Source organism: Diabrotica virgifera, chromosome 6 (assembly GCF_917563875.1).
Source record: "Diabrotica virgifera virgifera chromosome 6, PGI_DIABVI_V3a".
NCBI classification, from domain to species: Eukaryota; Metazoa; Arthropoda; class Insecta; order Coleoptera; family Chrysomelidae; genus Diabrotica; species Diabrotica virgifera.
The window spans coordinates 250237037-250309125 of NC_065448.1; the positions used below are offsets into that span (position 1 = coordinate 250237037).

The 72089-nt window shown below is 32.9% G+C and overlaps 1 protein-coding gene across 2 annotated transcripts; it reads right to left on the reverse strand.

The window, feature by feature from the left end:
- Positions 1-10266: 10266 nt before the first annotated feature.
- Positions 10267-48219, reverse strand: LOC114338553 (probable chitinase 10). Of its 2 annotated transcripts, XM_028289159.2 has the most exons (12): positions 48122-48219; positions 28418-28576; positions 25112-25201; positions 23126-23308; positions 21637-21768; positions 17020-17226; positions 15453-15592; positions 14344-14446; positions 13474-13622; positions 13287-13383; positions 11183-11361; positions 10267-10433 (listed from the first exon to the last, which is right to left on the reverse strand). In XM_028289159.2, exons 1-11 carry the CDS (start codon positions 48198-48200, stop codon positions 11186-11188), a joined length of 1515 nt encoding a protein of 504 aa, XP_028144960.1. In that variant the 5' UTR covers positions 48201-48219; the 3' UTR covers positions 10267-10433; positions 11183-11185. The 2 variants fall into 2 exon arrangements, with proteins under 2 accessions (XP_028144960.1, XP_028144966.1); XM_028289165.2 differs by lacking the exon at positions 23126-23308.
- Positions 48220-72089: the final 23870 nt, after the last annotated feature.

Sequence of the window (72089 nt, forward strand, 5' to 3'; positions counted from 1 at the left end):
GTTACAAAATTAATAAATTTGAATATATTTTTTTGTGAATGATCATAGAAAAATATACTATTAAAAACCAGTCTCATTTTAATTGGCTTTAATAAAAATCGTCTTTTAGTTCTACGAATATTTACCATACCGTATATGAATTTCGCACCAAATAACATTCCAAATACTATAATTGTTTTATTTTTATTTAAGAGGATCGGTACGTGTTTTCGGCTGCAATGCTATTCAAATGGGGATTCATTTTTTTCGAATCCTGAGAAAACTAATAAGTATTTTTGAAAAATTTAAACGCAGAATGAAAGATTACGTTATTAGCGAGGGCCGAAAGTCCCTGAGAACTTCTATAATGTTTATTTTAATAAGTTACATGGGTGAAAAACTAAGCGAAAATTTAGTAGTGTGATTTTTAATTTCAAATATCTCATTCAAAATAAACCTTTTATTTATTCTAAGGGACTTTCGGCCCTCGGTAATAATTTAATCTTTCATTCTGCGTTTAAATTTTTCAAAAATATTTATTGGTTTTTTCAGGATTCGGAAAAAATGAACACAATGCCGTGGTAATATTTTCCAAATCTACCTTTGTCTTACAACGCACTCAGCCGAATATAATATTGTCAGCGTTAGTCAGACACTGACAATCAGTGACAATTGTAAATATTTGACATTGCATCGGGAATATTTTAAGTTATTGATTAAATATTATTGATATATAGTGTATTTGATAAATAATTGATTTAAGACGTGAAGATAATACATCAGGATAATATATTCTGTGATCCAAGTATTTTGTTGTTAAAGATGTTCAAAATTGTAAGCGTTCCATAACAATATATTATTGAAAAATCACTTTAACACTTTTCCTCTTTTCTCGATTGAGTATTAGTTTTTGTTGTACAAATAAATTATTACAATCACTGAATACATAGTTAGTAAAAAAATTATCGCATTTATTATTAACTGAATTAATAATCTGCAATTATAAAAATAACAGTTATCCAAGAACATTCAAAAGCTATCTCTTTAAATTAATGATGACATTTTCAAGTAGAATGACATTCTAGTAATGTTTACATATCCATATCAGTGTGAATTTTACTACACGTAATTTGCCGTGTAAAGACAGAAAAAGTAGGGATACATGTAAAATATTTGCGAATTATGTACCCATAGCCTTAATAATATAGTAACAAGTATTTTAAAATTAATCTCCTTTTAACAGACTCTAATAAAAACTTATCTTTTTCGGTGTACGAATATTTAACATTCCATATATGAATTTGGAACCGAATAACAATCCGTATATGCGTTTGGCACCTCGCCGCCTATTGGTTAAAATATGACCGCGTGCTGCAACGAACCAATAGAAAACTCCTAGGTTCCAAATACATATACGGAATGTTTAGATGCGTCCCGCATCTAAATTTAATTTTCCGGAAGACTTAATTTTTCACTTAGCAACCCATGTGCTTCGTGGGATTCATATAGTGCCCTAGAGGGCATTATCCCTAAGGATAATGCCCCAAATCCTTTGGATTTCATAATTAATTTTACAATGTAAGACATTTAGTCAACGTTTAAAAGGTTTTAACCTCTGGATTTTTTGGGTGGCTCACGTGTCAAGCATGTCAAGCATGTAACACTGATGATGCTCTTTTTAGAGAGCCAAAACGTTCTGTGATATTTGTGACCCTTTTAAGGCTTTTTAAATAATGTATACCTTTTATAAAGAAAAATTTTTAATAATCAACTATTTTTAATGGGAAATAAGCCACAATTTTACCAAAAAACGATTTTATTAACGTTTCGTTAAATTTTTCGAAAAATTTTTCACTAAAATATGTTATATACTTACTGTTCACACATTATACTCGTACATGTAGGTAACATACTTTTCGCACAACACTACATAGGTTGACATTCTAAAATAATTATTTTAATTGAAAACACTCCCATGTTCTATTGACATTTGGCATGTAAAAGGGAATTTCTCTTTTTGGTCTAAAACATAAAATGGCATTTGTTTATCGTCTATTCATTTTGTCTTTTTTTAATAACGCTGCTTCATTTTTAATGGCTGCTATAAATAAGTTTATATTACAATTTTATCTGTTGTTCTGAAGCTATTTTCTTGTGGCATTTTTACAATTTTAACTATTTATAATGGGAAATAAGCCACAATATTATTAAAAAATTATTTTTATTAACGTTTCGACGCCCAAATCGGGTGCCGTTGTCAAAATACAAAATACTACTAACATAAACAAAAATGTTGTTGCTTAGTAAAAAAATTCTTCTAATAATTTATTTAATTTGACTCATTTATATCGGCAATTCAGATACATATGATACATTTTAAAGTAGAAGACTTTAAAATGATATTGTCGAAACGTTAATAAAAATCATTTTTTAATAATATTGTGGCTTATTTCCCATTATAAATAGTTACAATTTTATCTATCTGGTAATATCTGGTAATTTTAACATATTTAGTTTAAGTTAGACAAATATGGCACTATCTATTTTAAATCTGCAAACAATGTGTTTTCAAATATTTTCTGACGTTTCCCCTAAAAATCTCACATTTTTGATATGAACTTTTTCAGATTGTTTTATTATTTGAGTACCACAAGTGTTATTTACAGATGTTTGGGAATTGATTCTCAGCAAAAAAATCACAATTGCTTTGGTAAAACATTTCATTTAATAACTTATTCTGATGTTCGATGGAACACCAAATAAAATAGGAGCAAAATCTAGTTCCCTAGGCCAAAATCTGGTTTCCTAGCTAGGCTAGGCACGTTTAAGATATTATTATTAAGCTTGTTAATAGCATTCGTTCACAAGCTCTCTTCTTCTTAAAGTTCCCTCTCCTATCGGAGGTTGGATATCATAATGGCTATGGTCACTTTGTTGGCTGCTGCTCTGAATAGTTGTAATAAACTACAGTTAAACCATCCACGCGGAAAAAATTTCCTGTCGTTGGCTGTATACCATTTATTACAAGAAACCATGAAATCCTTTATAACCCGTATAGGGACAGTTAAACCATTCTCTAAGGTTCCTCAGCCAGGAGATCCGTCTTCTTCCTATGCTTCTTCTTCCTTGGATCCTTCCTTGCATAATAATTCTCAGCAACTCATATTTTTCTCCTCTGGTAATGTGACCCAAATATTCCAGTTTTCTAGTTTTTATACTTTTCATAATTTTTAACTCCTTATTTAAACATAGAGCACTTCAACATTGGTAATCCTTTGAACCCACTGAAACTTGAATTTTCAATATTCTTCTGTAACACCACATTTCGAGCGCTTCTATTCTTCTTATGTATAGTCTCTTCAATGTCCAAGCTTCCATTCCGTATAGCAATATAGAAAATATGTAGCATCTTAGAGCCCTCAATCTGAGAGGAAACTGAAGGTCTTTGTTTGTAAGCAGTGTCTTCATTTTTATAAATGCTTGCCTTGCAGTTTCAATTCGGATTTTAATTTCTTTGCTTTGGTCATTTTTGTCATCAACCCAGGTTCCCAGATATTTGTATGTCTTACCTTTTTCTATTTGGGTTTGCTCTATCATTAACCTTTCATTTCCATGTTCTGTTTTTGAGAATCATAAATTTAGTTTTTTTTTTGATTATTTTTAGTCCGTATCGAATGCAATAATCGTTAATTCTATTTAGCAATTCTTGTAGCGATTCCAGAGTGTCTGCCATTATAACGGTGTCATCAGCGAATCTTATGTTATTTACTATTCTTCCGTTTATAGAGATTCCATCACTTAGCTTCGCTATCGCTTCCTGAAATATGGCTAAACAGTAGCGGCGACAGAACACAACCCTGTGTTACTCCTATCTTTATATCAATATTCTCGGATTTTTGTTCTTCTATCTTTATATTGGCCTTTTGGTTCCAATACAGACTGATGATAATTCGTAAATCTCGTCTGTCTATATCTCTGTTTTTCAATAATTCTATTAGTTTTTCATGTCGGACCCTGTCGAACACTTTTTCGAAGTCGATGAAACAGGAATAAATATCCAGGTTCATATCTAAGCATCTTTGAGAGAGGACATTAAACCCAAACAATGCCTCTCTTGTTCCAAGTCCTTTGCGGAATCCAAATTGGGTATCATCCATATCACATTCTAGCTTTCTGTATAATCTTCCATGAATCACCTTTAGAAATATTTTGAGGGTATGGCTTATTAGTGATATTGTCCTATAGCAATCTTTGGCATATATTGTTTTTGGTATTGTTACAAAGATGGACACCAACCATTCCTGAGGGATTTTTCCGGTTTTATATACTTCATTAAACAGATCCAGTAGTACCGGTAGAGCTCAAGCTCTCAATCATAGATAATTTCAAAAGTTTCTGGATTCATTGCAGTGAATATTCTGATGTACTTTACTACACTAAAGGGTGATGGCTAAGTGCAAGTCGGCTTTTTGATAGAGTTTTAGATCTTAAAGACGAAATAACCTCTTTAATGGAAGAAAAAGGAATGGATGAGTATGAACATTGGAAAGATGGCTTATGATTATGGCTTTCGGATTTTGCATTTTCTACAGATCTTCTCAGACATATCAATAAATTGAACATTAAGAGCGTAGGCATAAAATTTAGAGCAAATGCTTTTTAAATGCATTAATTTTTTTTCGAATGCTGGGAAAACTAATAAGTATTTTTGAGATTACGTTATTATCGAGGGTAGAAAGTCCCTGAAAACTTCTATAATGTTTATGTTAATAAGTTACAGGGGTGAAAAAAAGAGAAAATTTAGTATTATTTTCAATTTCAAATATCTTATTCAAGAGAAACTTTTTGTTTATTCTAAGGGAACTGTTGAGCTGTACATAATATATATTATTATTTTGCACAATTTATCGATTTTTTTTCTGGTTAACGACATAAAAATATTTTATTTGTTTTTTATAGTTTGTGATTGATATAATTTTACTAGAGACACGTTTTTATTTGCACATTTTCGTTTATTTTTTGAATCAACATACATAATTCCGCCAAACCTGCTTGCTTGTTCATATGTTATAAAAAACAACGCAGCAAACTAAACAGTGAAAGTTCGTATAATGGCGTGCCCCTTGTACAATACTTGACACTTTCACCTTAAATGCCTACCATTGCCGCCGCCGCTATACCATTGGGTCTCTTTAATTTTTTTAATGGTTTAAATGTTTGAATAACACCTTACATAATTGGGTTGGGCACATGAAATATTATTTGCAAATTTAATGATATTAAATAACACGAAATAAGGAAATAGGTAACATATTACTCGACATTCTTGGGTATCAAAAATTTTTGTTTGTTTTTATTACTTCAATTTTTAAATAACAAAATTTATAATTTTTGTAAGCGGTGTCAGTCGATTATCTACTGCCTTTCCTCCTTATAGAGTATTGGCGCTCTTGCATGTCTTTGTCTCTGTTCTCTTCTGTTTTATTCTTTTGAAATTCCTCTACAATTCCTCAAGTCCAATCAAAGAGGATGTAATCCATCTTCTGTCTAATAGAGAAGTCCCCCTAGATATCATAAAAACTATTGAAAACATCTACCAAAACAACAAAATGGAAGTCAAAATAGATGAATAATTTACAGAAACTGTAGACATAGACAGTGGAATGAGGCAGGAAGACTCATTGAGTCCTATGCTCTTCAACTTAATCATGGATGAAATCATCAAAAACGTAAACAAAGGAAGAGGATATAGAATGGGAAACAAAGAAGTAAAAATACTCTGCTACGCAGACGACGCCATATTGATAGCCCAAGATGAAGATAGTCTGCAAAGATTAACCCACAGATTTAACATAAGAGCAAAAGAATTCAATCTGACAATTCCATCTCAGAAAACTAAAACAATAGTAATCAGTAAAGAACCCAGAGCCGGCGATAACGGGCCTGCAAGGGATGCACTGCAGGCGGGCGCCCCTGTTTGGGGGGCGCCAAAATGACCATTTTTCTGTCGGTGCTATAAAAAATACTAATTTAAAAGATACCGAAGGGCGCCTATTGCCGCCTATGCTTCTTTTGCAGGCGGGCGCCTTATACTCTAGCGCCGGTACTGAAAGAACCAATCAGATGTAAAATAGAAATTGATGGTATCAGTATTGAACAAGTAATGGAAGTAAAATACCTTGGAATTACATTGTCAAGTTACGGAGACCTGGACAAAGAAGTGAGCAATCAAGTACAAAAAGCAAACAGACTGCCGACATATTAACACTGAGATGAAGTCAAGAATTTATAAAGCCAATGTAAGACCAATAATGACATATGCATCGGAAACAAGACCCCATACAGCCACAACACAAAGACTACTGGAAACGGCAGAGATGAGAGTACTGAGAAAAATTACAAGAAATTGGCTGAGAGGTCGAAAGAGGAGTGAAGATATTAGAAGACTATGTAACGTACAGTGTATAAACGAATGGACACTAAATAGTTTTCACAGAAACACTATTTCTCGCTCTCTGTTTGACCTCTCTTCATCTCAGGCCAATTCTTTCATGATCTCTTTTTACAGTTCTTCTCCAGTTATTATCGGGTCTTCCTGTTTCTTTTTCCGTCTAGTTGGTATTCGAATGTTTGCCTAGTTATATTATTTTTGTCTTTCCTTACAGTAGGTCCAATCCATTTCCATGTCCTTCATTTAACCGTGACTATTATTTTCTCTTGTTTTCTCAACTATTTATTTATAAAGGTTTGTAAATTTTTAGTAGACGTTTCTTACTGTCTCCAAGATTCTGCGCCGTACAATAACATATTCTTAATGCAGCTATGAAATATTTTTATTTTGATTAATTCTGATATATTCCAGATTTTCTTTAAAGAGTTATATGCATGTTGTGTCTTTACTGTTCTATTTTTACATCTGATCTACTACCGTCTTTTTTTCATGATTGATCCCAGATATGTGAAGTTATCTACTTTCTCTATTTCTCGTCCATTTATTTCAATTTTACTTTCTATTGAGCTTCCAACTCTCATTCATCGTCTTATTTCATTGTTTCGAATTTTTTCTCTGCGGGATACTCCAACTGACGTCGTTAATACGTCCCTTTCGAATGCCTCCAGCTCTCTTTTGTTATTCTTTATTGTTATTCTCCAAGTATCTGCCCTCTATATAAGAGACTTCTTTTAATAAGATTTTCATATACAGGGTGATTGATTAGTGGGGTTCAATAGATCCGCTATAGTAATAGATAGCAATGAAAGTTAATAACAAAAATTGTAGACAACTTTGAGATTCATATTACAAAATTAGTTAGAATGTTACAGAGTGTTCGATAACCTAGTGACAAACCAAACTTATGTTTTTTTAAATGGAACACCCTGTATTTTATTTTATATTCAAAATCTCCTTAACTGCCCTATCACAAAAATATAAAAGTTTGTTATGTTATACAAGGTATGTACCAAGTTATAACCAATTTTATATGAAAATCGTAACAAGTTCAACATCCTGTATAAATAAAAATAACCACAACAGAAATGGTTTATTGGTGCCATATTTTTTATTGATTGTCAAAATTTTTAAAAATGATTGTTGCTGCTAATTTTCTTTATATCAAATAAAGGGTGAATCAAAACGCAAGTACATCATTTTCTCAGTAATATTAAATGGAACACCCTGTATTTTATATCACTATTGAAAAGTACCATTACCGTTCTTTAATTTTTATATAATATTCCCTATGTCTAAATTTATTAGTTTTCGAGATATTTTTATTTTTTAGGGCAAAGTATTAATTAGGTGTCTAAATATTTCCAAATTTTAAATAAGCCATGACTGAACCGTTTTTATGAAACGTAGCTTCATCTCCAAATAGTATATTATCCAAGAAATCTATCTGTTATCTGTTGATTGATTTTATCTAAGGCCCATTCACAAAATAATATTCTCTTTTCAAAATCTTCCTGAATTAATTCTTGGTCCATTTGATTGCGGTAATGGTGCATTATGTTTTTTGCAAGAATTTTTTGCACAGAGTAGTAAGTTTGTTCTTTTTCTTTGAAAATAGTTCGAATACTTGTATGTGGATCTTCAGTAACTGCCAGCAACACATCTATTTCGTTTTCCTCTGTTACAGTACTTTTTGTTCGTTCGTGTTTTTCATACCTAACTGAATCCTTCAATCTTTCAAAAATTGCTTTTGTAGGTTGTCGTCTTCCAGGGAACAGCTCATGATAAATTCTTACTGGTAATAATGCATTTTTATTGCACTCCCCCAATATCCGGCCAGATTTACCATTTCCTCAACACTAAAATTCATCTCAACTATTTAATAACACAATAACAGTTTTATCACGATGAACTGCCAGTTTTCGACCACTCAGTCATGGCTTACTTAAAATCTGGAAAAATTTACACATATTAATAATTTGCTCTGAAAAATGAAAATATCTCGAAAACTAATAAATTTAGACATAGCGAATGTTTATACATAAAAATTAAAGAATGATAATGGTACTTTTCAATAGTGATATAAAATATAGGGTGTTCCATTTAAAATTACTGAGAAAATAATGTACTTGCGTTCTGACTCACCCTGTATTCGGTATAAAGAAAATTAGCAATAATAATCAGTTTTGAAAATTTTGAAAATTAACAAAAAAAATATAGCACCAATAAACCATTTCTGTTGTGCTTATTTTTATTTATACAGGATGTTGAACTTGTTACGATTTTCATATAAAATTGGATATAACTTTGTACATACCCTGTATAACATAACAAACCTTTATATTTTTGTGATGGGCAGTTAAGGAAATTTCGAAAATAAAATAAAATACAGGGTGTTCCATTTAAAAAAACATAAGTTTGGTCTGCCACTCGGTTATCGAACACCCTGTAACATTTATACTAATTTTGTAATATGAATCCCTAAGTTGTCTATAATTTTTGTTGTTAACTTTTATTGCTATCGCCGATCTATTGAGCAATCACCCTGTATGTAATGTTTTATTCTTATCCCAATTTATTAACTCCAAAGTATACTTTCAAACAGCCTGTCGTTCTTCTAGTTTGCGTTAATCTTCTTTTTATTTCTTGATCGTCTTTCCGTCAATATTTTTATAGTTGCTGTTCGTCATATCTGTTCTTATTGGCAGGTACCTAATTAATTTTTGCTCTATTAATTTCCAGCTTCTACTTTCTATATTTCTCTTGAAGTTTCCTTGTCATATATTCCATACCTCCTGTATCATTCACCATGATGACCTAGTCATCAGAAAAATTGCAAGGTATATAAACATATTTCTCGAAGGTATACACCCATTCCCCAACATTTACATTTCCATTGTTTCAATGCGTTCGCAACATATTATAACTTACACTAGGTTGGTGTAAGTCTGGTGTCATCAATAATACAACGATCGAAAGAGTAACAACATATAAATATTTAGGAACGTAGCTAACCGAAGATGGAGATCAAACAAAAGAAATCAGATCTAGAATAGAAATGGCAAGAAACACGTTCATAAAATTGAAGAACTTACTTTGCAACCGTAACCTTAATCTAGAGATCCGCACAAGAATGCTACGTTGTTACGTTTTTTCTACTTTACTATACGGCATGGAAGCGTGGACAATAAAACAGTCTGAAATCAAAAAATTAAACTCCTTTGAGATGTGGTGCTACAGGAGAATCCACAGAATATCGTGGACTTTAAAGTAACTAATATAGAGGTGTTACAAAGAATGTGAAGTAATAAAAACTATTAAAATTAGAAAGATTCAATATCTGGGTCATATAATTAGGGGCGAGAAGTACGTATTACTTAGGTTATTTATGCAAGGGAAGATACAAGGGAAGATAAAACCAGGACGACGCAAAATATCCTGGCTAAGAAATTTGAGAGAGTGGTTCGGTTGCAGCTCATTAGAATTATTCAGAAGTGCGGCCAATAAAATTAAAATAGCGATGATGATTTCCAACCTCCGATAGGGGAAGGAACCTGAAGAAGAAGGTTGGTGTAATGCAGCATCCCTAACGTAGATCTCTATTGACTGATGTTTGTATCTAGTAATTACTATCCAGAGTTTGATTACAGGAACTGTATCATAAGCCTTCGGTAAGTCAACAAATATAAGGTGGGTTTCTTGATTTTTTTATTGACTTTTTTCCTATCTATAAGTTGTGTCAAGCAGAATCTATACTTATTATCATTAAAACTTCTGCCTTTACGTTCTTATGTTTTAAGTATACTGACTCCTTAGTCATTGACCATGCAAAAATAAAATTGTGTTTTTTAATCATTTATTTTACATTTCCTACATAATTCTTACGTCTAATTAAATAATAAATAAAAACCGCCACCAACCCCTCAAAACGCTTCTAGTCGTTTTGTATCATAAGCATTTTATCAGTCTTCATAGAAAGAAGAAATCCATCACAGTTTCTTTATATCTAAAACATATTGAAATTTCATTATTAAACTAGGACACAATCCTTTACAATGTAGAAATTATTATTATTACAATTATTACAATCTTAAAATATGAAATAAGTGTTCTTTAGGTTAGGCAACTTACAAGGCACATTATATTTTAATGCTGTTAGGAATAAAATGGTTAAAACTTTCTACGAAAAATAATAGTAGGTAAATACCATAATTTTATTATTATGGTACATTTCAATGTTTAAGATAATATTTAGAAATACCTGATAAGAAGCTTAGGTACTCAGAATACTACCACCTAAACTGAAAAATTTCAGACCAGGAATCACACATGGTGTTGAAGTAATGTGCTTGACAGAAAAAGATAAAGAAAGATTGAGGACCCTAGAGAGGAAAATAATTCAGAGCCACTAAACTTAGGTAACAATGCATTTATAAAACTAATGAATTACGAAGTAAGAGAAGTTTAGAAAGTAGTAGACTAGTAGACATCGTCAGATTTAGCAAGTCACAGAGACTCAGATGGATGGAACATATAGAAAGGATAAATCCAGAAACAGTTATCAAGAAAACATCCAAATGGAGACCAGTATCAGGCATACCACCAGGAATACCGAAAAAGAGATGGGAGATAGAATGTGGGAGCTAAAGAATGGGTAAACATAAGCAAAAACAGGAACGAATGGAGAAAGGAGAAATATTGTATAAGATGCCAAGTCACACAACCAATTATAAACCAAAAGACTTAATAACTTACAAATTAACATCTAGCCAGGTGTCGTAAAATACATTTATCTATTGCTGCATCGTACGCAAATCCTGTCGGGCATTGTATAACTTCTGCTAAACCATTCCTGCATAAACAGGCAGCTGTACATTCGGAATTTAGACGAAATACCGATCCTGGTTTGCAATTGTTTACTTTTTCTCTATATTCTAAAACATAAGAAAATAAAAAAATATTTTCAACATACCTATATTTAATCGTGAACAAATAAAAGGGAATAAAACAAAATAGGTTTATAGTTTTATAATATTAGGGGAGTCGGTTAATGGTGCGCGTCGGGTAATTGTGCGCATCAATGGGTGCGTTCGGACGACCACAGCGGCTGAACAGCTGAGCCAGCAGTAGCTGTCAGACGTCACCGCTGGAAGTCAGCCGCTGAGAGATTTACTAAGCTTTCCCTATCACGGCTAGATACAACCACTCAGCCGATTTCTGCTGACAGCCAGCCGCTATGGTCGTCCGAACGCACCCAATGTTTCTAATCAACTCCTATTTAATAAAATTGCAAAAACCATATTGTCGCGCCATCTATTAGGAACTGCCAGACCTATCCCACACAAACGAACGTTGGGAAATATTTTAACGGTTGGCAGTTATCGTTTACACGTTTGATTGTCTGAATTGGAGAGTTCTAGATGAAAGTTGAGTTAAAAGTTCTTTCGACAACTATAATCGTGTCTACTACATTTCAGGGACACAGGTATTTTGAAGGCGGTGGTTTAAAATTCACTTTGCTCATAAAAGTTCCACAAAATTTCATGTTCTGCGCCAGGAACTGTAGAGATGAGAGATCAAGAAGTATTTCTGGCATTATTTGAGTATGTTCTATTGCAGCTATTATGCATACATAAGTTAGTCTTTGAAGCTTTCCAATATAGTTCTTCCTGTTTCTTAGACTGGGTTTACTTTCTTAAGCCACTACCCTCTAAGTGATATAATTGTTTTCACACGTCCAGCATACACACCCCAGAATTTTGAGTTACATCATTTGTTTTCCATGCTTCTTCCAGACGAGTTTTATTAGATAAAATTATACCTAGATATTTAATATCTGATTTAAACCTTGGCTCCCTGATCAATGCTCTTTACTGATGATATCGTGTTAGTAGAGGAGAGCAAAGAAATATTGGAGGAGAAGTTGGAGCGTTAGAGAAGGGCCTTTGAAGAGGGACAACTTAAGATTGTCTCCATCTCTTGGATCATCACTCCTAGTGGAGTATTGGCCGCATTTGCGTTTCTTGACCGGTGGTGTAAGACTGCTGGTGGCAAGGTCAGCGCTGTGTTTCTTATCTTATTGTGTTTATTCTCTGGTTAATCTGCGTACCAGTTCCTTCCATTCCCCTCTGTTTCTTACTTTGTTTATCACTTCCCCCCAACTTAAGCCGATTCTGTTTTGTTCTCTGGTTACTGTTTTCTTCCAGATATTATCTGGTCTTCCGTCTTCCCCTCTTCCTTGTCCCCTCAGGTTGATATTCGAGTGCTTGTCTTGTGATGTTACTCGAGGTATCCTTAGTAGGATACCTCGAATTTTGTCAAATCGCGTAGAAGTTAATTTACTACTAAACTCCTAATGTATGAGCACACAACTACCTCTTATAGAGAGCCTCTAGTCGTTGAGCCGGAGAAGGTGTCTTGCTCTATTTCCATCTACACCACTAATAAGAAGTAGTTGTGCCATCTACCTGGATGTCTTACTATCTTTCTTTTATTCAATTCTCTAATGACTATTTATGTTGAGTGGTATCCAAAATGCCCCTTTTACATCTAGAAACGACACAAAGTTCTTTCTTTTTTGCTCAAAGCATACTCTGTTGCAGTCGATAATTGTAGCAATGTCCTACCTGTCCACTTTCTCGCTTGGTAGGCATGTTGAAAGAAGTGCAAAATTCTTCTGTATAATAATTTTGAGGTATATTAGAGATTAAATTGGCTAGTGTTCATAAATATATTGATAACTATATATTCAGATAAATGATAAACAACAATTAAAATGAGTAAGTAATAGAAGAGGAAAAACAATTATTATTAAAAGTACATAGGTACCTACCTACAAATAAGTTATAGTTTAACCTACCTTCTGGAATTTGCAATATAGAATTCTTTGTTATTTCATAAATTTGTTGAGGCTTCGAACAATCAACTTTATGAGAATAGTCACACTTTCCAATATTCTAGAATTAAAAAAAATAAATAATATTAGATATCTTACAAATTAGGTTAAACGATAAACAATTATTAAATGCTAACAAGCCCATACTTACATCGTTAAAGTTAAAACCTGGTGGACATTCGTGTTGAGAAACAATTTTAAAATCTGCACAGATATAGTATTTATTGCACCTATACATATCCCTAAATGTTCCATATTCTACGCTGCATTTAGTATTTTGTCCAATGTATTCGTTATGATCTGAAAAAATGTTAATATAAACAAGATTAATATACAAACCAACGGACGCATTAGAAAAATACTGGGAATCAAACGAACAATCACAGATGACTTATCAACAAAACAACTTATCTGGTTTGGACATATACAAAGAATGGATGAACAAAATATCAAAGGATATATTAAAATGGCAACCGAAAAGAAAAAGAAATCGAGGTAGACCAAGAAAAAGTTGGAGGGAAGGAATAGACAAAGCTGAGAGAAAGAAACGTAAGAACCAGAAATCCAAATGAGAATGGTACCTAAATTAAAAAAACACAACGTATTTTTCACCAGTTCATGTGTTTCGCTCCAAAAAAAATACAAAATATTGGGATCGAAAGTCAGAGTCTACAAAACTATTATCAAACCAATAGTTATTATGGATGCGGGACATGGTTGATGTCAAAAAACACAAAAGAAAGCTGGAAATCCTTGAAAGAAAAATCCTAAGGAAGATATTTGGACCTATTAACGAAAACAGAGTATGGAGATCTTGGTACAACCATGAACTCTACCAACTGTCCAAAGAGACACTGATCTCAAGATTAGTTAAACTTCAGAGAATTTGATGGGCTGGTCATGTAGTGAGAATGGATACCGAAAGATATGCCAAAAAGAGTCCTAAATGAGAGGATCCAGTTTGGTGGAGGCAAGGATTCGATATGATACCATTAATATACACTTTGAAATATTTGATTACCTGCATTCTTTTCTGTGGTAACTACTCCAATAACTGTTTTTGAATGGTTAATTATTTTTGCAGAGCAGTCGACATTTGCTTCATAGTCACAAATACCCAAATCCTAAAAATAAGACATAATATATTAAATAAAATGCAAATTAAAAATACACAAAAACATAAAAATCATAAGGTATAATAAGTCAAAATTAAATTATTTGCTATCATATGTAGTTGGACATAATAAAACTCACATGTTCTTACTCACTCTCTCTCTCTCTCTCTTTCTCTCTCTCTCTCTCTCTCTCTCTCTCTCTCTCTCTCTCTTTCTCTCTCTATCTCTCTCTATATATTTATCTTTCTCTCTCTCCCTCTCTCTCTCTCTCTATCCCTCAGTTACAGTGGCTAGGTTACAGTCTCTCAGTTACAGTCTGTCAGTTACAGTCTTTGCAACATGTCACGGAATACAGAAAAACGATCATGACTCTCTTTCCTCAATAATTGCTTGCTAAGAATCTTGGAAGGAATCTTGCTATTATTTTGAACCATCCAGTTTTGTCATCGATGTAATGGAAACACGCAAATTCTCCGCATTCAAAGATGTTTGAAATTCAATCTTCAAAAATAAACGAAAAGGTCTAGGAAAACTCTCACGTGGTGTCATCCTTCTACTGACAAAGAAGTACAAAATTCCGTAAAAGAATTCTTCAAGCAACAGCCATAATAATTCTTTAAGCAGGGTATATATCGGTTGGTGAAACAATGGAATATGTGTTTTCATTGTCTTCTTCTTCTTCTTATCCTACTATCGTCCATTTATGCAAATAAACCTCTCCCAACTCCTTCCACTGATCTCTATCCTGAGCTTCATTGTATAGTGGTAATTATTTGTAGATATATTTACCAATACAGTTTTCCTGGACCAAAGATGTGTTTCAATGGAACAAGCCTCGTATTATAAAACAAAAAAAATTGTACATTTGGTATGATTTTGGTGAATACGATATTAGATAATGACACGGAAATTTAATTTGGGGTGCTCACAAAAACGAGCGCCTCCAGCGTTGTTATGAGTGAAAGTTTGAAAGTTGTTAAAAGTTTTGAAAATTGTTATACGGCGATACACTTACCTCATTAAATTTGAGCCCTACAGGACACGAGTATCTGGCGACAATTTTGTTGAAAACACACGTGTAATACGATCCACAGTCGTGTTTTTCTCTAAATGTTCCAGATTCTTGTGGACATTCAGAAGATTCAGGCAACACCACTAAAAATAAAAATATCTTTAAATATGTGTTACCATTATTGATATAAAGTTTGTTTAATTTGTAGTATCTGTCAAATTCCACATAAAATTCTATTTTTTTTTATTCCAAAAGCACGCCTTTTCAATTTTAAGGCACAGTTCATAAGAAAAAGCATTTCTACAAGGAAAGATTATTTAGTGACATGAAGACATGATTCGACACCGTTGCATAAGCTCCTTAAAGGAATCCGGCTCGAAGGACCATAAAGTAAAAGCGAATGTTGATCCACAAATTCCCTGTTGGGCGTCAAACCCTTGTGACAATCTGTAGAATTTGATATCATCATCATCACCATCACTGGCTCGACAACCCTTTCTGGGTCTTGGCCTGTTCCAGGATTCTTCTCAATTCTGATATGTTTCGTGCTCTTTTTCTCCAGTTTTTTTTTATTTTTAAGGTTATTATATAATTTTCTATTTGTTCTAAATATCTCAGCGTCGAATTTGATATACTTAGAGAATTTCGGATGTAGGTCACTGGTTTTGTTCGTCTCTTGTTTAAGTACGGTATGTGGCAAAAGAAACAGTACTGAATTCGTATGTCTCAAATTTGTATGTGTCACGGACCGAAACGTACTGAGTGGTTTCTGAACATCGTTATAACATATGTGAATGTCGTGATAATGTTAGGTGCTTCAGAATGGTCCTCAGTTTTGCAAAAAAAAATTTCATGGTGGAGTACTATTTTTGGTCATACGGAAAAGATCACGAAAATGGTCCCAGCTTAAAATCAACAATGGTTTCAGCAGGACGAACAATCTGTCACACTGCCAGGGAGTCTCTTCGAATACTGCGCGATCATTTTGGGAGTTGCCACTCACTAGAACAAAAACCAACCAAACGACATAAAAAAAGATAAACTCAGATTACATAAAAATAAAAGACATAAATAATAACTTATACGCATTAAGTTCCCTTAATTTTCCTAACTAGCGTGCTTATTGGGTTGAATTTGTCTTTCTGTGGTTTCGGTTTCATGTAAGCTAATATGTTTTTATGTTTGAACAATTTTTTTTCTTTAATTTGGAACCTTGTTAGGAGGTGGGGAAATTTCCTCATTTTCCCTCCCCGTAGATCCGCTACTGGCCAGAGGGCATCTTTAACATATGTTTTGTCGGAAACATGCGTCGGTCGCCGTGAATAATGTTTGCAAGGCTATATCGTGGTATACTGTATACTAGATATGTATATGTATATAAATAATCATAAACATTTCAATAGTCATTTTAGTACTCTTTATTCTGCCGCATACTGTACTTTAAATTAATTAAATTTCAAAAGGTTCGAAAGAATTGACAGATCGCTGGCTATCAATATTAATTAAAATTTTTAAAATTAATAAAATAAGATAAAAAATTTAAATTTGAAAATCTTTTCGTTTAATTTACCTTTACTTCCTCCGTATTGACCCCTGTCACCGCAGTTAACATTGTAGGGATAATCGCAATACCCTTTGGTGGAGAAAAGCAATCCCTCTGGACATTCTTGCTCTACAACGTGGCCATCCCAACAGTTTACATATTTCTTACATGATGAGGATGGAAATTGGCCTCTTGGTTGTAAGCATCGTTTTTGTAGATCTGGATCAACTAGTACTAACAGAATACGTTAAATTAGAATCGAACTAAATAACTAGAAGTATTAAGAAAGAAAAGAAAATACTGGATAGCTATTTTGTAATTTGCAAGTAGTTAAAGACATAAAGATGTATTAATTTATTATTATAATAATTCAAACAAGGCATTTATAGCCAAAATTGCCCAGGCATATTACCCATAGAATGGTTAACGCCGATCTTTATTTGTTTTCCTAAAAAAAACGCAAGAAAATGCAGCGATTGCCTCGCCATTAGCTTGATGTCCCTTGTGCTAAAGTTGCTACTGAAAATCATCCATTAGCGAATATATCATAAACTACTTCTTCTTCTTTGTGCAGTACCGTCTCCTATCTAAGGTTGGCTACCATCACAGAAATCTTAACTTTGTTGGCTGCAACTCTGAACAATTGTATTGAACTGCACCCGTACCACTCCCTTAAATTTCGCAACCAGGAAATCCTCTTACGTCCCGCATATTTCTCTTTCCCGAGATTTTTCCTTGTATTATGAGCCTTAGAAGAGAGTAATTTCCCCTCTCATTATGTGGCCTAGATATTCCATTTTTCTCGTTTGTATAGTTATGATAAAGTCCGGATTAGAAGCATTTTGCTTTTTTTTGCTTTTTTTGCTTGTTATTAGGATTTTTAGTAAAAATGCTTATTTTAAAGATATGTTGCTTATCTTTGTTTATTTTACTTCTTATGATAAACTATAGTTAAATTTCATGTATTACTTCCTGTCTTAAGCAAAATTCGATAAGTATAAAGAGCTATAAAACCCTAATCATTCAATAAACCATAAGAATTTTAATCCCTTAGGCAGGAGATAAAGGGGAAAACCCATCGTTATATATACCTGCCCATGTACTAAACTAATATAATTTGTCTGTAGAAAGCCCAAATTTATTAAATTGTTGTAAAATATTTTTCGGTAGTATCAGTAGGTACATTTGTCTAAATTTTAATACCTACGCACCAATCACATCTGCAGATGTTGAAAGAACTTTGTCTAGGTATAAAATAATATGTCTACAGATAGAAGACATAGCTTTTTACAAGAAAATTTTGAAAAACATATTATTGTTAATTGTTTTTATTCTAATGGTTATGAATAAAAAATATATTAATATGTTAATCATTTTTCGATTTTTTTATTATATTATAGTTACTTTTGTAATTTTTTACGATAATTAAAAATAAATGTAATTTAATGTTAATGTCCTTTATTCTCATTTATATCATATCCATGTTAACTTACAGGTTTTTTTTCTTGAACATTGCTTATTTCATAAAAACCTTGCTTATTTTTGCGACATTTTTTGCTTATATAAGTGCTTATTTTGACCTTTCTGTCATGCTTATAATCTGGGCTTTAGTTATGACTTCGCATTCCTCATTCCTTCCCCATCTTCAGCAAAACATCTTGATTTGTTACTCTCTCTCTGTCCATGGTATTTTCCACATTTTTCGGTAGCACCACATCTCGGATGCCTCTGTGTTTTTAATGTTTATCTTTTTTAGTGTCCAAGCTTCTATGCCGTACATCAGAACGGAGAAAACAAAGCACCTTAACATTCTCGTTCTCAATTTCAGATTTATGTATCGGCAGCATAGGAACTTTTTCATTTTGATAAATTATCTGGTCTGGTCTTCTCTTATCAGTCATAAACTGAACATATACATACATTAATAATATTTTGGTTTCGCAAAGGGCTAGGAACGCGTGAAGCTACTTTTTCACTTAATATACTAATACATAGGTGCCTGTACGACAATCAAGATATACATGTATATTTTATGGACTATAATAAAGCATTCGATAAAATTCGGGATATTCATTAATGAATTAATGAATGTCCCGAAATCAAAAATGATAGACTAATTTATAATATAAGCAGCGAGCAAAAGTACGTGCTAATGAACAGCTGTCAGAGGAAATTGAAATCAGACAGAGGAATTTTGTGGGATGAGACAGGGATGCATATTATCGCCAATTCTTTTTAATGCCTACTCAGAAGAGATCCCAAAAAGATCCTCTTGAATTCTTGAGGGTGAAGAAAGGGAGTTCCCATTAACAACATTTAAGATACGGATGACACTGTCACCTTAGCCGAAAAAATTGAGGATATTCAGAGGCTGGTGACCAAACTCACTGAGTATGGACAAGAATACGGTCTAACAATGAACGTCAAGAAGACGAAATTTATGAGAATATCGAAAACTCAAAAACACAACGCGACTCTTTTCATAAACGGAACCAATGTGAAACGAGTAGAGCAATGTGCATATCTTGGAACAATGGTCAACTCCACAAATAATTGCTTCCAGGAAATCAAAATCAGAATAGCAGGCTAGAGCAAATTTTAATAAAATAAGAAGAGTAGGTATGTACTCTTCACAAGAGATTTGAAGTTAGCTAATAGTTAGGTTGGCTAGGTGCTACGTTTTCTCGACTTTGTTTTATGAAATAGAAGCTTGAATCTCGAATGCGACATCAATAAAAAAACTATACTACAGTCACAATAATGATGCACTAGAAATAAACAAACCAAGACACTTGAATGTTACGTGGAACACTCCCAAATCATAATTTACAATGTATGTACATTGTAAATCCCAAATAATGATTTAAAAAGTTTATACATTGTAAATCATGATTCGGGAGTGCTTCTCTTAAGGAAACGCCATCAGAGCTAGTATTTCACTTTTTTGAGAAAAAATAATAGGTATTAAGAATGTTACAACAACATTGTAATGTGGTGTGCAATATTTTTCTCGAAAAATTAATTAAGAAATCTACTGAACAAACTAGCTACCTCTTACCTGAGACCAGCGCAGATAATATATCTAATAATAATTTTGCCCTCATTCCTTCTGTGGCTCAGTGGTAAGAGAGCCTGCTTTTGGACTCAAGGGTTGTGAGTTCGAATCCCAGCTGGGGTAGGAAGTATTTCTTTATTAAAAATTTAATAAATAAAAATAGTTCAAATCCTTGTGGGATCGATACTCACCGGAGGGACCTCAGACGTTTGAATTCAATATGCGACGTCTCTTTGTAAAGACAATGAAGTCGTCTTTACTAAGTAACAAGACATTTACTCAACGCATACACTACACAATACACATAATCTGATGGCGACTGGCTGAATTATTCATATCTATGCCATTAAAAAAAGTTTGCCTTCAATTTTTTACCGAAAAAATATAATGTCTTACCTATAAACAATTGTTTACTTAAAAAATTTATACTTCATTTGTAATAAAATTAAGGTACGAGTTTACAATTGAGTCCATGATTCTTTACCCATGCGTCATTATTTAAATACGAAATAAGTCGGAAATTTACTACACGCAACAGCAAGTGACAAAACTGCTCCGATCACGGATTATGTTGTAAAATTTGACAATAGTTCCAACAGTCCTCCCATTTCTTTTTTCTAATTCAAAGCAGTCGATTACATTTAAAACAAGTTCTTGTGCTTGTGAGGCAAGAGTTTTTCCAGGCATAATCTAAAAAAATTCATCAAAATATTTTCTTTTTGTCATTTCTTTCACTTTTGCGGAAACTTAAACAAAACCATTCTTTAACTGTGTGAATGAGGGTAACTTTGTATGTACATTAATGGCAAAATAAAATACACTTACCATAAAATTTCATGAAATCTCCATGAATTGGGCCCAGAGCATAGACATAATTAAGGATAGACAAGGCATACTGAGCAAAATAACGTATCGCGCGGACAGTCGGTTGGTGGTCTATCTATGGCTACGGCCAGACACGCGAAAAATGGGTTATATCCTATGTTGCTATGTTGTTGCGCGATATTTTACAGCTCAGTTTGGTCATCCACCACACTCACCGTGGGACCCATTTTTCGCGCTTCATTTTACTGCTCTTACAGCGCTGTAAAGCGTCGTTTGTTTGGCCGTAGCCTATCTCTTTTTACTAAGCAATCCCGCTGATGTGACAGACACAGATGGCTAGACCACTCAAAGTGAATATTCACCAATGACGTCCTTGATATTGGCATTCTACCTCGATGCACAGAGCGGCCCATGCCTTATCTTATCTATTCTTATTATGTTTATGGTCTAGAGCGTTCATAAAAATAACATGTCTTTACTTAATAATAGGCGGTAGCTGGTTTGTCTTTAGTTTCATGCTTGAAAGAAAATGATATCTCGACAGGTATTAATGACGCATGGGTAAACAACCATGGACTCAACTGTAAACAATATAATTGTTTATTTAAAATATTTATAAACTTTATTTCTTCATTCATTGTATTAAAGTGAAGGTACTATTTTATTGATGTATTATATTTAGGAATAACTGTAAAATTTAGTGGGTAAATGATTTTTAATGGCCAAAATGTTCTCATTAAAAAATAGAAATAAAGTTTTATTACCTGGTGGTAAAGTTGCAACCGTGGGTGCTGTAACGGGTAATACTACAGTGGGTACAGTTGGGTGATCAGGTACCTGCGTTGGCGCATTTGAAGAAGTCACGGTGCCAGGTTTGGTATCGGCGGGTGGTGATCCTAAAATGTTATTTGATTCAATAAAACCGTCTTTTGAGTGTACATCTACGTTACAGGCGGTGCATAGGTGGATAGAGAATCAATATAATGCTATCAGATCCAGCAGACAGTTAAAATAATAGAGCCAGTTTCTATTTCTATTAAGATGAATAAATAATGAGTCAACAAAACATATGCATAGGCCAGGCAACGAAGCAGTAAAAAGTCCAAAACCCACTAAATTTTTGCAGTTGGATGCATTTTAATGAAACTTGTTGCATTCGATTCGTAAGAGCTTTAGGAAACTTTGTGAACTAAAGTGATGATGACGAATTGAGAATTGCATTATTGAATAAGGAAAATGCATTTTTTCTTTGTGTTGAGTGATGAAAAACGATAAATTTGTAATTCGGAAATAATTGACTAGGAGTTCCATATTGGGAACTCCATATTATTCCATAACGAATATCATGGTAATATTCACCTAAGTACCCGGTGCCCAGGATAGGCCTTCTCTGGAGTTGTATGGAAATTCGATTCAAAATCAGTACAAACTGGTTGGGCTGTCCATTGATCACGTGAGACTCGAAATGGGGGGAGGAGTCCATAAAAATCACGAAATATCACAGGGTGGAGGGGTGTAAATCACGTGTATTTATTTTTTCGGCATTAGCTCGATACTCAACCGAAAAGCGGTGGAAAAATACACGTGATATGAGGGCGGGGGTAGTCCTAAACCTCACCATGTATCACCAAGTGGGAGGGGGAGGTTAAAAATGCAAAAAACACATCACGTGGTGAATGGACGGCCCCTTACTCGGGGCGTTTTGGGATCGTTGAACTCGAATAATATGCTGAAGATGGTCTGTGGGCCATCTGGTCCTCAGAACGGGCTATGTCTTCTTGAGTTTGCACCAGTTTGCACTGATTTTGTATCGAATTTCCATAACACTCCAGACGAGCCCTATCGTGGGCCCCAGATAATTTGGAGACTATCGTCGTCATGATATTCATATTCAGGGGGTCCAAAAACTCATAATATTGAATACATTTTAAGTCCATGTCCACTCACCACTGAATATGAAAAGAAAAAAGTAGGTGAAACAACTATTTTAATGAATTGTACCGAGCAGATGAAACAAAAAATAGATAAAAGAAGACATAAGACGAACAGATCTGCAAGGAGAGGAAGAACAGCTGAAGGATGCCCACAAGGGGGAGTGTTTTGAGATCCAAAGATCTACTAGATATGAATAGGAGTAATCTGCAAATTATGGTAGGTTTTCAAACAGGACCCTGTCGCCTCAAGGGGCACATGAATAATAACTGATTCGATTTTTTCCAGTTTTTAGAAAATATAATATGTTTCTGTCCCTACCTTGTGGCCTTCCGTTACAATCCACATTTTCAGGATAGTCACAGTATCCTTTTGAGCTAAATAACAGTCCCGGGGGACATTCTTGTTCGGTGGCAATACCATCCCAACAATTTACAAATTTGTTGCAAGATTTACTGGGAAATTGGCCTTTTGGTTGTAGGCAAAGTTTGTTTAAACCTGATCCTTAAACATTAAATATATAAATTAATAATATAATGTATCTATACTTAGAATCTCTTATCAATTAAAACATTAATTTCATTTCGTATTTATATCTTTTGATATTGACTTATGAAAATTTCTTTGTCCTAAAGAAATTTCTTATTTCTCATAACTAATTATTACTGATCGTTATTTTCTTGAGTTTCCTTTTTCTCTTGGTTCTCTACGCTATATGGGAACTTTGAATGACACATGTAAGTGGTCAAAATTGTTTTAACTGGAGACCACTTTGACAGCTGTCAAGTCCGACGCCTGAACAACGCTACTAAATTGTGCAAAATTATTTGTAAAAGCATAGTTCTGTTCGAAATAGGTATCGCGAACTACGTCCATTTGATGGTCAACATAATCGTCTATCAAAGCAATCAATTCGAGTAATCATGAAACGATTTAGCACCACGCCTACTTTAAATGATAATACGTATCCACAGAAACGTCGTACAATGCGTACAGAAGTTGTTGTTGCTGTAGAGCGTAGCACAGAGAAGCAAAGCTAAACAATCACCTAATCTTTGTTTCACGTTAAGAATAGAACATTACTCTTACAAAGATCAGTGTCGCTAAACTTCTCGCGTACGTGTGGATACTCGACTGCCGATATACGATTCATTCTAGTCAGTACGGCGTGGCATCGGCGCGCTTCTATCGTTCATAAGAAATACATGGGGCTATCTCCGCAATGTTCTATTCTTAACGTGAAATACTCTATAGCGAAGCGTAGATTCAGTAAATGGGACCAAAACGATATTGACGTTAATCCAGCCGTTTTTATGACGTTTAATGACGTTTTTATAAGCGAGTTTTGTTTAGCGATGAAGCTCACTTTTGCCAAATTGCCGTATTTGGAGTGAAAATGATCCTCAAGTGTATGTTGAGACACCATTACCTCCAGAAAATCTGACTGTTTGGTGTGCTTTATGGGCTGATGGAATCATTGGTCCATACGTCTTCAAAAACGATGCTGGTCAGAACGTTACAGTCAATGGTGACCGCTATAAAGCTACGATTACTGACTTCTTCATTCCTCAATTGAACAACTATCATGTGCAGGAGTTGTTGTTTCAACAAGACGGAGGAACATGTCACACAGCTCGCACATGCCACAATTGATTTATTGAAGGAAATGTTTGGATAATCATATAGTTTGATGTTTCGGACTTGTGAATTGGCCTCCAAGACCATGCAATTTAACACCGCCAGACTATTTTCCGTGAGGATATGTGAAGTCGCTAGTCTTCGCCGATAAGCCTGAAACGATTGGCCATTTATAGGACAAGATTGGCTGCGCTCTTCCCGATATAAATTTGATTTCCCGATTTGTTTGCCACAAATGTTGGAGAAAGTCATCGAAAATTGGACCTCCAGCCGTGGCGAACATATGCCAGAAATCATATTTAAATTATAATTCAAAAAGATTTTCTTTCGAATAAAGTCAATTTCATCTCAATTTAATAAATCATCTTTCTTTTATTCCATTTCAAAATTTAACCCCTAAAACCACACCATTTATATTGTTGTACCTCTGGTACATAACTTCCATTATGTAGTTTTGTAGAATCGTTTCTGTAACCCTTTGGTCAAACCTTTTTTACTTCTTGTATTCTTTTTAAATTTTTAAATATCCCTTTCTCATAATATTTTTTACAATTTTTTACATTTATTGTCATTTTACTACATACAAATTTTATTAACATTTCCAAGTGGAAAAGAAGCCTTTTTAGCTCACATACTAGAAGACATCAAAAAATGTAATAAAAATCTTACCAGAAACTCCTTCCGTAACTGGACTTGTTATTGGGTTATTACTACCATAATTTGGTAGTTTTGTTTCGGAGTTAGAGTTAGAGTGGCTTCCTGAAAGACAAATATTTATGAAATACAGGGTGTCCCGAAAAGAATGGTCATAAATTATACCACACATTCTGGAGTCAAAAATAGTTCGATTGAACCTAACTTACCTTAGTACAAATGTGCTCACAAAAAAAGTTACAGACCTTTGAAGTTACAAAATGAAAATCGATTTTTTTCAATATATCGAAAACTATTAGAGATTTTTTATTGAAAATGGACATGTATAATTCTTATGTCAGGAACATCTTAAAACAAAATTATAGTGAAATTTGTCCACCCCATAAAAAATTTATGGGGATTTTGTTCCCTTAAACCCCCCCAAACTTTTATGTACGTTCCAATTAATTCATTATTGTGGTACCATTAGTTAAACACAACGTTTTTAAAACTTTTTTGCCTCTTAGTATTTTTTCGATAAGCCAGTTTTTATTGAGATGCGGCTTCTTTTTCAATATATTTACGTAAAAATTTTATGGGGGTTTTGTTCCTTTAAACCCCCCTAATGTTTGTGTACGTTCCGATTAAACTATTATTGTGGTACCATTAGTTAAACACAGTGTTTTTAAAACTTTTGTCTCTTAGTCTTTTGTTCATAAGTCACCTTTTATCGAGATGTAGCTTCTTTTTCAAAATATACCTAAAAATGTAAATTATAAATAAATTTTCAGATTATTAACAGGTCTCTATAACCGTACTTAATCATATACAAATATGTGGTGGATTCGACAAATATTCAAAATATCTCGATAAACACTGGCTTATCGAAAAAGTACTAAGAGGCAAAAAAGTTTTAAAAATAATGTGTTTAACTAATAGTGCCACAATAATAATTTAATTGGAGCGTACACAAAAGTTTGGGGGGGTTTAAGGGAACAAAACCCCCATAAAATTTGTATGGGGTGCACAAATTTTACTTATTTTTTTTTTAAGATATTGCTGTCGTAAAAATGCCACATGTCAATTTTCAATAAAAAATCTCTGAGAGTTTTCGATATATGAAAAAAAATCGATTTTAATTTTGTAACTTCAAAGGGCTGTAACTTTTTTTGTGTGCACTATTGTATATAGGTAAGTGAGGTTCAATCAACCTATTTTTGACCCCAGAATCTGTGGTATAATTTATGACCAATTTTTTCGGGACACCCTGTATAAGTAATGGTTAAGTGGTTATCCAGTATAAAAAATATATTTGTTAGAGAGAACATGCAATATTATTAAGAAACAGGATTTATACAAAAATCTCATGCATTTAATCCTAATAACACACGAGGTCCACTGTCCTCTGTCCACATGTATGTGGAAATAGTTCCAGTTTTAGTTCTAACGTCCATAGAAATCCTTGAGACTTACAACGAAGACGTATTTCGGGTGGAATAAAATTTATTTAAGTGGCTATCCTAGTGTAAAAGTACAAAATTCATATACTTTTTTTGGGAATTTCTTAAATAAAAAGTACTGTACCAATTGTTTTGAAAATTTGCGTAAGCATTTATTATAAAAAGAAGTATATGGTAAACAATTTTCATAAAAAAACATTGAAAAGTAAACGAATTATGCGCCATCTACTGACGCCGTGAAAATAAAAACATAGCTCCACTGCTGCAGTGCTTGGGACTAATAGAGATCCTGAAACATAAAATTTCAAAGTTATTATTGAAATATAAGATATTTTCTATACCATTAACTAGGGGTTTCTTGATGAGATAAAAGATGTCAATTGGGCGGTTTTTGAAACTGAAAATGTTTTAGTTAAATTTAAAAAAAAATTAACACTTCTTCATTTTTCCAAATTTTAATTTTTTTCTAAAATTCTAGTTGATGGTATAGGAAATAACTTATTTTTCAATAATCACTTTGAAATTTTTTGTTTCAGGATTTCTATTAGTCTTATTAGTTTTATTTTCACGGTCAGTAGATGGCTCATAAATCGTTTAATTTTCAATATTTTTTTATGAAAATTGTCTTGCATGTACTTTTTTATATTAAATGCTGATGAAAATTTTCAAATTAATTGGTACAGTACTTTTTATTTTAGAAATTCCCAAAAAAAGTATATGAATTTTGTACTTTTACATTAGGATAGCCCCTTAAGGTCCATATTTAATATGGACCTTCTTTGTACGTTTATACTCGGAGTCGGAAGCACAAACCATACATACTCATAGACGTTTCACGTAAATTGTCAAGGTCAAGACAGCAAATTAGTTACCATTCCAATCAAGAGATGTCGCTGTCAGTCAATTCTCTTGTCAAATTTAACAACTGACAGTTGACAATTAAATTAATTTGTTATTTACTTTTAATTTTACAGTTTGTGGCTTAATTATTTTATTACAGTGGTGTTACGTTTTTAATTAGATTTAATCACAATTTTAATCAATAATCAATTGTATTATCCTCCTCTCCGTTTTAATGATTGGAATTTTTAGTGTACATTGATCATCCCGTGTTGTGTTTCTCCCAGTTTCTCCACATTTAAAAAAACAATATAATAGATCCTGAAGCAGTTTATTTTAATAGACAAGTGTGTCATCGACATTTCGGGCCTATATATTTTTGGAAGTTTGTAAAAGATTATAAGGTAATATTTATCTAAACAATCATCCTACAAGATTCTTTCAAAAATTTTCATTCAACTCAATATTACACATCAGTGCTTTCATGTGACACATGGCAGTAGTGTTTAGCATTTTGAAAACAAATTGGAATATTTGAAGTTTTCAGGAAAATATTGAATAAAACATTGAATTGTCTTTCTGTTGTTTTAATTTCCTGCGAAATTTCATCAAAAATCCCCCAAAATTTATAATTTGAAATTCCCACGTAACTAAAATTAGTCAATTTAATTCCCATTCCAATCAAGAGATGGCGTTAATTCGATCCGAAAGATTAACATGGTCGTGAAACGTCTATGAGTATGTATGGTTTGTGGTCGGAAGTACTTTGACTGGACGAACTAGGGAAGTTTTCTTGAAGTCCGACATTGAACATAAAACATAATACCTATATCTACTAATTATTATGGGATCAAATAACAAATATTTCAATCAAATAATAAATTATTTACGTTAATAAAATAAATAAAATCGAAAAGGTTAAATCATGATAAATTAAAAATTGTATAATTTAATATGTTTTTGGTTCATGTTTTTGTTTTTTGGTAAAGTGTGAAAATCTTATTTCTAACTCATTCGTTATTTATGATTGTTTATATCATACCTCCTAAAGAAGTTGCAAAATTTGAAGCAGGTGCTTGAATCCAAACGAACCCTGGAGGTGCAGCATATGGTGGAGAATTGTTGTTGGACTGACTATTGGTAGGGACAATTTGTACAATGTTCCATTGATTTATATCTTTGGGATTAATAGCTTTCGAATCTGTAAAAAAAGTATGGTTATTATAAGTATTAAAGTCGAATGTTTTTTTAATATTCATAGGGCATAAGTAAAGACAATATTGTTATTGAAAAATCTACTATAACAAAAACAAGAAAAAATCGAAAACCTATACACAATTTATTTTTACGTATAGAAGAATACTGTACCTTTCTTCTATATGTAAAAAAAAATCAACTTGCTATCTGCTTTATTGTCAGTACTGCAACATTTTGAAAAAAATAATTTTTTTTTGCAAAAGCTAGATTGCAAAATTTATTTTGCAAAATGTTTTGAATCGATCTTAATGAAATTTACAGTATTGTTTTATTATATCACAAAGGTTTTCTGGTTAAAATATGAAGGTCGTAAGTGTTAGCATAAATGGTTGAAAAACGTAAAATGCGAATACTTATTTTTTATGTTTTTTTTCGCAATTATTGCTGTATTGCAACAAGGATGACACTTTTAAAAATCTTCAACCAATCCTATATTGTAGGAAATTTAGTTAACCAACTTTTATGTCAGTGTAACTTTTCTCAGAAGTGAATACTTTGAAAGTTAAAATCAAAAAACGAAGAAAAAAATCGAAGTTTTTCTTAATTTTTTGACATTTTGATTATTTAAACAATGTTCCGGACCTTTTTGAGCGGAAGGATAACTCAATTATTATTTACAAGGAATTTTCAAAACATTTATTAGACAAGTTCGTTAAAAATGATCCATCATTCTTTATTCAAATAAAATAAGAAAATGGATTAACAGTTTTATATGCTGATCTAAATATTTTCGGAAGGTGGGATAAGTTACAAAATATGTTTAATTTTATATAGGTACTGCAATTCATTAGGTACAACAAACTATTCCCGAATTTAATCAATTATTGTGCTCAAATGTAGGCAAATTCTGCCTCAAATGAACGGGATTTCTCTTGTCTCAAAAAAGTCAAAATGTATTGTCGAAACACCATGAAACAAGAGAGAATGTCAAACTTGTCTCAAATGTCAATAGAAAAAAACTTTTAAAACCTCTCCAAAACCACATAAATTTTACAATGACGTTATAACCCATTTTGGTACTTCGAAACAACATAGACTAGAGTTAATTTATAAACAGGTTTACAAAAAAAAAACAAAAAAAAATAAAAAAAAACAAAAACCAAAAATCTTCTATGAAATTGAAGCCTTTTAATTAGATGGCATACCTATCTGAGGAGACAAAACCTTGCCGACCCTGTCCCTAAAGCCACGAGCCGCCACTGACTTCTATTATATGATTTCAACGAAATAAATATACTTTCAACAGGTTATTTGTATTTAAAGATTAAACTAATTTTTACTTACTACTTTCCAAAAATTTTTATTAAAACAGTACTAAAATAAAAAAAGTTATATAACACACGGATTCGAACCAGGGACCTCTCGATCTCCGGTCGAACGCGCTACCACCGAGCTAAACTCCCTTTACTTTGACAGGGTACAAGATTTCTCATACATACTGACAAATTTAATAATAGACCAAGTGAGGTATAAAAATACTTTAAAATTTAAAGTAAATATACTTACTATTATTATAAAATATTTTATTCCCGAGGAAGACAAATCCAAAGACACAAAAATTATAATAAATAATACATTTACTATAAGAACACTAATATATTCTTTTAATGACTTATTTGCGCTGATACATACATAATAATTTGAAAGATTAGCAAGGAACTACATACTTTCTGTCTGCGCATGCGCCATGGAAGTATAAAATTTCACCCTCGATGGTAAAGAAGTATAACTTCAAAAATGCAAAGAATTTAAATACCTAGGGACAGTGATAACAAAGGAAGGAACATCGAAACGGGACATCCAGCAGAAAATACAACAGTGCCAAAATGTGGTACAAACACTAAACTCGTTACTTTGGTTTTCTAAAATTAGTTTACGAACAAAAGTGACAATCTACAAGTCGGTTGTAGAACCAATTTTGACGTACCTACCTGAATATTGGCAAACGGCGATGAAAGAGAAGAAAAACGGTAAGTAGTAGAAATTGACTATCTAAGCGTGTCGGATAACCAAACTTGATTACATCCCAAATGAAGAAATAAGAAGAAGAACAGAAAGGATTTCCAATGACGCAGATACAATAGAATCCAAACAGCTTTGATGGAACGGGCATGTAATGCGAATGAAAGATTAACGATGGCCAAAACAGGCTAAGATATATTCCATGAAATAGAAAAAGTAGAGTAAGACCAGCATTAGAATAAAGAGAAGGAATCAGAGGAATAATGAGAGATAGGGCCATTAGTGGGGAGGAATGGACCGACCGAAAAAAATGATACCGAAATGCGGTATGCGGCAGAGGCTATAATATACTAGATTGTTTAGTATTTTTATGTAATATGTATCTTACTATCTTCTGTGCATGTTCTGTCTCTAATTACTCTAATAACCCTTAGTAATTGATGCGGGTATATTTTTGTACTCACTCTCACTTTTGTACGCACTCTTTACACTAAATGTGTTATTGCAGAAATGCCGAGATCAAAGGAAAGACGTCTTTGCTGTATTTATTGATTATCAGAAGGCCTTTGATCGAGTACAACATCACAAATTAATTAAAATATTAAAGGATAAAGGAGTTGATAGTCAAGATGTACGAGTCATAGAAAAATTATACTGGCGTCAAACAGCGACAGCTTGCATAAATGGAAAATCAACAGAAATATGCAAAATACAAAGAGTTGTCAGACAGGGTTGTATACTGTCCCCACTTTTATTCAATTTATATTCAGATAGAATATTTAAGGAAGCGCTGCATAATTTGGAATGGGGTGTGAAAGTTAATGGAATTCTAATAAATATAATCAGATATGCAGACAATACAGTTATTTTAAGTGATGATATGAATGGATTACAACACCTTTTAAATGCCATTGACACATTGGGAAGAGAGTTTGGCCTAAATATAAACTATTCAAAAACAAAATACATGGTATTTAGCCGTTTGGCCCATCAAAATTCACGGTTATATGTTGATGGTCATATAATTCAAAGAGTACCTAGTTTTAAATATCTTGGTTGCCATATTACTGAACAACTAGATCCAGATAAAGAGATAAAATGTAGAATCAAGATAGCCCGCACGACATTTTGAAAATGAGGTCATTCTTCTGTAATGATACCTTGCAACTTCAACTTCGAAAGCGCATGATTAAATGCTACATTTGGTCAGTCCTCTTGTATGGTGTCGAAGCATGGACATTAAAAATATCCACCATTAACCGTTTGAAGGCCTTTGAAATGTGGCTGCACAGACGTATTCTGAAAATACCATGGACGGCTATGCTGACAAATGTGGCAGTCCTTAAGAGAGCAAATGCTACCCGAGAGCTGCTTGATAACACCAAATATATAAAGATGGCCTATTTTGGACACGTAGTAAGGGGAGACCGGTATAATATTCTTCAACTTATTATGATGGGTAAAATCGAAGGACGCAGAGGAATTGGTAGAAAGCAGGCCTCTTGGTTGAAGAATATCCGGGAGTGGACAGGAATAAAGAAAGCAGAACACCTATTTAGAATAGCTCGAGACATAGACAGTTTCGCCATGTTAATCGCCAACGTCAAGGGGACTTGATAGGGCACGTTAAGAAGAATATTTTTGTAAATAAAAAATAGGTAAGGTCAGAAATTTTTTCATTTATTATAAATTAATGAATGAAAATGGTTTCTGTCCTTGTGGGATCGGTACTCACTGGAGGGACTGCAGACGTTCGGATACAATTAGCGTCTCTTTGCAATGACAATGACGTCGACTTTGCAAAGTAACAAGACAGTTACTCAACACACACAGTACACATTACACCTGACTTAGTGATAAGTTATACAATTACGTGGCTAAAGGTTCTAGTTCTAAACCAAGGCCAGAATCAGAAAAAAAAATAGGTATGTGAGAAGTGGATATTTTCTAAAAATTTCGCAAATACAAAAATGTGCAAGTTTTAATTAAAATATTCGGTTAAGAGCCTGCTCTGCTCCAGATAAGCATATTATCACTATGCATAAAAACTGTACCACAAAGCTGTCCAAGATGTGTTGTCAAATTAATTTTTTAAATGTCAGCTAAAATAATTATATATGCATGTTTTTTCAGCATGTGTATCATCTGTCTTCTCGAGACAGTTTTCCTCTGCAAGCCCGAAAACAAAGTTAAGGTATCTTGTTGTGTTGAAAGTATAAAAACAAAAGAACATAATTTATGTAGATGCATTCACAAAATCAACCTACCCTAATCTGTCTAATTCTGATCAGTGATTAAAGGCATAATTGGTTTTATAATTTATTATTATTGTATTTTTGTGTTTAGAGTCAATCCATCACACGTAGATTCTTTGAAAAAGGAGAAAAAGTTAAAAAATTGACACGTGTTTGTTGCTCTTTTAGGTAAATTTTTTGTTATTTATTATTTACCTGACAAGCGGCAAAAAAATAGAAAAACAAGGGACAAAATAATGTATTAAACATTTTTTTCCACCTACCTCTACCGAAAGTATACTTTTCCGGATCTGATTGTAGGGAGCAAAGTTGTACTTCTCCCTAGGGGGAAAAATATTTTCCTCCCTAGGGAGGAAAAGTAAAAGTGACGTCATGGTATTTCATTCATGAAATATAACTTATTGACGCCTTGTACAATATCTATTTTCTATTACGTAAGTATCTATACATTTTATCGTTTATTTATATATTCTGTATTTTGCAGAATGGTAAAAAACAGTAAATTGTTATTCTGATTTAACAATGTTTACATTAATAATTTGACTTATATTTGACAGTTGACAGTTATATTGTACCTACTTGTTAGTTTTAGTTCTAATAAATTTTGTTACATAAATAAATTAAGTAAAAATGAAAAACTGACTTATTATTTGAGGTAGGTGGAAAAACCATATGTATAACATGGGAGTAAAGTGCCTTTTCCTCCCTTGAATGATTACTGCCCTCCGCTACGCGTTGGGCGGTAAACTTAATTCTCGGGAGGAAAAGTAGCACTTTCCTCCCTTGTTATACAAATAGCTATTACTACTACTACATGTCGGTTTATAACGTTCTCCATCGTTTTTCGACTTTCAATCGCCACTTCGTCCGGTTGTTCCACAGGTTCTCTTCTAGGTATGTTTCTTTCTCTCTGCTCTTTGTCTATTCCTTCGCTCCAACTTTTTCTTGGTCTACCTCTTTCCTTCTGACTGCTATTTGAATGTTTCCTTTGTTATTCGTTATTCATCCATTCTTTGTATATGTCCAAACCAGATAAATTATTTTGTTGATAAGTCATCTGTCATCTTTCTCTTCTAGATCCTCCTGCTGCTATTCTCCAAAAATCCATTTAAGCGTTGCCTGTGTTTTTTCTTTGAGTGGCCATTGGCCATACCGCTCAGCTGTATAGAGAAGGGGTCACCAATTAGCGGACCGCGGTCCGAATCCGGACCGTGAGTTACTTTTGTGCGGACCGTCATTAAATTCAGAACATAGCGTTGGGCAATTTTGAAAATGTTTGGCCATGAAATTGTATATTATGTTTGACTCCACTTATGTGTGCGAAACGGCTTTATCAAGAATGAACTTTATTAAAAATCGGTACAGATCTCAGCTAACAGATGAATATCTCAAGTCCCCAATGAGAATCAGTTGCATCAAACTGAGTCCAAACTTCAGTAGTTGTACCTACACAATGGTAGGGAAGCAAAGTATGCTAAATGTGCAGTTACTCGAGCGCTTTGGGGACCTATTGGGTTGTGAAGAGTAGGTCCTAAAACCAAAAAAAGTTCAGTAAAGTTTTCCATTTTAGTGGGCGCTTGCCATTTTTAATTTAATTTTTCATTTTTAACAATCTTTTTTCCGATTATAGCGCCATCTATCCATAATTCGAAAAAATGTTTCGAATAAAAGTTACTTATTTTACGTAAGGAATCCAAATCTACAATAAAAAATGGGGGCTCCTGTTTAAGCTTTTAAAGTAACCCCCACCCCACTCCCGTGGGGGTTTGTGTTTGGTGCCATCCGATAGATTTTTCAAAAACATTGAATAAGTCTATTTTACAGTTTTTCGATCTGATGTTAATTTCGCGAAATATCGCGGGATTCGTATTTAAAATATTAAATTTACCCCCCACCCCTCTCCGTGGGAAGTCGGGTTTGGTATCATTCGATAGATTTTTAAAAAATATTGAGCACACATTTTTTAGTTTTTCGATCGGTCATTAATTTCGCGAAATATTCTCTTTTTTCTTGTGAAACTTTGGGGCTCACCCATTTCCTTACGCGCAGCTCAAATCGTCAGATTTTTGAAATATACACTCTGTTGCATGTATAATACTTAACTTACCTTATCTTAATCTGACAATTTCGAGTTTTTTTAAGGATAGATTTTTTTTCGGGCCCCCCTTAACGAACTCCCCTGTGTTAAGAGCCAATATATGGTAGAGGTACATCTGCAGTGTACCAGGTTTCTCCCCATATGATAATCTGACGCGCTCGAGTAACTGCAAAAATCCCCGCTTGGGCTCCCCTACCATAATAAAAAATGGCACTTTTCTCACTGATAATTTAATTTTGTAAAGAAAGACAAATTTTCTGATTCGGTTTTTTTGTGAATTCCTGTTCAAAAATGTCCCCTTAAAGAAATCAGAAGGGGCCCGGGATGCCGGGCAAAACAATATTTTTATACAAATTCAAAATTACCTTTTACCCTCGAAAATTGTATTTAAGAAAAAGGTCTCGTGTCATTTTTTTTAAAGTTGATGGTTTTTGAGTTATAAGCGATTTAAAATTTGAAAATGTGAAAATTACGCGTTTTCGAGGTTTGAAAACGCATATGTAAATTATTAGTTTTCAGGTTGCCAAGTGCCTAAATTGAAGTTTATAAATTCAATTTCAAGATTCTAACGAGTAATCGGGACTTACTTCAATATCCACCGTTGTTTTTTAATTGTTAATTATGCGAGTCCACTCGGCTTTTAAGTCGCCGCACATTGCAATTTATGGTGCGTCTCTGTCGCACTTATTATACATATTATACGTACTTATGCAAAAAATGCCCAACAAATACTTCACATTTATTAAAATCTTATAATTTATTATTAACATATTTTTTCCTAATGATTTATTTATTTATTCAATGAATTATTGCCAACTTGCTAATTAAACACGCCAATAAAAATAAACGGTCGAAATTGAAATAAACTAAATTTCAGTTTATAAATCGCTTAAAACTTGAAATCTATCAAGTTTTGAGAAAAATGACATAAAATATTTTTTGTTTAAGATGACCCAAAAATGCTAAAAACATATTTTCGGGAGCAAAAAGGTGATGTTTTGGATTCATTAAAAAACTGTTAAAAACAATTTCTGCCGAAAAATTTCGCACTGAACCCTTCTGATTTGTTTACCGAATTGAAACAACCAGGCAGATAGTGTTAACTCCGGACCCCGGAAGTGTCATAGGTTTTCGAAACGGACCCTCAGGAAATATAATTGGTGACCTCTGGTATAGAGTAACACTTTTCAGTATAGTCTCATATATCCTCTTTTATTTTCTTTGCTAATGGATTGGTCCCATTAAACATTGTGATGGCTTTTCTACCTGCCACATTTCTTTATCTTGTACCGGGTGTCGGCCCTAGAAATTAAAAAGAGCTTCGCGACAGAAGAATGGTGCAAGAATGAAACAATCTGTCCTCAGAATGTGATCCAAAATCTGATCCAAAACATGTCTCGTCGGTTGCCAGCTGTTATCAATGTCAAAGGAGGGAAACTCGCTAGTAAAGTTCTTAAATTTTCTTTTATTGCATCAAAAAGAACATCAAATTAAAATTGACACTCTTCAATATTTAGTAAGTAGGTACGTACCTATATCAAAGGAAAATTGTTTATTTTCATTAAGCACTTTAAATAAACATTGAAGGCCATGAACATTTTTTTCTTTAAACAATCCGTTAGTAAATTGTGTTAGGTACAACCGAAAATATGTAGTTAAAAAAGAATAATAATAATTTGAATTCGAATTACAATTACGAATATTAACTCGTATTATCTACTAATAAATTCAAATTAAATGAAGTAAGTGAAAGATTTGAACTACAAGTAAACATATCAAAATCTAAATTTAGGTATGTCATCAGCAAAAATAAAATTACAGACGTCCAACTGCTTATCAAGAATACCCTAGTAAAACAGCATACCTATCTTAAAGCAATAGTAAAGAAACAATGAGATCACTCACAAGAACTTAAATGTAGAATAGAGAAGGCTAGGAATGCATTCAACAACATCGCCAAACTCTTTAAAAACCACAACCTTAATCTGGAGATAAAAGTAAGGCTCCTGCGATGTTATATCTTCTCAATATTATACTACGGAGTTGAATCCTGGACACTCACTGAAGCAATGGAGAAGAAACTTGAAGCCTTCGAGATGTGACTATATAGGCGAATTCTAAGGATATCATGGACGGACAAGGTAACTAACGACACCGTACAACGAAGAATGAGAAACGAAAGGGAAGTGTTGTATACGATTAAAAGGAGAAAGTTATAATATCTTGGACACATAATGAGAAACGGCACTTAATACAGATTACTGAAAATAATCTTTCAAGACAAGGTATTCGGAAAACGAGGAATTAGGAGAAGAAGAATATTATGGTTAAAGAACCTGCGGAAATGGTTCTCTACAACAACCACTAATCTATTTAAAGCATCAGTTAATACAATAATTATGGCCAGAATGATCACCAATATTAGAAACGAATAGGCACCAAAAGAATAAGAAGAATAAATTGAAATTTATGATCGGCAGTGTATTTATAGTCTCGAGTGTTTTTATAATAGGAAAAAATAACTATTTAGACATATTTATATGACACTTGATTTATATAAATTAATTCAAATTCATGTTATCGCGCGCGATAAATTTGTGTAAAGTAGAATAGGTATCAATTTATTTTAGTTATATCAGTTTTATCGCACTATTGTATCTCCCACACTACATCTTCTTAAAATGGCAATAGAACAATTTATAACAGTTTCTGAAAGGTTTTATTTATGGTATTTTGGCAGATTATCTGCCTACTTCGTGTTCTAGATGTCACTAACTTTATTCAAGGTTGAAAACGCACATATAAAAGTAAATAAAATAACATAATTATTTAATAATGTTAAATGGTAATTAAACTTATTACTTAATTATCTCATTATTCTTATACAGCATATCTAGAAACTCTCCTTTCAATCGAAGACAGGAGATTTCTTCAGATAATTGGACCCCGCTATGCAACAAGGAACCAACTAACATTTTTTCGTAAATGGGGTTATTGGTTCGTACAGACTGTAAATAATACTATTCACGTTCTGCAATAACGAACCAAATGTTCCGGTACATCATAGCCATCTGCTGGACGATAGAACCAGATTAATAAATTCGGTTGTGCAGGTTTTCAATTCCGAACCAAGTAACTTTGGTTCCTGGTTGCAGAACAAAGACAAAAAAGACGGCTGCAATAAAAATGTCTTTATGCCTTTCTTCTTCTTCTTCTTCTTTTATATAGGCAGTACTGCCTGTTTTTCTTCAACGGTGCCTTTCATTCTGCCCTTAAGTTGTCATTCCATCTTTTCCTTGGGCGTCCTATACTTCTCCTGCCTAACGGTGACTTGTCCCTTGCTATTCTTACTATCCCTGATTCAGACATCCTGCTTATGTGCTTGTTCCACTATTCTTTTCTGTTCTTTACCCAGGTGTTTTTATTGTCTACTCCACATATGCGTCTGATTTCCTCACTTCTTACCCTATCCTGTAGTCCTTTTTCAGCAACCCTTCTTAAGATCTTCATTTCGTTGGTTTCCAGATGTCTTCGTGTTTTGCTTGTATCTGGTCTTGTTTCGGCCGTGTAAGTCATAACTGGCCTAATAACTGACTTATATTTTCGGGCCTTTGTTTCCAATCTTAGTTGTTTGTTTTTCCAAATTGTGCCGTTCAGGAATCCCGCCGTTCTACTTGCTTTAATTATTTGGTCTTTTACCTCTTCTTCCATATTGTTGTCGTCTGATAGATTAATTCCCAGGTATTTGAAAGTCATTATTTGTTGTATAATTTGATTGTCTAGCTCCAATTTGCATCTTATTGGTTCTTTGAAAATTACTAAGCTTTTTGTTTTTTGGGCTGATATTTTCATATAGACTTTATGCCTTTGAAATAAAAATAAGGAGTACTAAAGACAATGAAAAATAGGATATTGTTAGAAAAAATGAATTTCATTTGGAACAAGGTGAATTTCGAAGAAAACAAATTAAACTTGATTTAACCAAGGCAATGGAAGACGAAAAACGCTTCCTTTATCTCGCATATTTTCCAATATGATATTTTACAAACGACAGTTATGCGTATATAATTGTGAAAGTTGCGCAGAAGTCAGAAATCTACTTTTCATTTATGGCTCGGATAGGCAGGCTGTGAAGCTCCTGGAAGCTCAAGAACCTGAGGTTAAGCTATGGCCCATTCTTTACCAAACACCCTGTATAAATAAGAATATTTTTACATAAAAGAAGTGTTTTTCAAACAATTGTGATTGTATTGTTTGTTGGTAGTTAAAAGTTTTTTAGTGAACTCTGTATTTAGTCTTGATTGGTAAGTAACGTATTTTATAATAGTAGTTATGTACAGGGTGATTAGTTAAGGGTAGCGAGCGGCCATATCTCATAAGATATTGGTCGTATTGGTAGGGGAGCAAAGTATGCTAAATGTGCAGTCACTCGAGCGCTTTGGAGACCTAGTAGGTTGTGAAGAGTAGGTCCTAAAACCAAAAAAAGTTAAGTAAAATTTTCCATTTTAGCGGGCGCTTGATATTTTTAAACTTAATTTTCCATTTCCAACAATCGTTTTTTCCGATTATAACGCCATCTATGCATAATTCGAAAAAATGTTTCCAATAAAAGTTACTTATTTTTTCGTGAGGAATCCAAATCTGCAATAAAAAATAGGGGCTCCTATTTAAGATTTTAAAGTAACCCCCCACCCCACCTCCGTAGGGGGTCGTGTTTGGTGCAATTCGATAGATTTTTTAAAAATAATAAATAAGTGTATTTTACAGTTTTTCGATCTGATGTTCATTTCGCGAAATATCGCGGGATTCGTATTTAAAATATTAAATTTACCCCCCACCCCTCTCCGTGGGAAGTCGTGTTTGGTATCATTCGATAGATTTTAAAAAATATTGAGCGCATATTTTTTAGTTTTTTGATCTGTCATTCACTTCGCGAAATATTCGCTTTTTTCTTGTGAAACTTTGGGACTCACCCATTTCCTTACGCCCGGCTCATATCGTCAGATTTTTGAAATATACACACTTTTGCATGTACTTAACTTACCTTATCTTAATCTGACAATTTCGAGCTTTTTTAAGGATAGATTTTTTTTTCGGGCCCCCCTTAACGAACTCCCCTGTGTTAAGAGCCAATATATGGTAGAGGTACATCTGCAGGATACCAGGTTTCTCTCCATATGATAATCTGACGCGCTCGAGTAACTGCAAAAATCCCCGCTTGGGCTCCCCTACCATATAGATTTGAGAAAAAAAATCATAATAAAAGTCGCCAAGAGAAATTGCTGGAAATTATTTTCGAGTTTGTCAAACGTCCGCTAGAGGGCGTAACAACCAACACAAAGTAGAAAAATGGGATTTTTATAGAATTTTGTCTAATGAAAGTTTATCGATGATATCATTTTCATATTTACAGACCATTTTCCTACTTTTTTGTCTAAAACGTTTTGTTCTATCTATCAAAATAAAGCGGTGGGGGAAGTTCAATTGTTTTTTTAAACAAACCAAGATTTCTTCCGTTTCTTTTGACCGATTTTAGCAAACTTAGGCTCATATGAAAGAGCATAATTTGCACTACAAAACGCTTATTTGGTTTTGAATTTTTGACGTTTGCTGTCGACGCTAGATGGCGTTCACTGAAATGGTAGCAAATTTTTGAGTTTTTTTCAAAAAAAAAACAAATGTAACGGTATATTAATTTTTATATATTTTAAAAGAGGATAAATTTCTCTATAATTTAATGAAAAGAATTTATTCTCTACCTTTTTTTGAACCGTTGATATTGACCAAAATATAATTTTATTATATTAACAAATGGCACGCCACTGTTTTTTATCAAAATAAAAATCAGTTTTGTAATCTCTTATTAGTTGCTAACAAAAAGATGAATTTAAAATTTACTCTAAACATTTCTTTCAATACCTGACCGTCTAATCTAACAAAAAAATTGAGTTGTGTTTGGACCCCCCCCCCCCAAGTACATTTCCTGGCTACGTGCCTGGTACGATACAAGATTACATAAAACAACAAATACAATATGTCTGATATAAATCTGAGTTACTTACCGAAGCCTAACAAATGCACTAAAACCAGTTTATCATAATCATGATGCATAGTTGCACTCTTTATACAAATAATCTCAACACATCACCTTACAAATAATACATACTTAAAAAAAATAGCAAGCATCCCACTGGGATGCATCTGTGGATGCGATAACATTAACTTACAGAGAAAACAGCATTTTAAATCTACGAGTTTTAGCCGCTAAAAAAATTTTCCCAGTTACAGAAAAGAGACTCAATAAATCCAAGAAGACGTGAGACAAGTATCGTAGAATTTGCACACGCCAAGACTTATCCTTGAAAAGGACTAAGAAAGATTTGAGATTGTTGAGAAATATGAGGGAGGTGTACAAAAAGAGTGCATCGAGTAGAATTGCATCTCTTTAATTGAGATCAACATTTTATACATTTCAAAAGGGAAAGAATTTCAAGGCAAATTCGTTTAACAGGTGTAATTAAAGTAGAATTACTTTTACCAATCAGTTTATCGCATTTGCCTATTGGGACCGTGCAAGTTCGGCAAAGAGACACCTATTTCTACGCTCTGCAACTTTATTCGCACTTTTAATTATATTGGCCAATTATATTAGTCCTGGTTACTGGATAATTGTCAAGACCATAGTCCAAAAAAATAATAAGAAGAAAAAATAAGATTCAGGTTATGTTATTAAAACGTAAACAATTGTATGTAGTAAATAAAATTAGTTATTAAAATGCAGTACTGCAAGTAAAATACAATTAATTAAATTTACCTTTATATAATAATTGCATATCATATCAATATTGAGGAACAACATATAATTTTTCTTCTTCAATGACAGTAGATATGAAATGTACGTCAATTTGACAATTTCAATTGACAATATGAATTATTTAAGAAAGTTGCAATATTTCTCCGCTATTCGCGCACGATCGTTTCTCAATTCCCTTTCAAGTACTTGCACACCGCGAAATAATGTACATATAAAATATGTAAAAAGAATTTAAATACGGTAGGTGTGCGTTAAATTAAACAGTAATGAAATTAGTATTCCTCAAATTTGTATGTGTCAGGGTCCGAAACGTACTGAATGCTTTCCGAACGTCGTTATAACGTATGTGAATGTCGTGATAATGTTAGGTGCTTCAGAATGGTTCTCAGTTTTGCTGAAAACATTTTTATGGTGGAGTACTATTTTCGGTCATACGGAAAAGGTCACGAAAACGGTCCAAGCTTAAAATCAACAATGGTTTCAGCAGGACGGGACAAGCTGTCACACTGCCAGGGAATTTCTTCGAATACTGCGCGATCATTTTGGGAGTTGCCACTCACCAGACCCAACGCCACCAGATGCATACATATGGGGAATGCTGAAGGAGTCAGACAGATCCACCGTCTGCCATTTCGGAATTGCGGACTAGAATTAAAGATTTTTTCGTGCCAGAGGTAGCGGGGGTTCTAGAAATTTGCCTTGGGAGGGGAAATTTGCTTTAGGGGGGAACTTCTAATGAAAAATCAACCAAAAGACATAAAAAAGATAAACTCAGATTACATAAAAGACATAAATAATAACTTATAGACATTAATTTCCCTTAATTTTCCTAACTAGCGTGTTTATTGGGTTGAATTTCTGTGGTTTCGGTTTCATGTCAGCTAAGATATTTTTGTTTAAACAATTTTTTTTCTTTAATTTAGGACCTTGTTAGGGGGGAAATTTTCTCATTTTCCCTCCCCTTAGATCCGCCACTGGCCAGAGGGCATCTTTATCTTTATTATTTATCTGTTTTATCGGGAACGTGAGTCGTGGTGAATAATGTTTGCAAGGCTATATCATGTATACTAGATATACAGAGTGGGCCAAAGAAAACAGTCCACCTCGATATTTGGCAGTATTTATTAGATTTTACGGAAATGAAGAAACAGGTCGATTTTTTATCTAAGGTACACATTTTTACGGTACATACATCTGTCATTTGTCAACCGCCTCCCTTCCAATTCCCCCACCCCTTATTTTTAAATAGGGAATAGGGGTCGTGTGCTACCTCATATGAAAGATTATTCAATTCCCTATTCAGTAATATTAACATTGACATAATTATTTATACAGGGTGTCCAAGAACAATTATTTTGAATTAAATTAATTGACACAAAAAGAAGAATGTATTCAATTTGTTTAACTCAAAATACATTTGACTACTGACAGAAAACAGAGAAAAATGTTTATTTGACAAATAAATAATATTATTATATAGTTTATATAGTATGCTGACAAATAAATAATATTATATTGTTTCTCGCTTAAATTCAATATTCAACCTACCAAGAGGCAGATGAGTAGCAGTTTGAACATTGAAATTAAGCGAAAAGCAATGTTTATATATCTAAAAACATTTCTTTCTGTTTTGTGACAGCAGTAGAGTGTATTTTGAAATAAATTAATTACATACTTCTTTTTGTGTCAATTAATTTAATTAAAATATTTTTTCTTGGACACCCTGTATAAATAATTGTGTTAATGTTTATATTACTGAATATAGAATTGAATAACCTTTTAAATGAGCTAGCACACGACCCCTGTTCCCTATTTAAAAATAAAGTGTGGGGAAAGTGGAATGGGGGGGAGTTGACAAATGACAAATGTATGTACCGTAAAAATGTGTACCCCTTAGATCAAAAATCGACCTGTTTCGTCATTTTCTTAAAATATAATAAATACTGCCAAATATCGAGTTGGACTGTTTTCTTTAGCGCACTCTGTATAAATAATCATAAACATTTCAATATTCATTTCAGTACTGTTTATTTTGCCGCATACTGTATTAATATGTTTATTTGGGATTAAACCACAGTTATTGATGTAATTGAAATGATATTTTTAATTTGTACTTAATATTTGACGTATCGATTTCCACTCTAGAAATTGTTCTCAAAAAAAATTATTCTAAAAATTCTGGGAAGATTGTCTGTATAACCAAGATTTATTAAGTTTTTATGTAATGTCTTTTCAAAAATTAACATACTTGGCCTAGATCGTATAGGCCGCAAGTGTGTGTATGCAACTAACAACAGACGTGTGGAGTGGAACACAGAAGAATTTCCAGGAGATTGGAAGAAAAGCAATTATATGCCGAATCCACAAGAAGGGGGACAAAGCTACAAAAACTACAGAGGTAAATCCTTACTCTGTGTGAGTTATAAGTTGTTTACGTGGATCATGTACTAGAGATTAAGTCAATTCACAGAACAAATTATAGGAGAATAACAGAACAGTCTACTATTGGCCATATATTCAACGTAGAACAAATACTAAAGAAATAAGAAAGAAACAAATATTTGTAGATTTTCGACAAGCCTATGATAACATAAGTAGAGATCAAATATATTTAATTATGTAAGAATTTGGTATACCAAGGAAATTGGTAAAGTTAGTTCACGCCACCATAAGTCATACAAAAGCGCAAGTACGACTTCAAAATCAATTGACAGATCCCTTCCAGATAAATAAATCACTAAAACAGAGCGATGGACTGACACCGACTCTGTTGAATGTATGTAAGGAATATGTTATAAGAAAAATGTCCGTAAACCCAAAATCTTTATTGTTTAATAAGTCAAGCAGATTGTGATGTACGCAGATGATGTAAACTTAATAGGAAGAACCGCCAGGGACATTACAGAACTTAATGTAGAGCTTTAAGAAAATGCTAAAGAAATAGAGCTAACCGTGATATAGCTATAGGTAAAACTAAAGCCCTAATACAAGCAAGAAAACAACGAAACTTACAGAATTTGACAATAGACGATGCTAAGATGGAAGTGGTAAAACAGCTCACATACCTGGATGTACAGGTAACTGAAGACGGCAGTGAGGAGGAAGAAATACGGCAACGGATAATACTTAATATCAAAGCATACTTTTCTCTGTCGCAGGTGTTTGGATCCAAAGACATCGTTAGGGAAGTAAAGTTTAAAATCTACAAAACCATCATACGACACTAATAGCAACATATAGCGTAGAAACATGGGTCATGGCAGAAAAGACAATAAACCTTATTAATACTTTTGAAAGAAAGACATTAAGGAGGATATTGGGGCCCATTTGCAACAATGGTATATAGAGAATAAGGTTCAACCACGAGTTGTCTCATCAATATTACAAAAAACCCTATATAGCAAAAATACAAAGATTGTACTGGACAGGTCACCTTATAAGAATGGATAATGACAGAACACCTAGTAGAACCCTTAATGGAACTATGGTGGGACATCGGCCAGTCTGAAGACTAAGAAAGAGGTGGATAGACGAAGTGAGGACCAATGCTAAAAAGATATTGAGGGTGGATAACTGAGCAGCCAGAGACAGAGACAGAGAAAATAAGAACAAAAAGTTTAACAAACAATAGTCACAGTAGCAGACAAGAATGCAGAGAATTTAGAAGAATTATGAAGAAAACATACAAAATCCAAAAAATAAAATAAAACGAAAGAGATAGAAGAAAAATTCCCAAAAAAAGGAAATAAGGAAATACCAGGAAACAAGAACAATGGAAAGAACATTTCACACATGAAAAAAGATGAAGGAATATTAATAAATAAATCAGAGGAAATAATGAAAAATTTGCAAACTCACTTTACAAAACTGTTAAACAAAAATCAAGAAGAAATGAAATTGAAGTTGATCATATAGTATAGTAGTAGAAATACCTACAAAGGAAGAAATAGAAAATGAAATAAAGGGACTTAAAATCAATAAATGCCAAGGAACCACAGAAATATCGGCGAAAGTAAAAAAGCAGGAGGGAAAAGGCTACATAGAGAGATTCATAAGTCTGAGTAAAAAAATATGGATTTTTACTAAGTTTTTTAAATAAAAAGCGATGTAATTTCGACACATTTTTTGAAGTATTAAAATAGAGATGAAGATGAAAATCAGTCAATTTCTATTTATCGATTTTTTAACATACCAAAAATCTTAGTCAAAATCGATATTTTTTTTACTTAGGGCGTAGGTGCAAAATTTCGCACCAATGTGTTTTAAACGCATTTATTTTTTTTTTCGAATTCTGAGAAAAGTAATAAGTATTTTTGCAAAATTTAAACGCAGAATGAAAGATTACATTATTACCGACGGCCGAAAGTTTCTGAGAATGACCAAAAAGTTTCTTTTGGATGAGATATTTCAAATTAAAAATCACACTAAATTTTCTCTTTTTTTCCCTTGTAACTTATTAAAATAAACATTATAGAAGTTTTCAGGTACTTTCGGCCCTCTAGTCCTGTCGCCAGGGGGGGTACAACGGCCTCCTTAATTCAGATGGACTTACCCAAGTTTTTTTTATATATTTTGAGCCGTAGAATACGAATTTTTTGGGTAACAGTTGATCCGGATGTCGATAAGATTGTTATAGACAAAGAACTTGAGGAATTACATAACAGCGATTTCTCGCAAAACAAAACATCTTTTTGTATTTTTTGGGTCATTTTAAGCAAAAAATATTCCTACAAGTTTTTTTGTAGAATGCATAGTTTTCGAGATAACCGCGGTTGAACTTTCAAAAAATCGAAAAATTGCAATTTTTGAATCCGAATAACTTTTGATTAAAAAATAAAGTAGCAATTCTGCTTACCGCATTTGAAAGTTTAAGTCAAATTATATCGATTTTGATTATTTGCATTGCTAAAAATTAATTTTTTTATTGCTAAATAAAGCTATAAACACATAGTGTTTCCCGTGCCTATACATGCGTTTTAACGCATGCTACGTAGAAATTGCCTCGCTTGCACTTGTAGCTACTCTACCTACTCGTTCGATTTTAAATGAGAAATCATTGAAAACATCACTCACGCACTAGGTGTTTATAGCTTTGTTTACCAATAAAATAATAAATGTTTAGCAATGCAAATAATCAAAACCGATGTAATTTGACTTAAACTTTCAAATGCGGTAAGCAGAATCGCTACTTTATTTTTTAATCAAAAGTTATTCGGGTTCAAAAATTGAAATTTTTCGATTTTTTGAAGGTTCAACCGCGGTTATCTCGAAAATTATGCATCCTACGAAAAAACTTGTCAGAGCATTTTTTGCCTAGAATGACCCAAAAAATACAAAAAGACGTTTTGTTTTGCGAGAAATCACTGTTATGTAATTCCTCAAGTTCTTTGTCTATAACAATCTTATCGACATCCGGATCAACTGTTACCCAAAAAATTCGTATTTTACGGGTCAAAATATATAAAAAAAACTTGGGTAAGTCCATCTGAATTAAGGAGGCCGTTGTACCCCCCCTGGCGACAGGACTACTCGGTAATAACATAATATTTTATTCTGTGTTTAAATTTTTCAAAAATAATTATTAGTTTTCTTTGAATTCGAAAAAAATGGATGCGTTTAAAAAGCATTGGAGCCAAAATTTTGCGCCAACCCCTTAAGACCTTTCTACTTATCGGTACCGAATTTTCATGTGGATTCAAATTATTGTAGTAGAAGTTAAAAAATACAAAATCTAATATAAGAAATAATTTCATTTATTAGGTATATTTGCACTCATATTATTCGCATTATAAATGTATCAGAAACGGAGTGTTTAGATTATAATTTAGTTAAGAGTTTAGGGGGGTAGGCGCAAAATATCGGTCAAATGTTAGTTAAGTGCATTGATTTTTTTTTCGAATCCTGAGAATAAATATTTTTGAAAAATTTAAACGCAGGATGAAAGATTACGTTATTAACGAGGGCCGAAAGTCCCATATAGTAAACGAAAAGATTATTTTGAATAATATATTTGAAATTAAAATCACACTGAATTTTTTCTTTTTTTACCCCTGTAACTTATTAAAATAGATATTATAGAAGTTTTCAGGGACTTTCGGCCCTCGGTAATAATGTAATATTTCATTCTACGTTTAAATTTTTCAAAAATATTTATTAGTTTTCCCAAGATTCGAAAAAAATTAATGCATTTAAATAACATTGGACCAAAATTTTGCGCCTTCCCCCCTTAATGTAATCTTTAAATTAATTTTCAAGTGGATTCAAATTGTATTAGGTGTTAAATACTAATTACAGAAAATAAATAATAAATAAATAGAAAATTATTTCCTATAAATCGTTTATAACGTTTAATAAACTTACCTTTCGTTGAGTATGCATTCGCCGCAGTCACTAACCCTAAAACGCAAAACCATTTTAAAACCATTTTCACTGAAACCATTTCGTATATTTAGACAATTATTCGCGAATTGTTTCAAAGTCACGGCTGCCTCTTTTATAGAGCAGATTCAACCTATGCCCCGCCTCCAGATCTTCTATGTACCAAAAGACACGCATATATAGGCCAGTAAATGACCATTTTGGAATGTAATTCTCAGCGTCACCACGGACTTTCTTGAAAATTTGGATTTAGGTTCTTCTTACCCTCTATTTTATTATTGGACAGATATAATTGCCCAGAGTTGCTTTTACTTACCCATTTTCGGGGTTGAAAAAATATATGATGAAAATAAGTCCAGAAATGTATAAAAAGATTAGTCAGAAAATGAATAATTATAAGCAAGTTTTATTCTATGGAGTTTTTCACTCAGTACTTTTCGAGTTATTTGAGAGTGAAAATGCTTATGCTTCAACAAAAAATATTTTCGCAAATAACTCAGAAAATAAGTATTCTATCGAAAAAAATATTTTTAGCAAAAATGTAGCCTATAAAAAACGAAAATGGTGTATTTATGACGTCTATAGACCTTGACAGATGAAATGTCTTCAGAAATACTCAAACTACTGGATGAAAGGGGAATTTCTGCACTACAAAAAATATTTAATTTTATTTATGAAACAAGTTGCTATCCTCAACAATGGTTACGCTCTACATTTATTCCCTTACCCAAGAAAGCCAGTGCAAAAAGATGTGAGGATCACAGACTCATTAGTCTGATGAGTCACACTTAAAAGATGTTCTTAAAAATACTACATCAAAGATTGTACAAAAAATGTGAATGAGACATAAGTGATTCTCAGTTCGGGTTTAGGCAAGGTTTAGGAACAAGAGAAGCAATAGCAGTTGCAAATTTATATTGGAATCAAACAACATCAGTTTTAGTAGATGGTGTGGAATCACAGGCTCTTAATATTAAAAGAGGGTACGGCAGGGATGCCTCTTGTCACCCCTGCTTTTCAACGCTTATTCCGAAAGAATTTTCAGAAAAGCACTTTCTGAAAAACAAGAAGGAATACTTGTGAACGGCGAAGTCATCAATAATTTACGATATGCGGACGATACAGTACTCCTAGCTTCTACTCAAGAAGATCTGCAAACACTACTTGATAGTGTCGTTGAGAGTTGTAGAGAGGCAGATCTGGATCTGAACATACGGAAAACCAAAATACTCGTAATAAGTAAACAACAGCATATAAAACCGTCTATATATGTAAATAATACCAAACTTGAGCAAGATGATAAAATCGTTTACCTTGGACAACAATTAAATTGTAACACGGCGAAATTAGATCTAGGATAGAGCAGTCTAGAGCCGCTTTCAGAAGGATGTCCAAGGTGTTATGTAACAGAGACCTAAAATTGGCATTGAGGATCCGCCTACTTCGCTGCTACGTGTTCTCGGTCTTACTTTAAGGTGTCGAGTCCTGGACTGTGAATAAAATCGATCTAAATCGCCTTGAGGCTTTCGAAATGTGGTGCTATAGAAGAATTTTAAAAGATTCCTGGGTGGAGAAGATTCAAAATTGCACAATACTAGAACGTCTCTGCAAGACTACTGAGATCATAAAAAGCATCAAGCAGAGAAAGCTGGAGTATTTCGGACATGTAATGAGAGGTCCCAAATATAGGTTGCTACAAAATATCATGCAAGGAAAAATAGCAGGCAAACGCAGTCCAGGACGAAGAAGAACCTCATGGTTGAAGAACTTGCGAGATTGGTATAGTGTTGATACAAGCATGATCTTTAGGGTGGCAGTGAATAAAATTAAGATAGCTATGATGGTAACCAACGTTCTGAAAGAACATGGTACATGAAGAAGAAGAAGAAGAAGAAGAAGTAATAGTAGCAACACATGTGCTGGTCCAAAATTGTTACGATCAGAGGAAGGACGTGTTCCTATGCTTTTTAAATTACGAAAAAGCATTTGATTGTGTCCAACACAAGTTAACGCAGATCCTCAAGAAACTTGATATAGACCAAAAAAACATAAGATGCATTGAAAACTTATAAATTAAAAATAGACAAGTCTATATCCAAACCCATACATATAAGAAGGGGTGTTCAACAGGGATGTGTGCTTTCCCTTTTTTATTTAACATTTATTCGGAAGCCATATTTCAATAGTCTTTCGAAGATGCAGAGATGGGAATCAAAGTCAATGGAGTATTAATTAAAAACATACGATATGCTGATGATGTTGTCTTGATTTGTGACAACATAGTCGATCGTCAACAACTTGTCACTATAATCGGAGAATATGGCGATTGTGATTAGAGATTAATACCAAAAAGACCAAGTTCATGATCAACTTTAGAAACTTGGATACATTGAAAACTCCACCATAACACTGAATATCAAGTCCATTGAAAGAATGAGTAAATTTAAATACCTAGGAACATGGCTTTTTGAAGACTGGGCATCGGACAGGGACGTAAAATGTCGCATTGAACAAGCTCAACAAGCTTTCGTAAAATTCAGGAAGGTACTGACCTGTTCAGAGTTCGATCTTCAACTGAGACTAAAATAAATGCTACGTATGGTCGAGGCTGCTATATAGCGTAGAGAGCTAGACACTCAAAACGAGGGATATAAACAGATTGGAAAGCTTCGAAATGTAGCTTTATCGCCGTATCCTAAAGATAGCATGGACGGCGAAAGTCACAAATGTAGATGTTCTTAAGGGGAACGGAGCAAAATGCAAAATTTTGACGCATGTCAAAATTTTCAATGTGTTTTAAGTGTATTCATTTTTTTCGAATCCTGAGAAAACTATTAAGTATTTTTGAAAAATTTAAACGCAGAATGAAAGACAACTTTATTACCGAGGGCCGAAAGTCCCTTAGAATAAATAAAAATTTCAGTTTGAATGAAATATTTGCAATTAAATATCATACGCCAGTCAATGGAAGCAAGAATTCTATCCGACTGCATGGATTTTAATGAAATTTTGGGCCTAGCCTCTACTTATCTCCTAATTCAAAGTCTACCCTATGCCGATGTGTGCTTTTATCTTGGGGGTGGTTTCCACCCCTTATTAGGGGTGAAAAATTTTTTGGTTAAAATTACCACGGAATTCGCTAAAGGACCTAATTATAAGCAGAAACTACTCAATACTTTTTGAGATATTCGTGATTGAAAATTGGCCATTTTCATTGAAACATAATACCTTTTCGAACGGTTTTTTGCGAATACCTTAAAAACTATGCATCTAACTAAAAAAGATATATTAAACATTTTTTGAGGTTATAAAAAAACAAAGAGACACTTGCCGTCATAAATCTTCTAGTTATAATACAAAACGAGGTATAGTAGGTGAAAATAGTTTATTTTTTGGTACATTCTCAAATTGCTGTATTCAACTTGAAATAACAGAGAAACGGTCGATTTTAGGTGTATGATGCTACCAATACCTTTTGTAGTGCTTGAAAAGACCTTTAAAATGAGCAATATTAAAGGTCAATTACATTCAAACTAAGCGAGATATGCTGCGAACAAAATTGATAACTAATGTATTTTAAGAAAAAATGAGAAGTAATTTTAACCCCCATCCACCAAAATGTAAATGCATGGTTTTCCTTCTACAATACCTTTTATTATAGTGTTATTTCTATGTTAAAAAGTTGGAAGGGTTTAAAATAAGTGGTTTTTTAAAAAAAAAGGTAAAATTATTATAAAGAGTATTTTTAAATTTTCTTAAAAATCTTCCTTTTTCTCCATGTAACTTGAAAATGATAAGAGATACAGTAATGAAAAATAAAAAGGAAATTTTTATCTGAAAAAGACCTACATTTTTGTGTAGTATCCTTTTTTCATATCTCTTATCTTTTTCGAGTTACATGGAGGAAAAGGAAGATTTTTAAGAAAATTTAAAAATGCGCTCTATAATTTGATCTTATTTTTTTTTCAATAACCACTGTTTTACAAGTATTGTAACCAAACTTTTACAAGTATTGTAGAAGGAAAACGATGTATTTAAATTCTGATTGATGAGGGGTTAAATATACGTCTCATTTCTTCTTAAAATACATTAGTTATTAACTTTTTTCCAGAATATCTCGCTTAGTTTGCATGTAATCTACAATTAGTATTACTCATTGTAAAGGCCTTTTCAAGCATTACAAAAGTTATTATTAGTATCATTATACACCTAAAATCGACAGGTTCTCTGTTATTTCAAGTTGAATACACCGATTTGAGCATGCAGCAAAAAAACAAACGCTTCTTACCTACCATATCCCTCTTTGTATTTTATCTAGAAGATTTATGAAGGAACGAATCTCTTTGTTTTTTTATAACCTACAGAAATATGTTATATAGTTTTTTTGTTAGATGCATAGTTTTTAACGCATTCGCAAAAATCCGTCCGAAAAGGTGTAATTTTTCAATGAAAATGGCCAATTTTCAACCACGAATAAGTCAAAAAGTATGTATTGAGTTTTCAAAAAATAATCATAGAACAGCTTTTGCTTAAAATTAGGTTATCTAGCCTTTTCCGTGGCTATTTTAACCAAAACATTTTTCACCCCCGAGAAGGGGTGGGAACCACCCCCAAGATAAAAGCGCACATCGGCATAGGGTAGACTTTGTTTCTTGAGCTATTCCCTACTTACTGTAAAAATATCAAGTAAATCGATGTAGTAGGATGGAATTCGGAGCCAAATACCCTCATTGACTATCACACTAAATTTTCTCTTTTATTTTTATCCCTGTAACTTATTAAAATAAACATTATAGAAGTTTTCACGGACTTTCGGCCCTCGGTAATATGTAATGTAATCTTTCATTATGCGTTTAAATGTTTCAAAAATATTTATTAGTTTTCTCAGGATTCGAAAAAAATACTACATTTAAAATACACTGAAAATTTTGACAAATTTTCATTTTGCTCCGTTCCCATTAAGAGAATCAACCAAGAGCGCCAACTTTTCGATAGCATCAAGAAAAGGAAAACGGCATATCTGGATCACATCATGCAAAAGGAAAAATACAAGTTATTTCAACTTATAATCCAGGGTAAAATTGAAGGCAAGAGAAGAATAGGACGTAAGAAAATGTCCTGGCTCCGAAACATAAGGCAATGGACAGGGATTAGTGACAATCTCTGATACACATTGCAAAAAACAGAGAATTAATAGAAAATGTGATCGCTGACATCCATTAGTGGATTTGCATCTGAAGAAGAAAGAAGATAGACCCACTAGAAGCAAAGTTGTAGCTCATGAAGAGTACCTACGTTCTTATTCGTCAAATGCCAAATCAAATATTTCAAGGTGAAATAAGTAACCAAAAAATGAAAACGTCTTTTTTTTTTCAAAATAATGTAAAAAGTATTATTGATACGGAAAATCTCAAAGAGTAAAAAATGTAGGTTTTGCTTTTCTGAATGTTTTGGTTCTATGTATTTTGTTTTGCTGTGAGACAAAAAGTGGTTAAGATATAGCTATTCAAAGTTTGCATACACTCTTGATTAGTGACTCGTTCAATCCCTTTCAAGTGTAACATTTTAAAAAATAAACGTTTTAAAAAATTGAAGGCACTCGTGGGTGTGCCGACAGAAGTGAAAACTTCTTATAGTAAATAAATTACGAACTCAATGCTTTTTCCCCATACAAAAAGAAGTGCTATACCTATATCATATACGCGATGCGTATGCCCTATGCTATTTATCTATACATACACGTAATTTATATATGTACAAACCCATTTTCCCCATCCAAGAAGTGCACAACGTCCCTAAAGAAATTTTCAATTCAAAAATTTATTTCGTCGAAGCGATGACGTTCCCTAATTTAATACTTTTTCCCCATCCAAAAAGTGCACAACGTCCCTCAAGAAGCTTTCACTTCAAATATTTATTTCGTCGAAGCGATGTTGGTAGCAATGACGGTCGCTAACTTTATACTTTTCCATCCAAAAAGTGCAAAACGTCCTAAAGAAATTTTGACTTCGAAATATTTATTTCGTCGAAGCGATGACGGTCGCTAATTTAATACTTTTTCCCCATCCAAAAAGTGCACAACGTCCCTCAAGAAGTTTTTACTTCAAATATTTATTTCGTCGAAGCGATGACGGTCATGATGACGGTCGCTAATGTAATACGTCTTCCCATCTAAAAAGTGCACAACGTCCCTAAAGAAGTTTTCACTTCAAAAATTTATTTCGTCGAGGCAATGACGGTCGCGTTGGTCCCTAATTCAATACGTTTTCCCCACCCAAAAAGAACACAACGTCTCTAAAGAAATTTTTCTTTCAAAAGATTATTTCGTCGAAGCGATGACGGTCGCTAATTCAATACTTCTTCCCCATCTAAAAAGTGCACAACGTCCCCAAAAGAAGTTTTCACTTTAAAAATTTATTTTGCCGAAGCGATGACGGTCGCGATGACGTTCGCTAATTTAATAATTTTTCCCTATCCAAAAAGTGCACAACGTCCCTCAAGAAGTTTTCACTTCAAAAATTTCTTCCATCAAAGCGATGACGGTCGCTAATTTAATACTTTTTTCCGTCCAAAAAGTACACAACGTCCCCAAAAGAAGTTTTCACTTCAAAAATGTATTTCGCCGAATCAATGTCGGTGGCGATGACAGTCACTAATTCAATACTTTTTCCCATCTAAAAAGTGCACAACGTCCCTCAAGAAGTTTTCACTTCAATAAATATACGTACAAAATTTATTTTTTTGAAGAGATGACCCCTTTTGAAGACTTTTACCCCATCCTAAAATAGGTATTACATTTATTTTAAATTTAAATACTTCTATACAATTTACATATATATATATATATATATATATATATATATATATATATATATATATATATATATATATATATATATATTAGTATTAGCCAATGATTTTGCTTATTTATTTTTATATATATATATATATATATATATATATATATATATATATATATAACAAGGAGAGGTTAGCGCGAGTTAATAAATATCGGCATGGCTCGCAATAAGTATGAAAAACAAAATATGCACAAGATGGAATGCAATCATAGACACGTGTTTCTGACTTATTAGTCGTCATCAGTATGATATAGCTAAACAGGAGCAATGCAACCAATTTGTGGCTATAATGTTAGAAGACCCTCAGGATTCGAGAGCAACAACTAACAAATCCACGGAGGAAGCTACAGCTACCTGAGGCAAGGAATGCCAAACGTTTAGAACGTATAGCCACAAATTGGTTGCATTGCTCCTGTTTAGCTATATCATACTGATGACGACTAATAAGTCAGAAACACGTGTCTATGATTGCATTCCATCTTGTGCATATTTTGTTTTTCATACTTATTGCGAGCCATGCCGATATTTATTAACTCGCGCTAACCTCTCCTTGTTTGATTGTTTAAAACGTTCTAAACGTTTGGCATTCCTTGCCTCAGGTAGCTGTAGCTTCCTCCGTGGATTTGTTAGTTGTTGCTCTCGAATCCTGAGGGTCTTCTAACATTATAGCCACAAATTGGTTGCATTGCTCCTGTTTAGCTATATCATACTGATGACGACTAATAAGTCAGAAACACGTGTCTATGATTGCATTCCATCTTGTGCATATTTTGTTTTTTATATATATATATATATATAAGGCTGAAATATTGGGGTAGCAGCAATCTCAAAGAAAACTCTTTATAATAGTTCCAAGCTTTCGAAAATGTTTATTTTCATCATCAGGGAAACTACAATCATAAATATATATATATATAAATAAATATATATATATAAATAAATAAGCAAAATCATTGGCTAATACTCGTAAAGTGAATGTGAATTTAGTTGGAAATATATAAAATGATGAAGGGTCATCATTCCATACATTTCTGTGCAACTATATACACCGGTGTTTCGGCCTATTTGGGCTTCGTCAGTATAGTGTAGCAAGTTAAAAAAGTTGTTTGTTAACTTGTAAAAGGATTACTACAGGAGCAAGGTTACCATTTTTGGTCAGAATGTAATCCTTTTACAAGTTAACAAACAACTTTTTTAACTTGCTACACTATACTGACGAAGCCCAAATAGGCCGAAACACCGGTGTATATAGTTGCACAGAAATGTATGGAATGATGACCCTTCATCATTTTATATATTTCCAACTAAATTCACATTCACTTTACGAGTATTAGCCAATGATTTTGCTTATTTATTTTTATATTTGTACTCGATTATCCAACATCATTTTATATATATATATATATATATATATATATATATATATATATATATATGTTTAAAACATAAGATGTAGATCTTTGAAACACACTCAGTGAACCAAAGATCCAAGGTTATTGGTTTAACGACCACTCGTACGAAATCAAATAGATGAAATAGAGAATGTGCAAAAAAAAAAAAAATATATATATATATATATATATATATATATATATATATATATATATATATATATACATACATACAAATAATATATAGCATAAGCGATGACGGTCGCAATCACGGTCGCGAATTCAATGCTTTTTCCCCTATCCAAAAATCGCACAACGTCCCTAAAGAAGTTTTCACTTCAAAAATAATTTAGATGATCGTACTGCTCTTAAAACCCCTACAAAATGGTTTTTTTAAGCATTCCATAGCCGAACTAGCCGAATTATCAATAAAAAACCAATAACATATTAGGAGATATCAGAACGCATACATATTATACTGGAGCATTGTAAGATATACAATTACATTATGTGCTATAGAACCTACTTTTCATGAGCTACAACTCTGCTTTATACTTTATAAATACACATTTTTTTTTTGTTTTTTAAGCTATATGTTTGCTAAGAACATTTTTTTTGATAAAATACTTTTTGAGTTCTACGAAAAACATCTGAAAACGTGATTTTTTTGTTGAAAATGAACATTTTCACTCGCAAATAACTCGAAAAGTATTGAATTTGTGAGTTTATACAATTCCGGGCTTATTTTGAACGTATGATTTTTCACCCTCGAGAAGCGATGGCTTTCACCACCAAGTAAAAGCAACTCTGGACTTAAGTCCAATCATGAAGTTGAGGATAAGAGGAACCTGCATCCAAATTTTTATTCAATTCGGTGGTGACACGGAAAATTACACGGTATCGCCGTATTTCACGTTCATTTACTGGGCTAATAATATTCGCGAAGAAGTTTTAAACTCAACGGTATAGGCCGGTCATCTCCTTATTAGACTAAAGATAAATGAATAGCAGGTTTTTGGACACGAAAAAGAATTAATGCGAAAAATTTAATTTAAATCGGTTTTTTGTGGCGTCAACGTACTTACTGAGTCATAAATATTAAGCTTGCTTTGTTCTTTCTTGGAAAATATAACTGAGCTTACCCTTATAAAATAAGGATGTAACGGTGTAGTAAAATAAGTTAGTACGTTCTTTAGCGGTAAAATATTGCAAAACCTCTAAATTTTAAAGAACCGCTGGGATTGACATGAAATTTGGCATAGGTACACATAGCTAATAAGTCAAAGAAAAAAAGTGATATTGTGCCGATGTGTGCTTTTGCCCTGGGGGTGAGTCTCACCCCTTATCGGGTGTGAAAAAATATATGTCTAAAATAAGTTCGGAATTCGATAAACTGACTAATTCTAAGCAATTTTTGTTCTAGAGAGTTTTTTCACCAAGTCAATAGTTATTTGCGAGTGAATTTGTTCATTTTTAAACAAAATATCCACGTTTTTAGACGGTTTTTCGCAAATAACTCAAAAAGTAAATATTTTGTCCAAAAAAATATTCTTAATAAAAATATAACTTATAAAAAAATTAAAAAAATTTTGCATATTATATTAAATCTGTAGACCCAGTACAAGCAAAGTTGTAGCTAATGAAAAGTAGGTTCTTATTCGTCAAATTCCAAATCGAATATTTCATCGAGAAATAACCAAAAAACAGAATACTTTTCGGAAACACTCATTTCAATTTTTTTAAAGTGTTTAAAAAAAGGTTTATTTTTGTTTTTAAAAAAAACTTCTAACCTTAAAAGTAGGTGAGTTATGCTCAAAATATTGTTGGTACCTTTTATTTTTTGGTAAAAAGAATCGCGAAAAGCACCCCCATTAGCATATCAAATAAAATTAATCGTTACCGCTTTACAACTTACTTTATTTATTTATTCTTTATACGATCTGTAAGTCTCAGCGGTTCAAAGTGCTTATTTTTGAAAAGGCTGTAGTTAAAATGGCTTGAACGAGTCACTAATCCCGAGTGTATGCAAATTTTGAACAGCCATAGCATAACCGATTTTTATCTAACAGGAAAACAACAAGTCCAAAATATTCAGAAAAGCAAAACGTACATTTTATTATTTCTTGAGATTTTTGGTATTACTAATAATTTTTAAGTTATTTTGAAAAAGAGCATTTTTTTCAAGATTAAAAATTTTATATTAAAACCACTTTGTTTCCAAAAATAAGAATGAAATTTTTGTTTAGTGGGGTAAAGCTCAATAGATCCGCTATAGTAATAGATAGCAATAAAAGTTAATAACAAAAATTTTAGCTACCTTTGAGCTTCACATTAAAAAAATAGTTAGAATGTTACAGGGTGTTCGATAACACAGTGGCAGACCAAACTTATGTTTTTTTAAATGGAACACCCTATATTTTATTTTAAATTCGAAATCCTGTTAACTTCTCTATTACAAAAATATAAAGGTTTGTTATGTTATACAGGGTATTTACTAAGTTATAACCAATTTTATATGAAAATCGTAACAAGTTCAACTCCCTGTATAAATAAAAATAAGCAAAACAGCAATGGTTTATTAATACCATATTTTTTACGTATTGTCAAAATTTTCAAGAATGATTGATATTGCTAATTTTCTTTATATCAAATACAGGGTGAGTCAAAACGCAAGTACAATATTTTCTCAGTAATTTTAAATGGAACACCCTGTATTTTATATCACTATTGAAAAGTACAGTACTTTAATTTTTAGATAACATTCCCTATGTCTATATTTATTAGTTTTCGAGATATTTCCATTTTTCAATGGAATAGTAGCGTGGCCACCCAAATCACCAGAATTTAATAAACTGGACTGATGTTTTTGAGGTTACGTTAATAATGAAGTTTATAAAATACCTCCAACAACAAGGGATGAGATGAAAAATAGAATACAAAGAAGTGTATTTCGATGTGTTAATTTACAGATGCTTCGTAGAGTAAGTACCTAGCTCATTCAATGATCGTTTTTAGGCGTGCATAAATGTGTTAGGAGGTAATTTTGAACACCTTATGTAATTAAATATTAAAAATATTTCATTAAAAGTAGCTTCTAATTTTTTCAAACATGTTTTTTTGCAAAATGTATTACTGATAAATTATTTTTCGTTCTTTATTTGTTACATTGTTACATTTACATACAAAAGTAGTGTTCAATTGTCTTCACAAAATATTGTATTTTGTGTTTGTGTGTTTTTTGTAAAATTTATTACTAACTTTCTTTCTTTATTTGTTGCATTTACATAAAAAAGTAGTTTTTATTTGTTTCAAAAATGTTGAATGTTGTGTTGTGTTTTTTTTGTAAAATGTATTACTAATAAATTATTTTTATTTCTTTATTTGTTACATTCTTACATTGATTGCCGGATTGATAATCAGCAATTGTCAATTGTCAATTCAGTCATAGCTTACTTAAAATTTAGATAAATTTAGACACCTAAAATAATTTGCTCGGAAAAATGAAAATATCTCGAAAACTAATAAATTTGGACATAGGGAATGTTATATAAAAATTAAAGTACGGTAATGTTACTTTTTAATAATGATATAAAATACAGGGTGTTCCATTTAACATTATTGAGAAAATAATGTACTTGCGATTTGACTCACCCTGTATTTGATATAAAAAAAAATTAGCGATGTCAATCATTCTTGAAAATTTTGACAATAAATAAAAATAATATGGCATGAATAAACCATTGCTGTTGTGTTTATTTTTATTTATACCGGGAGTTGAACTTCTTACGATTTTCATACAAAATTGGTTATAACTTTGTAAATACCCTGTATAACATAACAAAACTTTATATTTTTGTGATGGAGAAATTAACAGGATTTCGAATTTAAAATAAAATGTAGGGTGTTCCATTTAAAAAAACATAAGTTTGGTCTGCCACTATGTTATCGAACAACCTGTAACATTCTAACTAATTTTGTAATGTGAATCTCAAAGTTGTCTACAATTTTTGTTATTAACTTTTATTGCTATCTATTACTATAGCGGATCTATTGAGGTTTACCCCACTAATCAATCACCCTGTAGACACAACATAAATAAAGCAACATGTGAAGCGGTAACGATTAATTCTATTGTTGTTAATTAGGGGGCGATTTTCCCGATTTTTTTATGCCAAATTAAAACGGACCAACTGTATTTTGAGCGTAACTTGCTCACATTTGATGCTAGAATATTTTTTTATAAGAATAGACATAAAGCTTTCTAAACTCTTTAAAAAAGTTGTAATGAGTTTTCCCCGAAATGTGCTTCATTTTTGGTTATTTCACGTTAAAGTATTCCATTTGGAATTTGACGAATATGAACCTATTTTTCATTAGCTATAACTCTGCTTCTACTAGGTCTAGAGACTTCATGTGTACACCATTTTTTTACTTTTTTACAAGCTATACTTTTGCTAACAATGGTTTTTTTTCGATAAAATGCTTACTTTTTGAATTATTTGCGAAAAATTGTCTAAAACGTGTTTGTTTTGTTGAAAAATGAAGATATTCACTCGCAAATAACTCGAAAAGTATTGACTAGTGAAAAAACTGTATAGAATAAAAGTTGCTTAGAATTAGGCATTTTATCGAATTTCGGACTTATTTTGAACGAATGTTTTTCACTCCCAGAAAGGGGTGAAACTCACCCCCAGGGCAAAAACACACAATATCACTTTTTTTCTTTGACATGTTGGCTATGCGTATGCCAAATTTTATGTCAATCCAAACGGTTCTTTAAAATTTACAGCAAAAACCGTCAAATAATGTACTATCTGAAATATTTAAAACATTAAATAAAATAAACGTTGTAAACGTTAACATCTACTACTACTACATGTCGGTTTGTTACGTCCCTCAAGTTAGCAGAACAAAGTCAGCAGAACACAGTTATTCTTATACCATAATTAAGTGTTAATTAAATGCTAATTTAATGTTCCAAGAAAAAATTTATTGCTCTTTTCTTTAAAAGTTATCGCATGTTCTGCTAACTTGAACTCAAGTTAGCAGAACATGCGATAACTTTTAAAGAAAAGAGCAATAAATTTTTTCTTGGAACATTAAATTAGCATTTAATTAACACTTAATTATGGTATAAGAATAACTGTGTTCTGCTGACTTTGTTCTGCTAACTTGAGGGACGTCGGTTTGTTAACGTTCTCCGCCGTTTTTCGATTTTCAATGGCCACTTACACCGGTTGTTCCATAGGTCCTCTTCTATTTTTATTTCTCTCAGCTCTTTATTTATTCCTTCGCTCCAACTTTTTCTCGGCCTACCTCGTTTTCTCTTTCCTTTTGATTGCCGTTTTAGTATGTCTTTGGTATTCGTTGTTCAGCCGTTCTTTGTATATGTCCGAACCAGATAAGTTGTTTTGTTGTTAGGTCATCCGTGATTGTTCGTTTGATTCCAGTTATTTTCCTAATGCGTTCGTTGGTAATTCTTTCTCTTCTAGATCTTTCTACTACTCTTCTTCAAAAATCCATTTCCGTTGCTCTCAACGTTGCCAGTGTTCTTTCTTTCAATAGCCATACCTCACAGCTGTATTGAGTGATACTTTTCACTATAGTGTCATATATTATCTTTTAATTTTTTTTTTGCTGATGGATTGGTCCCATAAAATGCTGTTTAACATTATGATTTATGATGGTTTTTCTCCCTGACGTATTTCTCTCTCTTATGACTGTGTCTAATGTTCCATCTAGACCAGCGATTCTCAATTTGTGGTACATGTACCAATGGTGGTACATTTCATTACTTGCGGTGGTACACAAAACACAAAAAAAAATTAAAATAGCAGTACTTAGTAAGTCTTCATAATACACTATAAAAATGCAGGGTGTAACAAAAATACAGGTCATAAATTAAATCACATATTCTGGGACCAAAAATAAGTTTGATTTTACCTTAGTACAAATGGGCACATAAAAAAAGTTACAGCCCTTTAAAGCTACAAAATAAAAATCAATTTTTTCCAATATATCGAAAACTATTTCAGTTTTCTTATTGAAAACGGACATATTAAAATCTTAAAAAAATTATAGTGAAATTTGTGCACCCCATAAAAATTTTATGGGGGTTTTGTTCCTTTAAACCTCCCCCCCCCCCAAACTTTTGTGTACGTTCCAGGTAAATTATCATTGTGGCACCATTAGTTAAACACAATGTTTTTAAAACTTTTTTGCCTCTTAGTAATTTTTCTAAAAGCTAGTTTTTATCGAGATATTTTAAATATTTGTCAAATCCACCGCATATTTGTATACTGTTAAGTACGATTATTATTATATAGAGACCCGATAATAATATGAAAAGTTATTTATAAATTACAGATTCAGGTATATTTTTAACCATATTAAAAAAGAATCCACATCTCGATAAAAGGTGCCTTATCGGAAAAATACTATGAGGCAAAAAAGTTTTAAAAACGCTGTATTCAACTAGTGGTACCGCACTAATAGTTTAATTGGAACGTACACAACAAGGGCCTCATTTGATAGGGGGCAGGGGGGCATTTGCCCCCCCTGACCCTGAATATTACTGAAATTTACAAAAAATAGATCAATTTTGTATTATGTTTGAGTATTGTATATATAATTCTTGCCCCCCCCTATCAAAATTTCAAATGACGCTCCTGGTACACAAACATTTGGGGGGTTTAAAGGCACAAAACCTCCATAAAATTGTTATGTAAACATATTAAAAAAGAAGCCGCATCTCGATTAAAACTGTTTTATCGAAAAAATACTAAGAGGCAAAAAAGTTTCAAAAACATTGTGTTTAATTAACGGTACCACAATAATAATTTAATTGGAACGTACATAAAAGTTTGGTGGGGTTTAAGGGAACAAAACCCCCATAAAATTTTTATGGGTGCACAAATTTCACTATAATTTCCTGCCATAGTAATGCCACATGTCCATTTTCATTAAAAATTCTCCAATAGTTTTCGATATATCGTAAAAAATCGAGTTTCATTTTGTAACTTCAGAGGGCTGTAACTTTTTTTGTGTGCATATTTGTACAAGGGTAAGTTAGGTTCAATCGAACTACTTTTGGTACCAGAATATGTGATTTAATTTATGACCTGTATTTTTGTTTCCTGTATACGTATGTCGTACCAAAAATAATAAAAAGAACTGTAGGTGGTACATGACTCAAAAAGTTTGAGAACCGCTGATCTAGACGAAGCAATAAAGCACTAAAATCGACCTTACCTCCGAAAAAAAAGGACAAGACGGATCTTAATAATTCTTTTTGCATTCGATTCGTGAATACGTCAGGAAACTTTGTGAAGCGGAGTTATGATATAATATTGAAAAACTGCATACAAAAAATGCATTCTTAAAGCGCATCTCAAACAGACAATAAAAAAAATTTCAGAACTCGTCAATTATCGGCGGATCTCCGGAGCACCTGTTGCCCAGTGTACCTACTGTGTATCTCGTCTTGTGAAGTTTTCGACAAATTCATTAAAAATTAGTCAAAAATCATTACTCGGGGGGTTTTTGGGGCCGCTAACGACGAATATGACATCGGAAGTGATTTTCGGAGTACTTGGTGCCCAGGGTACCTACTGTTTAGCTCTCTTGAGGAGTTTTCGGCAAAAAATTTATTAAAAAATTAGTCAAAAATAATTACTCGGGGATTTTTGGGGTCGCTAACGACGAATATGACATCGGAAGCGATCTCCGGAATACCTGGTGCCCAGGGTACCTACCTACTTCTCATGGAGTTTTCGCCAAATTCATTAAAAAATTAGCCAAAAATCATTACTCGGGGGGTTTTGGGTCGCTGACGACGAATATGACATCGGAAGTGATCTACGAAGTACCTGGTACCCAGGATACCTACTGTTTACCTAGTTTTGGAGAATGGGAGAAGCAGAATGGTATAAGGAAGACTGGAAAAGATAGCAAGAGACAGGTCACCAAACGACCGAAGGAGTATAGGAATGCAAATGCCAAGGAAGAGAGGGAGTGACAACCTGGATATCTGATGAGGAGACATCCGAAGATGGAACAGGCGCGAGCCTATTAAAGAAGCAAGAAGTAGAAGAAGAAGAAGTTTTTGATAATAATTTCACTGCGTCACTGCATATTTATGAATTAATATCAATTTTATCACCAGGAATCATCACCTACGGCACCCTGTCAAGAAATATAAAATAATAAATAAAGTAATAGCGTTGATTGAGGTAATACGTAGGTAAAACCCCATACCTATTCCTTATACAGTGTGCTGGAATAACTGTTACCCCTTCTAATTTATTTTTAGCACATAAGCAAATAGCTCGGACGGGTCGATTTTTGAAATAATCATAGTATATTATAGCATCAATGTTTCGAACCTTATGGTGTCGCTCTTCAGATGACAGTCATAACTTCGATTTTTTTTAATGGAAATACATCATGCGGCACCTCATTTAAAAGCTTTTGAAACACTGATTACAAAAATGTATAATACTTGCGCAAAATTTCGGTCTAATGCTTCTTAAATGCATTTATTTTTTCCGAATCCTGGGAAAACTAATGGATATTTTTGAAAAATTTGAACGCGAAATGAAAGATTATATTATTACTGAGGGCTGAAAGTCCCTTAGAATAAACAAAAAGTTTCTTTTGAATGATATATTTGAAATTAAAAATCATACTCAATTTTCTCTTCTTTTTCACCCCTGTAATTTATTAAAATAAACATTAGAGAAGTTTTTAAGGACTTTCGGTCCTCATTAGCAATGTTATTTTCATTCTGCTTTTAAATATTTCAAAAATACTCATTAGTTTTCTCAGGACTCGAAGAACATGAATGCATTTAAAAATAATTGGAACAAAATTTTGCGCAAATGTTATACATTTTTTTAATCAGTATTTCAAAAGCTTTTAAATGAGGTGTCACATGATGTACTTTCCCATTTAAAAAAAAAAGAATGTGTGTACTTTGTACGCACGTAAGAAGTTATACTTCTATTATATGATTTCAACGAAATCAATATACTTTAAACAGTTTCTCTACTACTTTCCAAAAATTTTTATTAAAACAATACCAAAAATTAAAAAAAAAATAAAAGAATAAAATACACACAAACACATTGAAAAATGCCACAAATGATTTCTGAACAATAATTGTTGCCAAAAATTTTAATTAAATACTTATTTTCTGAAAAAAATTATATAATAATATACTTACAATCATAAAATCTATAAAAAAAAATAAAAAAATGATATAACTTGCATTGGGCTTGAACCTACTTCCCGTGTATCCCGCCGTACGAGAGTCGAAGCGATTTCAAACTGCACCACCTTCGAGTATACGTCATGTGGGAATATACACAAACTGAACAAATTTTGTCGAATTAAAATACAACAATGTATAGAGTAAGAAAACGATACATTAGATGAAAATTTGTAGAAAGTTTGTTCGTAATCAGATTATGTAAATTAAAGCATTGCCTACTAGGGGTATAGCATAGCAAGTACTAGGTAAGTACATTATTTATTTTACATTTTCCAAATAGGTATAAAGATAATTTTTTATTGGAATACAACTGAAACATTTAGAATTACGTACCTGTGGCTTTTCAAAACTATTTAAAAATAAGTCACTATAATTATAAATTTGATTTTATTTCTGTCCTCACAACAATAAAAACTAATATATTATACAACATTTTTGTTTACCGATAACCTCCATATTGAACAATTATTGACAGATCATTTCAACACCCAATCAGAGCCCGTATAAAGACTAATACCAAACTGTCGGTGTGCGCATGCGCGCAGATCAATATAAATTCACCCTCAATCTCAATCGCGCCTAAATAAGTATAACTTCAAAAATCAAAGTTATGACTGTCACCTGAAGAGGGATCGCGTAAGTTTCGAAACATTGATGCTATAATATACTACGGTTATTTTAAAAATCGACCTGTCCAAGCATTTTGTTTAATTGCTAAAAATAAATAAGTTAATAGGGAGGGGTTTGGAGGGGTAACACTTATCCAGCGCACTGTATGTCTCGACGCAGATTTTTATAACAATTTATAATATACTGTGAAATTGTTATCAAAAAACGGAAAAGAACAAGCAATTGGTTTTCGTAACTTCTAGGTTTTCACAAAACGTGACCGGAAGTAGAACAGGAAGCAGGGGAGGCGAAATCGGGCCTTTTGGGGGGCGCCAAAATGAGCTTTTTTTCTGCTGGTGTTATGCAAAATACTAATTTAAAAACCCTAAGGGCACCTATGTTTTAGTTTTCCAGTCGGACACCGTATACCCTAGCGCCGGGACTGACCCGAAATCAATATTTGAAGTCTTTCTGTATCTTTTCGTCGATGTTATAAATATGATTTCACTAATTTTGAGTAATGTTTGCCAAACTTTCGGTCATAACTTTTTAACTGGAAATGACGTCAAAACTGGAACTAAAAATTCAAGCACGACTTCAATACATCAAACCACATGTTCTATTTCGGTGGCTATAATATGGCACTTCCGGTTAGAATATTTTAACGTTAAATGATATAAAAACCAGAAATATACATTTGTTCGCATCTTGCTAAGGCACGTCGAATAATATATCGCTTGTACTATTTCGACGACTTAAAATACTAGTTCCTGTTGGAACTCTTAAACCGGAAGTACGGAGTCAGATTTTTTACCTCTAGTTTCATCTTTGGGTTATAAGCTCCCATTCGAGACTAATTCGTCACTCTACCTTTTGTAATAAGTTATATTCGTGGACAGACAGACGACAGACGAGCGGACAGAGGCATGCAACCGAAAGTTTGTTCTCGTCTTGCTAAGGCGCGTCGAATAATATATCAGCAATAGAATAATATTAACAGCAAGATCTTATTAAAATATTTTTGATATGAATAATCTAACATCTAACCCTACTCTATTATTATGTCCTCATTGTTTGTTACTATTTACTCACCTTGTTAAAGACGAGCAAATACAATAGATATCTGACATTGAAAAACATAATTGTATAAGATTTTAATGTTTGTCTTATTGGGCTCTTGAGTCTCTTCGTTTGAACCTTGTAGCTTGTAGGACCATAAAGAACCTTATAAAAAGGGTTGTTTTCTAAAATAAATATAAATGCTATTGCCCCCTATAAACTGCAGCTGCTTTAAGGCAGATATTGGAAAAACCCCCGCCAAGATCAATTTCGTGGTATAAAATAGGTCATAAAAGAATTCTTCAAAAAAAACTGCTGCCTGCCCTCAAATCCCACATTAAAAATCCCGTTATTCCCAGTTTCTCCTCATTATTTTGAAAACCTTGACAGACGAAACACTCCGTACACGCACGATACACTCTTTTCGTCGTTCTAGTTAGAGATGTAACTAAACAGTAAATTGTAGGAACAGTTCTTTCCCTTTCTTTCCATTTCTCTTGTTTTGAGAATCAGCTTAATTTGTAATCTGTCATTTAGATTTTGTCAAGGCAAGTTTTTTGTCGTAAATGATGATATTTCGACTGTTCACAATAATATGTTGAGGGATCTTAATATACTTCGCTATTTAATACCTATTGGGTTAATCTGTGTCTACATACACTTATTGTCACTTAATCACAAAAATGATCTAGTGATCATAATAGTAGGGAAGCCCAAGCGGGGATTTTTGCAGTTATTCGAGCGCGTCAGAAAATCACATGGTGAGAAACCTTATATTCTGTAAATATACCCCTACCATATATTGGATCTTAATACAGTGGAGGTCGTTAAGGGGGTCCGAAAAAATCTATCCTTAAAAAAACTCGAAATCGTCAGATTAAGATAAGGTAAGTTAAGTACATGCAGAACAGTGTATATTTCAAAAATCTGACGATTTGAGCGGGGTGTAAGTATATGGGTGTCACAAAGTTTCACGAAAAAAGCGAATATATCGCGAAATGAACGTCAGATCGAGAAACTAAAAAATGCGTGTTCAATATTTTTCAAAAATCTATCGAATGATACCAAATACGACCCCCCTACGGAAAGGAGTGGGGGGTAAATTTAAAATTTTAAGTAGGAACCCCGCGATATTTCGCGAAATGAACATCAGATCGAAAAACGGCAAAATACACGTATTCAATATTTTTGAAAAATCTATTGAATGACACCAAACGCAACCCCCCATGGAGTTGGGGTGGGGGATTACTTTAAAATCTTAAATAGGAGCCCCATTTTTTATTGAAGACTTGAATTCCTTACGTAAAAATAAGTTACTTTTATTCGAGACATTTTTTCGAATTATGGATAGATGGCGATACAATAGGAAAAAACGATTGTTGGAAATGAAAAATTAAATTAAAAAATGAAAAGTCCCAACTTAAATGAAAAACTTGACTTAACTTTTTGAAGTTATACTTCTTTAGGCGCGATTAAGAGTAAAATTTCATATAATTCTGCGCGCATGCGCACACAGACAGTATGTACTTAGTTGCAATGAATTGTTCAGAATTAAAAAACGGCTCCGAACTCTGGAGAGGAAACAGATAAGAGGTAGAGCATTGGACTAGAGATCGAGAGGTCGCGGGTTCAAATCCCGGACGATTCACGTTTTTTTTTATTTTTGGTAGTTTTAATAAAAAATTTTTGAAAGTAGGTAAGAGAGTTAGTTTAATATTTAAATAAAATGCAAATATAAACAGTTAAGTATATTTATTTCGTTGAAATTATATAATAGAAGTATAACTTCTTCGTGCGTAAAAAGTACACACATATTTTTTTTTTGTTTTAGGACCTAATCTTCACAACCCAATAGTTCTCCATAACGCTCGAGTCACTGCAAATTTAGCATACTTTCCTCCTCTACTTTACTATAACAAGATGCTAAACCATATAGGAATTTATAATATTGTACTTTTATAGTATTTTACCAAATCATAATGCGGTAATCGCAAAATTATGCAACCTCGACAACACTTAATTAAAATAATAGATAATTTTTATATCCATAGCTTTTAATTTAATCAGTGGCAGATCTAGAAATGTGCCTTTGGGGGAGGAGGAATATTTATTCCAAACATTGATACCGCCACTTTTTTGCTCATTCTGACCAATTTCCGTTTCTACTATACCTGCCGACTAATTCGTAAAGAAATCAGTGACGGATCTAGAAATGTGCCTAGGGTGGGGGATCTTGAACCAATGAACCACCAACCAAAAAAGATAAACTCAAAGTACATGACAGACATAAACTATAATTTACATTCATTAAGTTCCCATAATTTTTCTAACTAACGAGTTTATTGGGTTGAATTTGTCTGTATATGGTGTAAGTTTCATGAATTTTTGACCTTCTGGGCTCTTCCCCAAATTCCCCACTGAATTTAATAGGGCTTTTCATTCACAGTCATTTGTTTCGAGCTTCTGTCATAAGTCGTATAATCCGTGTATATTAATATTATACACAGATTATACAACATATGACAGAAGCTCGAAACAAATGACAATCGTTGAAAAGCCCTATGGATTGAAGATGGAATATTGGATTGTCATGGATCTTTAAAACGTGTATATTCTTCAGTGACTGATCTAAGGGGCGAATTGGGCGAAATTCTCCCGGCCAATAGGGTCCAAAATTCATGAAACTAACACCGTACCGCGCTAGTTAGGAAAATTAAGGGAACTTAATATTCATACCATCTTTTATGTATTTTTATGTATTATGAATAATTTTAAACTTACAGTAAACACTTGCATATTATACTGAATTCGCTCTATCGAGATTCAATTTGACACTGACGTTAGTAATTTCTTTTTTGAAAATTTCAGTTGTCACAAATGACTGGAAATTACTAGAAAACTAATGCACCTGCTCATATCCAATATTATTAATAGTAAACAGACATAAAAATAACATAAACCTTACGCCAATCAATAATTATTTATTTACACCATTATAATGTAATGATAACAAATGAGAAAATTATTTATTGTACAAAATAAAAATATTTTGTAGAAATAAACTTCACAAAATTTTATGAAATTAGTAGACACTCCCACTATTTCTAATAATTCTTCTTTTTTAATGAAAGATTAAGTTGATTTTAGCAGTTAATAGTGTGAGGTAGGAATTTTTTTTTGTATGTTTCCTATTCTGAATGTGTCAAAAAAAATCTCGCGAGAGCGAATGTCGTATAGTAGGTTAAACTAATAAGACGATAAAAATATTAAGCAAGAGAAATTAAACTTTTTTCTACTTTTAAATACATAAAAAGCAAGTTTATTAACGGAACCGAATTCAAAATTATTTTGCACATTATGTTTAAAACATTATTTGGTTAAAACATCTCATTTTTGTTAGTAAAAAAATATTAATTTGTCTGGACTAAATTACGGTTCTGTTGATATAGGGCTTTTCATTCACAGTCATTTGTTTCGAGCTTCTGTCATGTGTCACATAATATTAATATATCTACGTCATACGTTATTGGTATATAACAATGATACAACCAGAGACGTACGACGTAGATATATTAATATTATGTGACACATGACAGAAGCTGGAAATAAATGACAATCGATGAAAAGTCCTATACGAAAAGACTGGTTATTCACACAATGTTGCCAAACTGAATTCTAGCCGATTTCCGAGCCTACTATACTACTATACTATTGTATATTTAATAACTTAGATCAGTGGTGGATCTACGGGGAGGGAAAATGGGAAAATGCCCCTCCTAACAAGGTCCAAAATTAACAAAAAAAAATGAAAAAATGAAACTTAAACCACAGACAAATTCAACTCAATAAACACGCAGGACAATTAAAGAAACTGAATGCATATAGGTAGGTACGTTATAATTATGTCTTTTATGTAGTTTGGGTTTATCTTTTGTATGTCTTTTAATTGGTTTTTCATTGCAAGTACCCCCCTAAGACAAATTTACCCTCCCAATGCTAATGTCTAGATCCGACACTGTCAGGGGCGTAACAGAGGCCCCTGCAGCATGAAGCTTGCGGGGGCCCAAATATATCAGGGGCCCCATCTTGTCGTCTAACATATGCAAAAATATGTCATTGGTATATTTTTTAAGCATGCATACACAACGTTTTTCATCAGTGCCTGGAAATCTTCAAAAACTTCCCTCGATTTGATTTAGGAAACAATGCAGAAAAACGTCCAAACAAAATCGCTTACTCTAAAAACGTTATCGGTGACTAGGTGGTCATCCAGATTAAAAACTGTGGTTGGTGTAAAATAATATTAACTACCACAGACCGTGAGTAGAGAATGACAACTAATAATTATGGAACAGTTTGAATTTGTCTTCCCATCTATTTTACAAAATAAAGTACTACTTTTACATTACAACTGGAAACATTTTTTATCAAATCTTTTTTGCTACTAATTGTGGCTTTCCCTGTACTTTTAAAATCAAAAGGTTAGGTAGAGTTAAGAAGCAATTTGATAAAATATAGGCATGTTTTTCGGAAATCTCGATGTAGTCATTGAACAAATTCAACCTGGATTTATAAGTATGTAAAAAGTGAACAACGATTTTAAAGTCTTACTTCCTAGAAGTGGATATCTTTTTAAATCGGATCCAGAAGTTTTTGCAGGAGTCAGTAAATTAGTTGCTGCGTATCCGTCAGATTTAAGTACCTAATGAGTTTTTGGAGCAACTGAAATTTGTTAGAAAATCATTGAGGAGACAGTTGGA

What these genes read in the sequence shown, in the direction of transcription:
- LOC114338553 (XM_028289159.2), bottom strand. Translation starts at nt 48,200, where the DNA reads ATGGTTTCAGTGAAAATGGTTTTAAAATGGTTTTGCGTTTTAGGGTTA. An exon ending in GGTTGCAACTTTACCACCAG is followed by an intron (nt 17,227 to 21,636) that starts GTAATAAAACTT and finishes GTATTCTGTTAG; the next exon opens with TACTAGTTGATCCAGATCTA. An exon ending in TACCACAGAAAAGAATGCAG is followed by an intron (nt 13,623 to 14,343) that starts GTAATCAAATAT and finishes ACATTTTTTCAG; the next exon opens with ATCATAACGAATACATTGGA.